Here is a 72,089-nt window from a genome sequence, read left to right on the forward strand (position 1 = left end):
GCAGTGATGTTTCCATAGTCTTAACACACCAGGAAACACACACACATACACATACACACACCAACACACACACATGCACAGACACATGCACAAAACCACAAACACACACACACACATTCACTTTCTCATGCTGCTCTGCGGGTGAAAACAGAGAGTAGATTTCAACAATTAGGTGACCAAATACAGCCGTAACCTCCATTGAGGCAAGTGTGGGAGAAAGGGGAGCAAGCATACAAACAGGTGTTGCCCAGCCATGTGAGTGCTAAGCTAAGGGTCAATGGGACTTAGATAGTTATACAGTGCTGGGGGAACAAAGTAGTGTGAATGACAGCTGCCTGTGGAATGGCAGCTCATATCAACGCTTGTCACTCCTCCAGCATGTCTCAGAAAGCTTGTTCCTGCTTGTCTGCTCTCTTTCAACAGCTCCCAGTTCCAAACCACAGAGAAACCTATATTTTCTCCAGGACAAGACAGAATTCTGAAAGTCTGTGAAACGGTTGGCATGTAAAGTGTGTCCTTCTGAGACGGCAGTGATTCAGTGAAAGCACGTGAAGAGAAACAGTTATGTAACACATGTGACTGTTGGATTAAGCAAGCATGGAGTCCAAAGATCTTAGTCGGGACACTGTGCCCCAGTGCTTTTTACAAGGCGTAAATCACATATTAATGTAAAAATCTGACAACAATACCAGACAATAAACCAGAACATGATAATTGTCTCAACCACCGTCAAACCACAGTGTACTTACTGCACATCAGAATGGGAGTGGTTTGAGGGATAGAATTGGTTTTGTGAAATAACATCAATAATATTTCATGATTACATCTACAGTTATGCAAGTTAGCCCTGGCGATATGTGGGAGTTTTTTTGTATCGTCCCCAATGCTAATTCAATAAATACCTGACGTTCTACAGTCAATTCCTTGCATCTTGTGATGTTGATATCAAAACTCACTTGACCTTTTAATGTGAGAAGAAAATCAAACTGTGCAAATTGTGTTTGATGCCACAGTGGTCACCACGCATTGCGACGCTGTCACGCCCTGACCTTAGAGAGCCTTTTTATGTCTCTATTTGGTTTGGTCAGGGTGTGATTTGGGGTGGGCATTCTATGTTTTGTTTTCTATGATTTTGTGTTTCTATGTTTTGGCCGGGTATGGTTCTCAATCAGAAACAGCTGTCTATCGTTGTCTCTGATTGGGAACTATACTTAGGTAGCCCTTTTTCCCTCCTTTCGTTGTGGGTAGTTGTCTTTGTTTGTGGCACGATAGCCCTTAAGCTTCACGGTCATTTTGTATTATTTTTGTCGGCGTTATTCAAATAAAAAGGAATATGTACGCTCACCACGCTGCGCTTTGGTCCACTTCCTTTGACGGCCATGACAGACGCAGGCAGGAAAAGGGAACTTTTCAACCAGCATATCTGCAAAGTGGACCTAACAAACAAATACTGATGGCCTGAATAGTCCAGTAAATGTTTCTGTCCCTTCCTAACCCCTTCACTACTACCCACCGCCACCCCACCATTTTTCTGAAGAGCCCTGCACAAAACCTTAATTGGGGAATTTCAATTCTCCCACCCCCTCAAAAGTGCCATCTTCCTACATATCTGTTATTTTTGTCATCCACTTTACCTCATCCGGAAAGAATCCTTTACTTTGATCTTTATCATCCATCATCAGTGAGTATTTTGATAGATATGGATAGATAGAGAATTGCATAAGTCCATTAACCCTCTGCTTTACTGTAGATACAGCATCATCGGCCTAATAGCCCTCTCACTATCCACTCAAATACTGTGTTTCCTTGCCATAGACACTGACTTACAAGGAAGTTGAAAAGGCAGTTAAAGTCCTGAGTTACAAAATGAAAAAGGTGATGCAAATCCTGCTTCACCTCCTACCTATAGTAAGAACCCAAAAGATAACACTCTCTCACACGCACTGTCACTGTCACTGGCATATTGAGTTTCAATTCTGGAGTGGCTATAGCCAAAAGAGAAGGGGCACAGAATTTTTTAATTCCATAGAATTGATAAACCACAAATACACTATTTTATTTACAACAAAAAAAAGTGAAACTGGTGCAAAACAAGATCACTTCCCCAAGTTCCCCCAAAGCCACATCCCATTTCATCCCCTCCACAGCAACACAGGAGGAGGAAAACAAGAACCTAAGAGGGGTGATGAAAAATCATATAATTCAGATAAATCTGCTTATTACTTGTATTTCAGGGGCATATTCATGTCAATCAAGTGTCTCAGAATTGGAGTGCTGATCTAGGATTAGTTTAGCCTTTTAGATTACAATGAAAACGTTACATGGACATGGGGGAACTGATCCTAAATTAGCCCTCCTACTCCCCCCTATTGCTCTCCAGCCAGGGGCGCTGCACTGCCTCTCAACATGTGTGTGTGTGTGTGTGTGTGTGTGTGTGTGTGTGTGTGTGTGTGTGTACACCGACTGTCCAAAATATTAGGAACACCTTCCTAATATTGAGTTGGACCCCCTTTTGCCCTCAGAACAGCCTCAATTCGTCAGGGTATGGACTCTACAAGGTGTCGAAAGCGATCCACAGGGATGTTGGCCCATGTTCACTACAATGCTTCCCACAGTTATGTCAAGTTGGCTGGATGTCCTTTGGGTGGTGGACCATTCTTGATACACATGGGAAACTGTTGACCGTCTCCGCCCCTTCATTTACACTGATTGAAGTGGATTTAACAAATAACATCAATAAGGGATCACAACTTGTAGTGTATTTTCCGTGTTGACTCTACGTCATAATACATTGACAAATTACGTTGAAATAATGTTGATTCAACCAGTGTGAAGTATCTATTCTACTCTGAGATGCTTGATACATATGGCCCAAAATCCAATTTCAGCCTGGGATGAGAGGAGCTGATGTAGCCGGATGGTGACACATTTAATGTATTCATGGTGACTCTGAGTCATCTGGTTAAGACCCATACCTGGAGCTCTCCCTCCCTGTCCCCACCTAGGAGTCTACTTTACAACATGTACTGTCACCCCTTAGAGCTATTTGATCCATTTCATGATTCCTCCTGTGGCATTGTATTCGATATTCAATCAATCAATCAAATGTATTTAAAAAGCCCTTTTTACATCAACCGATGTCACAAAGTGCTGTATAGAAACCCAGCCTAAAACCCCAAACAGCAAGCAATGCAGATGTAGAAGCACGGTGGCTAGGAAAAACTCCCTTGAAAGGCCGGAACCTAGGAAGAAACCTAGAGAGGAACCATGCTATGAGGGGTGGCCAGTCCTCTTCTGGCTGTGCCGGGTGGAGATTATAACAGAACATGGCCAAGATGTTCAAACGTACATAGATGACCAGCAGGGTCAGATAATAATAATCACAGTGGTTGTAGAGGGTGCAACAGGTCAGCACCTTAGGTGTAAATGTCAGTTGGCTTTTCATAGCCGATCATTCAGAGTTAGAGACAGCAGGTGTGGTAGAGAGAGAGTCCAAAACAGCAGGTCCAGTTCAAGGTAGCACGTCCAGTGAACAGGTCAGGATTCCATAGCCGCAGGCAGAACAGTTGAAACTGGAGCAGCAGCATGACCAAGTGGACTGGGGACAGCAAGGAGTCATCAGGCCAGGTAGTCCTGAGGCATGATCCTAGGGCTCAGGTCCTCCGAGAGAAGAGAGAGAGAAAGAGAGAGAGAAAGAGAGAAAGAGAGAGAGAGAATTAGAGGGAGCATGCTTAAATTCACACAGGACACCGAATAAGACAGGAGAAATACTCCAGATATAACAGACTGACGCTAGCCCCCCGACACATAAACTATTGCAGCATAATCTGGACCCCTATAGCAAAATCTGTTCCCCTTCAAATCAGCCAGGCTAGACAATCTGGACCCTCTCTTTCTAAAATTATCCGCCGAAATTGTTGCAAACCCTATTACTAGCCTGTTCAACCTCTCTTTCGTATCGTCTGAGATCCCCAAAGATTGGAAATCTGCCGCGGTCATCCCCCTCTTCAAAGGAGGAGACACTCTAGACCCAAACTTCTACAGACCTATATCTATCCTACCCTGCCTTTCTAAGGTCTTCGAAAGCCAAGTTAACAAACTGATCACCAACCATTTCGAATCCCATCGTACCTTCTCCGCTGTGCAATCCGGTTTCCGAGCTGGTCACGGGTGCACCTCAGCCACGCTCAAGGTCCTAAATGATATCATAACCACCATTGATAAAAGATTGTACTGTGCAGCCGTCTTCATCGACCTGGCCAAGGCTTTTGACTCTGTCAATCACCGCATTCTTATCGGCAGACTCAACAGCCTTGGTTTCTCAAATGACTGCCTCGCCTGGTTCACCAACTACTTCTCAGACAGAGTTCAGTGTGTCAAATCGGAGGGCCTGTTCCGGACTTCTGACAGTCTCTATGGGGGTGCCACAGGGTTCAATCCTCGGGCCAACTCTTTTCTCTGTATACATCAATGATGTCGCTCTTGCTGCTGGTGATTCTCTGACCCACCTCTACGCGGACGATACCACTCTGTATACTTCTGGCCCTTTTTTGGACACTGTGTTAACTAACCTCCAGACGAGCTTCAATGCCATACAACACTCCTTCCGTGTCCTCCAACTGCTCTTAAATGCAAATCAAACTAATTGCATGCTCATCAACCGATCGCTGCCCACACCTGCCCGCCCATCCAGCATCACTACTCTGGACGGTTCTGACTTAGAATATGTGGACAATTACAAATACCTAGGTGTCTGGTTAGACTGTAAACTCTCCTTCCAGACTCACATTAAGCATCTCCAATCCAAAATTAAATCTAGAATCAGCTTCCTATTTCGTAACAAAGCATCCTTCACTCATGCTGCAAAACATACCCTCGTAAAACTGACTATCCTACCGATCCTCGACTTCGGCGATGTCATTTACAAAATAGCCTCCAACACTCTACTCAGCAAATTGGATGCAGTCTATCACAGTGCCATCCGTTTCGTCACCAAAGCCCCATATACTACCCACCACTGCGACCTGTATGCTCTCGTTGGCTGGCCCTCGCTTCATACTCGTCGCCAAACCCACTGGCTCCAGGTCATCTATAAGACTTTGCTAGGTAAAGCCCCGCCTTATCTCAGCTCACTGGTCCCCATAGCAGCACCCACCCATAGCACGCACTCCAGAAGGTATATTTCACTGGTCACCCCCAAAGCCAATTCCTCCTTCGGCCACCTTTCCTTCTAGTTCTCTGCTGCCAATGACTGGAACAAACTGCAAAAATCACTGAAGCTGGAGACTCATATCTCCCTCACTAGCTTTAAGCACCAGCTGTCAGAGCAGCTCACAGATCACTGCACCTGTACATAGCCTATCTGTAAATAGCTCATCCAACTACCTCATCCCCATACTGTTATCTATTTTATTTATTTTTGCTCCTTTGCACCCCAGTATCTCTACTTGTAAACTAATCTTCTTCACATCTATCACTCCAGTGTTTAATTGCTATATTGTGATTATTTCACCATTATGGCCTATTTATTGCATTACCTCCATTATCCTACCACATTTGCACACACTGTATATAGACTTTTTCTACTGTATTATTGACAGTATGTTTGTTTATTCCATGTGTAACTCTGTGTTGTTGTTTGTGTCACTGCTTTGCTTTATCTTGGCCAGGTCGCAGTTGTAAATGAGAACTTGTTCTCAACTAGCCTACCTGGTTAAATAAAGGTGATTTTTTTTTAAAATAAATAAAAATACTGGAGTCTGGAAAAGGTGGAACGATCACCTTATCCTCATCCTTTCACTGGTCCTATCGTGTTAGCATGACAACATTGACAACAATGTTGACAACAAGGCCTCCGGACATGAGCTCACTTATTGTGAAGTGTGTGGGATGGGTTATACATGTAGTATGCACCTTGGGTGGGCTGACACCTTTCTCTTATAACCAGGTATTTGGGACAAAAGAGATCTGGGAGGTACTAGACTGTACATAGAAGAGTGTATGGAGGTATAGCCATGTTCTACTGAGAAAAATGGGCCAAAATCAGGATTTAGAAAGACTGAGTCAGAGACCAAATGCAGTATTAGCAGTAGGCTTATTGGGCTGTGTGATTTTGTACATTTTGTGTGTTACTGAATAAATATGTATACACATGACCTTTGCTCCCTTGTACTTCCTGCTTCTGTTATTTTTCTGCTACCACAAGCAGCCTCTCATCTGTGTCTTTCCACATTGTCTGTGTTCTTATCTAGGCTCCTGGATTAGCCCCCTAAGGTCGATGTCCATGACCCCGGGGACATCTAATTAGCATAATAAAATAATCCCGATAAAAATTCATCAATTTAAGATAGACATAGAGTATCTGTTTTTTTTTGCATTGGATGCATCTGAAAGGTGACAGAGCTAGTGCAGTGTTTGTCAGACCATGAGACATCCTGAAAATCGGTCTGCTCACAAAATCGTCTGTAGAGTCCATACGTTTTGGCCTAATATTACCCCTCTGTGTAAAGGTGAGACAATCACAAACACATACACATGGGTTGTTTTGCTCTAGGACGCCCACATGCCTCACCAGACTCATCTGAAGGTCCCCTGGTACCAGTTGAAAAAATGTATGTAAGTATAGCGCATTCGGAAAGTATTTAGACCCCTTGACTTTTTCCACATTTTGTTACGTTACAGCCTTATTCTAAAATTGATTAAATTGGTTAAATACATGTCCAAAAAAATAAATGTTTGGGCTCCCGAGTGGCACAGTGGTCTAAGGCACTGCATCTCAGTGCTAGAGGAGTCACTACAGACACTCTGGTTTGAATCCAGGCTGTATCACAACTGGCCGTGATTTGGAGTCCTATAGGGCGGCGCACAATTGGCCAAGCGTCGTCTGGGTTTGGCTGGTGTAGGCCGTCATTATTAATAAGAATTTGTTCTTAACTGACTTGCCTAGTTAAATCAAGATTACAAAAATAAAAATACTGATCTTTATTATATCTCTCAAATATAGGACAGACACTTCAGAAAAAACTTCCATTTGATTTTTGGGGGACTATCTGTTGTTCCGTGTAGTGAATCTGTTATTCAATGCATTTCAACAAATCATGTTTTCATATTTGTTTTCGATACCTCAAGGGGTTTTAAAATTCTAAATCAAATAGCAAACTGATCATTGGTAAGACCTTAAAACAATTCCATATAGCTGCTCCACCAAATGAGGCTGTTTTTGACAAGGACCTGGAACTCTCCACACCACCCTATTATCAAGTCCTCCCACACACAGTTATTAAGGGAGGGGCGATACATGCCGTTAAAGCCTCCCAACCCAGAGTATCCACAAACCAGATATGTAAAACACAGGCTTCTTTGGTCTAATCTCCCAAATGAAGAGCTTACTGAACAGTGAACATCCTCCCATTCATCATTTGGAGTCACAATTCTCTCCAGGCCACAACTGCTGCCCCCACTCTAGACCTCTTCCGAATGGTTCAGCAAAGGTTATTGTTCAGACAATTCAAATGCCAATGTGACAAAATCTGCAACAATATAAACAGAACATGTAAGAGTCTCAAGAGGTTTTTATGATTTTGCTGTTGCATCCAGATCCAAATTAAATCAAATCAAATGTAATTTGTCACATACAACAGGTGTAGACCTTACAGTGAAATGCTTACTTACAAGCACTTAACCAACAATGAAGTTTTAAGAGAAATACCTAAATTTTCTTTTTAAATAAATAAATGTAACAAATAATTAAAGAGCAGCAGTAAAATAACAATAGCAAGGCAATATACAGGGGGTACCGGTAAAGAGTCGAAGTGCGGAGGCACCGGTTAGTCGAGGTAATTGAGGTGATGTGTGCATGTAGGTAGAGTTATTAAAGTGACTATGCATAGATAATAACAGAGAGTAGCAGCAGCGTAAAAGGGGAGGGCAATGCAAATAGTCTGGGTAGCCATTTGATTAGGTGTTCAGGAGTCTTATGGCTTGGGGGTAGAAGTTGTTTAGAAGCCTCTTGGACTTGGTGCTCCGGTACCGCTTGCCGTGCAGTAGCAGAGAGAACAGTCTATGGCTGGGGTGGCTGAAGTCTTGACAATTTTTAGGGTCTTCCTCTGACACCGCCTGGTATAGAGGTCCTGGATGGCAGAAAGCTTGGCCCCACTGATGTACTGGACCGTACGCTCTGTAGTGCCTTGCGATCGGATGCCGAGCAGTTGCCATAACAGGCAGTGTTGCAACCCGTCAGGATGTTCTCGATGGTGCAGCTGTAGAACCCTTTGAGGATCCACCCAGGTGGATGCTCCACATTGACATAGATGAAGTGAGTTTACCCCTACATTATGTAACTTTAGGGTATCTCTAAGACCCAGAAGAAAGAATTGAAAAAATGCATTACATAACTGTAATGCTTCCGATCTAGTTGTGTTTATCATGTGTTGAAATGTGTCTGTGGATAATACATTCAGAGCAACATCTGCATGGAACATCAGCAAAAAGCCTAAAACTCAAAACAAGAAAACAAGCACTTATCAATGTCAGAAAAACCCAAAACCAGTATTTTCAAAGTTCTTTGCATCTTCTTTTACTAGCTCAATTTGGCCTTTGGAATGTAATGTTGCGGGCTAAGACTTCAAAAGACAGACTAAAAAGACAGAAAGATGGAGGGGGTTGAGCAAGCATGAAGGACTCATAACTTTTTTCCTTCCTACTCTTCCTGCTGCTGCTTCCCCATCTCGTTTGTCATAGGCTAGGTCTGTAATTTCAGAGGGCAGGGTAGGAGGGGGGGACAAAGTGAGGAGAGGAACAGCATCTTGAGTTTCCCCTTTGCTCTCCGTGCTCTCTCTCTTCACACTGTGTTCCAACATCTTTGCTTCTTCTCATGCTGGGCCTCAATTAACATTCCTTGTCTTAGCCTGTCGAGGCACTATAAATCGCTTGCGCTTCACCTCTTTTCCATGGTCACACTCCCTTCTTCCTCCTGTAATGAAAAAAGAAAGAGGAGAGGCGTGATGTGTCTTTGATGAGTTCCAGCATGATCCGCTTTCCCTCCCTCAGATATCCAGTGGCCTCTTAGTTTGAGAACCTTTATTTTCACAACCTCAGCCCTTCTACATCTCTTTGTAGCTCTGTTTTCTCTCTGATATAAAATACTGTTATGAAAAATTCTATATTATTGCATTAAGCATGTGGGATGAGTGTTTAAATAAGCGAAAACCACAGTTGACATTTCAGGAAGAAGCCACCATTTTGGAACTCTAGAACATCCTTTGATGGCTGAAATTGAGGGTTATAAAACCATAATGTACAGTTGGGGTACTTGGGGTCTCTTCGCTGCAGGCAGTCCCCCTTTGAGGACATTCATTTTAGCCTTTTCAGTACCTCCAAATGTGATGAGAGTCCACACAGGCCTGTCCGCCGAACATTCCCACAGGGAATTCCTCACCAATAACTCCCAATCGGCATCCCTCTGAGGATTCTTCAGTGTGCTTTTGAATGTAACAGGAGCAGGACACCCTAATGTTCAGGCATTAGTCTTAACATTTTTAAACTATAGAGCCCTATAGCCTCGGGGAGGATAAGTACAAAAGTGCAACTTTAATTGCCCTTCCCTTGTGCCGATCCCAGGTTTGAACATACTTCTCCATAGTCACTTATCTTCAGACTGCTTCACATAAATGCAAAATATGGGCACATATTATCAGATAAATGTCTGACTTTCTTTGGAAGACTAACAATGCAAGGCCATTGTTGGAGAAATTAACTTCTCTTCGCTCTCTCCTATGCATGTACACACAGCTGTACTGTGGATTTTTCACTGCAGTTGCCATGTTTATGATTTAGTGGTAGTTTTTCCAAAACTCATTTATGTGAGCCATTTGTCTACATAAACTAGGATTGTCAACTAATAGTGCAGTTAGAGAACTCTGACTCAAAACATAAAATGAGCATGGTAAGCTTTAGGCTACAGAAGTACAAACAGAAATTTCAACAAAACAATCTGTGTAACGACATTAAATTAATTTGGAAAACTGATTGGATTTGCAAAAGTCATCAATGTAAGGGAGTTGTCTTTTCACCCAATGTTAAACCTAATTCCAATGAGAGGGTGACATCATGTTTAATTCACATTAGTTGATAACTCAGCCAATTGGAAATCAAAACTAAACATTGAACTGATGTCTGTGCCCAGTGGGTATTATCCTATGCTGACATCTTGTGACTTCAAGGTGAACTGCAACATATTTCACAACAAGTAGTAACCTGAAGACGCTGCATATTTTCACAAGTAGTAACCTGAAGACGCTGCATATTTCACAACAAGTAGTAACCTGAAAACAATGTTCTGCATAATCAGAGTAACAACTAGATAATACTGTTGGTAATATATCATACAGTAATGTATCTGCAGTGGAACAAGGCATACCAAGACAACGGGCAAAAGCAAGCAAACACAAATCAAGAGTGACAGACCATTTAATGGATCTGTAGATGTTAAACAACCATTTATTTTAGTTTAAAAATGTCCTCATGGAGGAACAGCAAAATACACTGAAAATTATGAAATAAGATTGATCAAAAGACAGTTTAAGATAAATAATTTTGTTTTTGGGGTATTTTCTTGTAAGTTGTATACAAAAATTATAAGTGCCTTCAACATCACCATGAAAGTATTCAGCCTGCAGTCATAGAAATATTTACACCACAAAAACTGAGAATCTGCATCGGTTCACAACTAGCTTCATCTTTCGGACTGCTTTGTTTTGTCACACAAAACAAAACATGAAGACCCTGAACGGAGACAGTAATAAGGGAAAGTACACAAGAGCACATATTGAGAACATGAGTATTTACAGAATTGGCTCAGGGAGACACTAGTTCAGGGAAAGGAAAGAGAGACCGTTTACACATACATTCCCAGCATTGTTTAAAGTTTTAGTCACATTCGTTGCCTTACGGATTGTATTTACCCTTTACTTATTCAAGTTAAGCATGCTACAGCTGTCATTGAGTATTTTGCTTTTTGACTTTGGGAGCACATATTGGTATCCAGGAGTATTTTCAGAGGAACGGTAGAGGGCAGTGGAGGACACAAGGAGAGAGACAGAAGGACTATGTTCACCAACATCAAATAGAACAGTTTATGGCACTCCATGGAAATGAAGACAGGATTTCACAATGGAGTAGTAGTATGTATGCTGTAACAGGTTGGGCTGATGAAGAAAATATATCAAAAACTAAGTACAAACAGAGGCTGGTACAGTAGATCTGAGTGACAAATACAAAGTCAAGTATGAAAATAGGTTCTGGGGGTTCATTGAAAAAGAGATTTTGGCACAGAATCAATTCCAATAACAAAAGTTTGTAAATGTCACGCCTAGGAGTTTTGTAGGGGTCCTTGCCAGTTGCCACCCCCAAAAGGTTGATAGTGATGAGTTGTCATATAATCCACTTGGCCTCCTTACATACTTTTAATCTTTAAATATTTATAATATTTACAGTTTTGCAATTGTCTACGACACCTTGACTTGTAAATAAGACAAACAAAAATAAACAAATTATATATATAGTCGCCTGTTGAGGCATTAAGTGCAAACTGTACAACTCAAATAGTACCCTCTGAGGATAGAGTTGACTCTGGAAATGAAGTAGAAGGAAATCAAGTTGGCCGATGGTAGAAGAGTTGAAGCAGTACAGAAGATTGATGAAGCAGACATTATTCCTTTTTCTATTTTTCTCTTGCACAAGTAAAGCTGGTCACTGGCGCATGTCTATTATAATTAGGTAGCATTTTATTCTCTAATCTGTACAAAGATCATGTTTTTTTTCTCAACATAGTGCAATGACTGATTGGATCTGTTCTCTAAGAAAATCCCCAAAGGATGTAAATAAAATCACAATCATTATTTCAATGAGAGTAAAAACATCCCATAGCAGTCTTTCTCTTTTTGTTCCTTCGTCTCCTCGAATGCTTTCAAAATCAAGACGCAATCCGGTTTACTTCCAACGATTGCAAAAGTGAAATGTATGATCATAGAATTGATCACGAAAACCCCCAATCGACCCTTCCGTATGCTCTCCGTAAAGGCAGGGAGTTGTGGAATCAGAGGTGGAAGGATGACTTAAGGACTTGGTGAAGAGAAGTAAGAGTGAGTGCATGTTTTAAAAACAAAAAAAAGAGGTCAAACCCATCCAAACTGAGGCATTTCCAGTTTTCTAACCTGGATGAAAGTCCAAAAAGGCTGGTGTTGGCTTGATTCTGTTGGGTTCTAGAGAATGGAGTTTTTTTTATTGGAGGTATTACACGGAGGCAATGACAATCATGATGTGAGGGGAGATGCTGGAGATACTGTTGAGAAGGTCGGGGGCGAGCCGCGACAGGTGGCTCTCAGAGAAATCACATGGTGGAAAAATCTGCACCACATATGCCGGCTGGGGAAGGAAGAGACAAGACACGTGTCAGTTGTGTTTCCAACCTCATTGTTTGAAATCAGTTCAGTACCATACTCCCATCTCCACCTAATATTTACTTGAATACAGAAGGGCCATTACAGGTCCATTTGAAATGGATGCTGATATGGCTTAACAGTCAGAATGCAACACATACCTGATTGGAGCCGGGGTTGGGGACATTGATGATCCCAGCTGCTTGTTTTTGCTGTAGGTAGGTGATGAAGCCTCCTTTCAGGAGAAGGGTCTGACTGAGAACGTCCTCCTGATCCCGTCCACATGGCAGAGCTAGCAGGAGGCAGTAGTCACTCTCCACCTATAAACAACAATCATCAAATCGGTTGTGCTTTCACCTGAAATGTTACTGAAATATTAAGCATGTTTACATTCACAGTTGTAATGAGAACTAGTTGCCTGCAAAGAAAACATTACCTAAGAGTGTCTTTGGAAACATTCTACAAGAACCGTGATAAAATGCATAATTTCAATGACGGACAACTAGCAACTCACCATCATCCTGCGAGCCACGCCCTCAAGCTGGGACGCTTCCAACCTCATCCTCTGTGCGATGCGGAGCGGGGCCCCTCCCTCCAGTGGCGGCAGTGAACGGTGGGCAAGAACGTTGTTGCCAGAGACAAAGTGGAGCTGCACGGCAGCCGAGTCATTCTTCAGAGCCAGCAGGCCTTGCCATACTATGGGGTATTTCTGCACAAACAAAAGTGTAGCAAAGAAAGATCAGAGAAATATATGACATTTTAAGTATAAGCAATATTATCTGAACTGATTTCTAATTCTAATCTATCCTTACTAATGATGACTGAAAGTCTTCAGGATTGTTTTAATTCCCATGATCAGCCTCCTTACCATTAAAAGCTGCACCATATCGACGGACCGGTATCCTGAGTGCCCCAGTTTACCCTCAGGGTGCAACTGTGAGGAACTTGAGAGGGGTGCTACTGGAGGGCTCGGCATGAAGACTGGTGGGCCCTTCTGCAGAGCTAGCTCTTGCTTGTGGGAGAGAGCCATGGGAGAAGTATAAGAGGGTGAAATGGTGTCCCTCTGCATCCGGGGCATGTGGGATAAGTCCATGGAGGCTGTGTGACGGAGGTGGGAGTTGTCCGATTTGGTTTCACTTCCTCCACCAAGTGACCCAGCAGAGAGTGACTGAGATAGCTTGCCCCTGTGGCTGAGATCATCATCCTGAGGAAACAAATAAGACTTCAGTGCTATCTACATAGAAGTAATGTACTGTAGGAGAGAAACACTAAAATAATAGTCAAAGTCAATCCTAACTGAAAACACTGGCAAAAACACTAAACATCTGAAACTAATGAACTAAATTTAAACATGAATGCATAGTTCTCTGACCTGGGAAGGTGTGATGCCGCGGGGAGCCAGGTTCAATCCCATCGAAGAGTGACTAGAAAACTGGGAGTGGAAGCCCTGCATATCCCGGTACACTGGGAAGGAGCCAGTGCCACCTGGATGAATCAGCTGAACACCTTGAGGATGATGATGAGGAGACACCATAACAGGGACAGATGGATGGACCCCCATCATCCTGCTGCTCTCAGTATGAGGTGGGTGAGACATCTTTGCCTCCAATGTTTTAGGAATCTCCTTCCGCATCTGCGTCATGCCTTTTGGAGTCTTGGAGGCAGCAGAGAGGTTGGTGATTGAGGTTGCTCCTGCCTCAGGAGTTTGTGACCGACGTCCCTCTGCAATGGTGTGCTCTCCTAGCTGATGGTGCATCAGGATGCGCATGTCCCGTATGTCGCGCATGTCTCTGATGTCTCGGGAGGCCATGCTGTACTGGTCCAGACGTAGGCCTGCGTGATGCAGCCCTCTGTGCTGCTCTGCCTGCATCATCATCACATCTGACTGGAGCTGGGGTGCAGAGGGTCTGCACAGCCCCTGGTGGTAGTGCTTCATGTTCTCTTCGGCACAGCTGTCTGATGCTCCCCGAGTGGGGCCCGCATGTGACTGCAGCACCATTTCTCTGATGGTGTTGGCGCGCTGAGGAGGTCCAGTGCGGGGAGATGGCATGGAATTCGCCCGTCTTCCATGATTCATTCCAGAGAGCTGTGGGGTATTCATCCTGACATCGCTGTGCGAGAGGTGACCTATAGACACTGACTGGGTGACGCTGTGTGACACCGGGGTCATTATAACAGACTGCTCTGGGTGGGGGTGGTGCATACTGGCAACATATGGAGACATCTCAGGCATGCCAGGATGCAAAACCATAGAGCTGGCATGGGGGGACATTGAGTTTCTGGGAGAGCAAACTTTCGCAAAGGGTAAAGGTGAGTGGCCCGTTGCTCGAGGGGAATGAGGCTCTTGCTTGAGGTGTGGGACTGACCAATCAGATGGGGTACTGGGACTAGGACTCATGCGGTTTCCAGTCAAAGATGGGTAATGTGGATTCATGATTGGGCTGAGGTTGGATGTCTGGTGTGCCTTTGCCATATCCACCATCATTGGTTTGGATTCTGCTCCAGGCTCTTTCTTTACGTGCTGCTGCATCACAGCCCGATTGTACATCAATATTTGAGGACTAGTGACCGGTTGTTGAAACATCCTTACTGCACTACCCTGGGGTCCAGTGTGATATGACGACTCTGACTTTTCAGAACCAGGACTCTCCTGCTTAATGGTGGAGATGACAGGCTGAGAATTGTATGTATGGCCAGTTAAGAGTACCCCCGGGTGTCCGTACCCTGTGGGTGTCAGGGGTCCCTTGGGAGTGCAAAGCTGGGATGGGGCAAATGGTTCTTGCTTAATCTGAGATTTAGACACAGACTGCTGAAACTCTATGTCGACTGCACTGGCCGGTGGGATCTGGCTAATTTTGGCACTGATCCGTTGAGGTCCCTCTGTTTTTTGCCCTGAGTAACTTAGTACTACCACACCCTCGGATGTATTTACCCTGAGGCCACGACTGGAGCCTGTGTTGTAGGGTGTGCTCTCAACTATAGACCGTCCTCTGCAGTTTACATCCTCTGCCACATCCACTCCATGGTAACAGTTGTTCTCGTTCATACTTGATCTGGATTTCTGTTTGGTTAGAGATAGGCCAGCATTACGGTTACTTAGGGAGATTCGAGGTGCTTCCTCAGTGTCAAAGGGCATTGGAATCCGGCTGATGACAGAGGTAGTAGGGGAAGAAATGACTGAATGCACCATCTTCTCTCCAAAGTTCTGCTGGGTCTCGGTGAGCGGGGATGGTTTTTGAAGAGTGAAAGGAAAGGGTCTGTCTTCAGGATGCGTGTGCCTAGCAGCCATTGTGTCAGATGAGTTTTCATTCTCTGACATGCGAGGGTCTGCCAGCGTTGTGGTTAGCACTGTAGTAGGAATGGCATTGCTGTTTGATGCTGACACATATTTGGGATCCATGAGGATCTTTCTGAGAGTGCTGGAGCTAGAGTCAATATCCGATGCCTTAGTATCAGGAGGCATAAGTGGATTTGCCGACTGGCTTCCAAGTGCTGTTACTGCTGGTGCAGAGGGAGTCACTACAGAAACTAGAGTTGCAGGAGTAGCATGTATTATACTTTCTTCAGATCTGTGAAGCCAGTCTGGTGAAACAGGCATCTTGCCTTGGCAGGGTGGAGGGACATCCAATTGGGTTGGAGAAGGTGTGAGAGCAGGGGATGGAGAGAGAGTAGGGGCTACTGCTGATATTTGAAACTTTTTGAAATGAGGAAGTCTCTTGGTACCAGAGTGAAAGGCTGATTCTTCAGGTACGGGTTGTTCCACAGCAGGTTGTTCTGCCTCCTTGGGAGTGTTCACAGTCATGGTACATGTGATATCACATTTGCAGGTAGCAGCTGCGGTGACAACAGTGGCTGTTGCTGTAGCAGTATCTGCCTTAGAGTTGATGACTTCAACTTCTTCAGGAATGGACTCTGGTAGCTTGAAGGGGGAGGTCTCAGCTTCTGATACCTCTTCAGCAGGTTCTCCCTTCCGGTTGACAGCCTTTCGTCCTCTGGACCTCTTTGAAGTCTTAGGTCTGACTGCTTTCCCTTTTTTTGCGTGTGTTTCTGGTAGAAGGGACTCATCTTCAGCAGAGGCCCCAGAGACTGTTGATTCAGAGGCTTTAGCATCTGTCGTCAGGGGTTTGGCACTGGGAATCAAAACTCCCATCTCTGGGTCAATAATGTTGCTGATAGCCATGTGTGTTTCTGGTTCCAAGACATCATTGGCAGAGGGTAAGACCAGAGGCTCTGGGGTAGGAACAATTGCAGTATAAGTGGAAGGAGCTGTGAAACCATCTGTATCAGTAGATATGTCTTCAGCAGTAATGGAATCAATAGCAGCAGCTAGTTCGGTTTCACTGGCAGGAATAGCTGACTTCTCCCCCTCCATTTCATTCTCTGGTTCTACAGTGACAGGGGGCAGCAGGGTAGATGGCTCTGCAGGTGGTTCCTTATAGGGTTGAAGAGGTTGCACAACTGTAAGTTTGGCAATATTCTCCACTGCCCGTTCCAGTTCTATCTGACGTGCCAAAATAGCGGCTGCTGGGTCTACCGTTTGTTCAGGGTCTAACAGAACATCTTCCTTTTCCTCTGGGCTGAACTCTGCGGCATCTTTCAGATAACACTGAGTCCTTGCTTCTTCTTTATCTGGTACTCCTGGTTTGGCATTTTTAGCAGTGGTCTCAAAAGATTCAGCCTCATCCTCCTCAGAGCAAAGCAACCCTTTCACATCATCTACGCTTACACGAATCTCAAGGTTTCTCAAGCCATGCGATTTATCCTCTGTCACCAATTTGGCATTTCGTGTAAACCTTGGTGCTTTTGTGTAAACCTTGGTGCTCTTTTCAGATTGTTGTCTTTTCTCCACATGGGTAGATTCTATCCTCTCAATGTCCCCTTCAGAATACTTTTTCTCAATTTGATCAGTTAGCACTTTGTTTCCTTCGTCTTTCTGTGTTGGCAAGCATTGCATTGCTTCCTCTAATAATTTCCCTGCTTCTTCTGACTCATCTTTTATTTTGGGCTCAGGCTCTTCAGTAGTTGTACTATCAACTGACTTCTCTCCTGATGATGTTGCACTCTCGGATTGTTTGTCTACTCTACTTGCTTTCCTACCAATTGAAGCCCCAGTAAGTGAAGACACTTGAGCTGTCTGCACTTTCTGCATACGGGGTGAACACCACCCCTCAGACATTCTGGAACCCTGTCCAGTGTTAGCAGGCTCTTTCATGTCAATGTCTTCCTCTGATGATTTCTGCGAGTCCCCTTTCACTGGTGACACATCTTCCCCTCGCCTGCGTGACTTGGGTGGGCGACCTCGCCTTGTGTAGGTAGATGTGTTCAATGCATCCTGCTGCAGCACTAGATCCTTGTCAACACCACACTTATGGGCGGAGCAAGAGGACTCCACCACCTCTTTACATGGTGGCTGGGCATCCCCTTCAGATGGTGTGGCATAAACTGACCGAACATTTCGCCGTCTGCTCCTTCCGTGGATTAGAATTGATTCATTCTCAGAGTCAGGGACATTAACTGGTGACTTGGCTGTGGTTTTAGGTTCTGATGATGCCTTTAATACTTCTCCTCGTGGAGATGAAGACCTTTTCAGCTTCTCTCTGTCAATTCGCTCACTCTTTCGAGTTACTGGTTTCTCAGAGACAGCGGTTTTGGGGGGCTCCAGGATTTGTGTTTCTGACACATTTGGCTTAGCTCTTTTACTCTTGGGTTGTTTGCGAATTGGCTTTGCTGGTTTGATTCCAGCCTCTGAGACTGGTATGTGAACCTCTTGGGAATCGTCAGATTTCTGAGGTTTGTCAATGTCCTTAGAATATAGTTTCTCTGGTTGGGTCTCTATCTTTACCATTTCTATATTCTCGTCAACCTTGGGGGAAGCAGAGCAGGTGAATTCAGCAGCATTTGCCTCAAAACTACTTAATGAGGCACCAGGAGTGGGAAGCTTATTATCAAGGAAAGATGTATGATCCACTGTAAGATTGCCTTCAGTTGTAACTCTGGGTTCACATAATACCTCTTTAGGTTCAACTTTAACTTTAACCTCAGCATCTGAAGGGAAAGGTGATATGGGTGTGATTAAAATCGAGGCAGGGGGTTGGATCTCTACTAGAGGAGATTGGGGTGGGAACACTTCAAGATTATGTTCTACTTTTTCCTCTTCAATCAGTGAAACAGTCTGTTCAGAGGATGAAGTAGTTAAAACAACCTCTTTCTCCTGCTGTGGAGAAATCTCTCTGGGTGAAGAAAGAAACTGTGAAATTGGCAAGATGAGAGCAGGGCTGACTGATTTAATATCGGCCTTCTGCATGAACTCTAAAACCTTGGGAGACTCTTCTTGTTCACTCTCATCAACGCTTTCAATTTCTTGTGGAAAGTGGCCCCATGAGGTCTCCTTCTGTTGTTGAAGCTCCAGAAAGCGGCTATGAAAAAGCACTATGGGCTCTTGAAGGTCCCCTCCCCATGGCCCAGGTTGTCCTTTGACAGCATCCTGTTTGGCAGGATGTCTGCCAATTCCCAACTCAGGATCTTTGCGCTCAAGATGTTGTAGACGCCGTGAATCTTGCTCAAAGATTGAACTATGAAGAAAACGAGATGCAAACAGCTCCTGCCGTTCCAGATCCTCTGCTTTGTGGTCTTTCTTATTGTCATCCAGTTTACCTTCAGAGTCGGTACGAATCTTCTTCTTTTTCATGTACCAAGACGGGATAGGTCGTGGTACAGACTCTACCTTTTCTTTGTCTGAGCTACTGCGAAGACTGGCAAAGCGAGAGTCTCTGTCAAGAAAGGACCAATTATCCTCCCTTGCGGAGGACAATGACTTGGCTCGCTCAAGAAGTGCTTGTGTGTCTGGAGTGATAGTCTTGTCTAATGCAAAAGAATAGAACTTGTTCTTCTCCAGGGAGCATGAGAGCTTGAGGCCTGTCAACCTTTCTTCACGTTCCCCGAGGATAGAGGACAGTGAGGTGTTGGGCTTAGGGGAGTGGTTTTTGTTCTCACCATCATCATCTGAATCTGACGGTACTTCTCCAGGCTCTAGTTCACACACAAGATGTTTGCAAATGCTTTCTTGTTTCACAATGCTACTGGGGAAGGTCATGTCCATTCTGAGGCAGTCAGATTTGATTCTACTCTCCCATCGTTGAAGTAGCTGCTCGTTACACCCAAGCAATGCTGTTTTAAGCTTAGGAAATTCTGTGATAGGGGAACGGAAATGATTAGGTGTCATGTCCAAGCTGTATTTCAATGAATCTACTTGCGAGTAGACTTTGTCCTCTTCTTTTGGAGAGCCTTTAGTCTCTTTATTGGTAACTGATTGTGCTAACCGGGAAGCACACTCTTCTTCATTTGAGGGAAAGGGACCAGAGCCAGAAAAAGATATGACACTCAGGTCAGGGTCTTCATTTAATTCACAGGAAGACCTGTAGTTGCGGGCTCTCTTACCACTTAGCAAGTCAAAGTCAAAACTCTCGGATTTCTTATGTTTGCTAGATGGAGAATCGTCTGTAACATCTTGAAGTGTTTTTCCTACCTCATGCACCAGATTGCACCTTTCAAAGTCCTCTGTGTCGCCGTCTTGTGAGCTTTCTGATTTATGTAATTTGTCAGGCTCTTCTAGCTTCAGCCGAAGCTGTCGGCTCTGTTCCATTTGTTTTCTGCAGGTCTGAGAGTGGTCAAGGTCAGACTCAAGTCGTTCCTCAGTCTCCCCTCTACTTTTGTAAAATCCTACACCCTGCTCGCCATTGTCTTGTTGCGGCAGTTGCGTGAATGCGTCCTGGTCAAGACTCCCATCAGAGATTTTCGTGAGACTTGATCCCCAAAACTGAATTTTCAGACAGGTTGGGTCTAATGGATCTGTTGCCTCTTCTGTTGGTTCTCCAAGTCGTGACTGAAGTTCCAAACTGAGTCCAAGCCCCATTCCCATGGAGACTATTTCAGACTCTTGTTCATCTTGAGGACTGCAAACAGTAACAAGTCTCTCAGATTTAGCCTTGCAATGCTCCATCTTATGCACCACTTTTCGCAATAAGCTCCTTGCACCCTCATTCTCCTTTGCCATAGCACTGTCAGGTGTCTTCCTAAGTCCCAGTCTACTGCCCTCTTCTGGACTCTCCCTCTTCAGTTGATCGGTCTTCCCCATGGAGTCTTCAAAACGCCTCTTTCGTGCAGCTAGACGGTGAACATCCACAGAGTTAGAATCATCATACCTAGGGGCAGCTTTCATATGTTTTTTGGCTTTCATTTTACCATCCTTGTCTACAACTTCAAGGTTTTTATCTTTTGGCACCTTCCCATGCTTGACTATATCTCCTTTTTGGGGATCTATGCGGAAGGGAGGACTTTTCTGATCCCTTGAAGGTGATGCAAGCAGAATACTGTCATTCCCACCTCTAACTCTTTGTTTTTCTAGGATAGCATGACCAAGCAATTTCCCTTCCTTCTCCTTCACACGTGTTAGCTGCACCACACAAGGTGGTAGATCTAGCCGTCCTTTGCCTGAGCCTTCTTTTTCCTTAAGAGGAAACTTGCTGACTTTGCTTCGAGGCCCTGCATCTGGACTAACTTCTCTTTCCAGTTTAGGCACTGTCTCGGGCGATGGAATGCTGGGAGATTGCAATTTAAGTTTTCTCAACCTCTGTTTCTCACCCTTCTCCTTGCGCCCAGACCTCTTTTCCTTATCACCCCCAGTACCATGTTCAGTTTCAAATGGTCTCTCCTTCTCTGGCTTATCGCTCTTATTATACCGATCGGGTCGTGCCTTGTCAAATCTCGGAGGTGAGAGTGAACTGCAGCTGGCACTTCGCTCTGAGGATCTACAGCAAATGCGGCGATCAGAGTCATTTGGTAGACGCTCAGAGAGGGAGTGGGACGCTGTAGGACTGGCAGGGCGATGAGGGTGAGAAGGGCTCTGGCTGTGTTCCATTGTTCTCCGCCCATGGTCACGTTCACGGTCTGTTTCAAAGCGCTCCCGCTCACGCTCCCTCTGCAAGTAACTGTATTTGCGGATGTCCTGCTCATAGGGGTCTCTGTAATCTCTGTATTCACGCGGATCATCAAAGTAACGCGGGTCATAGAAATCCCCCTGGTATGAGTCCCATTCTGTGTAGAACTCGCGGCCTCTGTCAGGTAACTTGCGACGGGGATCTTCTGTGAAGGTTCCTCCAGGTGTTCGCACACTATTATCAAAGAATGGCCGTTCAGCTGTAAACTCATATTGCGGCCTGCGCTCATCCCTGATAAACACACAAAAAAGAGGAATCAAACTCATATTATTCAATGTCATTGGAATTTTTCAAATGGGGATATGTGACAAAATTAATCTAGTAAAAATGATACAAACCTTCGCTCAGACAGGATTTCATAGAAGTCGCGAATGTCCTGACCAGATGCCTGCATTGAGTGATAGAAAGCCATCTGACTTTCCTGATTGGCAAAGTCCACCTGCAAACAAAAACACATGGAAGTTGATAAATCAGAGACAAATATCATTGTTTGGACTATGGTCTTCAATCACCTGGCCTATTTCCCCAACCAACAGGGATTCTATTTCATAAGACATTTTTTTGCTACCTTAATTTTGTTGCCACCAATCTTCCAACCCTTGGTCTCCTTGACAGCTGCCTGCGCATATTCTATGTTATTATACAGTATAAGGGCCATTCCTTTGGGTCTGTCAAATACAACCTGTGGTGGGAGGGGAGAGAAGAAAGAAACATATTTAGTAAAACCAAAATTATCTTCTTTATATACAGTGCATTCGGAAAGTATTAGACCCCTTGAATTTTCCCACATTTTGTTAAAATTACAGCCTTGTTCTAAAATGGATTAAATAGTCCCCCCCCCCCAATCACTCTACACACAATACCACATAATTACTAAGGGAAAAACAGGCTTTTAGAATTTATTTGCAAATATATAAAAAAAAAAAACTTAAATTACACATTTACTGTAAGTATTCAGACCCTTTACTCAGTACTTTTGAAGCACCTTTGGTAGCGATTACAGCCTAGAGTCTTCTTGGGTACACTACAAGCTTAGCACACCTGTATTTGGAGAGTTTCTCCCATTCTTCTCTGCAGATCCTCTCAAGCTCTGTCAGGTTGGATGGGGAGCGTCACAACACAGCTATTTTCCGGTCAGGTTCAAGTCCAGGCTCTGGCTAGGCCACTCAAGGACATTAAGACTTGTCCCGAAGCCATTCCTGTGTCGTCTTGGCTCTGTGCTTAGGGTCACTGTCATGTTGGAAGGTGAACCTTTGCCTCAGTCTGAGCAGGTTTTCATCAAGGATCTCTGTACTTCGCTCCGTTAATCTTTCCCTTCATCTTGACTAGTCTCCCAGTCCGTGCCGCTGAAAACCATCCCCGCAGCATGATGCTGCCACCACGCTTCACCATAGGGATGGTGCCAGGTTTCTTTCAGACGTGATGCTTGGCATGCAGGCCAAAGAGTTCAATCTTGGTTTCATCAGACCAGAGAATCGTGTTTCTCATGGTCTGACAGTCCTTTAGGTTTCTTTGGGCTAACTCCAAGCGGGCTGTCATGTGCCTTTTATTGAGGAGTGGCTTCCGTCTGGCCACTCTATCATAAAAGGCCTGAATGGTGGAGTGCTGCAGAAGTGGTTGTCCTTCTGGAAGGTTCTCCCATCTCTGCAGAGGAACTCTGGAGCGCGGTCAGAGTGACCATCGGGTTCTTGGTCAGGGAAGTGAGACTAGTGTTTTGCGGGTACTATTTAATGAAGCTGCCAGTTGAGTTGTGAGGCATCTGTTTCTCAAACTAGACACTAATGTACTTGTCCTCTTGCTCAGTTGTGCACCGGGGCTTCCCACTCCTCTTTCTATTCTGGTTAGAGCCAGTTTGCGCTGTTCTGTGAAGGGAGTAGTATACAGCGTTGTACGAGTTCTTCAGTTTCTTGGCAATTTCTCGCATGGTATAGCCTTCATTTCTCAGAACAAGAATAGACTGTTGTTTCTGACAAATGCTGATGATCCAGACACTCAACTAGTATAAAGAAGGCCAGTTTTTTTGCTTCTTTTCAGCTGTGCTAATATAATTGCAAAAGGGTTTTCTAATGATCAATTAGCCTTTTAAAATTATAAACTTGGATTAGCTAACACAACGTGCCACTGGAACACAGGAGTGATGGTCGCTGATAATGGGCCTCTGTACGCCTATATAGATATTTCATTTAAAAAAAAGGATATATATATTTTTTAAATCAGCGTTTCCAGTTACAATAGTAATTTCCAACATTAACAATGTCTACACTATTTTTTAATCAATTTGATGTCATTTTAAAAATGTACCAAAAAAAGTGCTTTTCTTTCAAAAACAAGGACATTTCTAAGTGACCCCAAACTTTTGTATGTATGTATGTATGTATGCATGCATGTATGCATGTATGTACGTACAGTGGCAAGAAAAAGTATGTGAACCCTTTGGAAATACCTGGACTTCTGCATAGATTGGTCATCAAATTTTATCTGATCTTCATCTAAGTCACAACAATAGACAGTCTGCTTAAACTAATAACACACAAACAATTATACATTTTCATGTCTATTGAACACACCGTGTAAACATTCACAGTGCAGGGTGGAAAAGGTATGTGAACCCTTGGATTTAATAACTGGTTGACCCTCCTTTGGCAGCAATAACCTCAACCCCAAACATTTTCTGTAGTTACGGATCAAAACTGCACAATGGTCAGGAGGAATTTTGGACCATTCCTCTTAACAAAACTGTTTCAGTTCAGCAATATTTTTGGGATGTCTGGTGTGAACCGCTCTCGAGGTCATGCCACAGCATCTCAATCGGGTTGAGGTCAGGACTCTGACTGGGCCACTCCAGAAGGCGTATCTTCTTCCGTTGAAGCCATTCTGTTGTTGATTTACTTCTGTTTTGGGTTGTTGACCTGTTGCATTACCCAACTTCTGTTGAGCTTCAATTGGCGGACAGATAGCCCTACATTCTCCTGCAAAATGTCTAGATAAACTTGGGAATACATTTTACGGGCGATGATAGCAAGCTGTCCAGGCACTGATGCAGTAAAGCAGCTCCAAACCATGATGCTCCCTCCACTATACTTTACATTTGGGATGAGGTTTTGATGTTGGTGTGTTGTGCCTTTTTTTTCTCCACACATAGTTATGTGTGTTCCTTCCAAACAACTCAACTGTAGTTTCATCTGTACACAGAATATTTTGGAACATCCAGATGCTCTTTTGCGAACTTCAGACGTACAGCAATGTTTTTTTTGGACAGCAGTGGTTTCTTCCGTGGTGTCCTCCCATGAACACCATTCTTGTTTAGTGTTTTACATATCATAGACTTGTCAGAGATGTTAACATGTTCCAGAAATGTCTGTAAGTCTATGGCTGACACACTAGGATTCTTCTTAACTTCATTGAGCATTCCGCTCTGTGCTCTTGCAGTCATCTTTTCAGGACGGCAACTCCTAGGGAGAGTAGCAACAGTGCTGAACTTTCTCTATTTATAGACAATTTGTCTTATTGTGGACTGATGAACATCAAGGCTTTTAGATATACTTTTGAAACCCTTTCCAGCTTTATGCAAGTCAACAATTCTTAATCTTGGGTCTTCTGAGATCTCTTTTGCTCGAGGCATGGTTCACATTAAGCAATGCTTCTTGTGAATAGCAAACTCAAATGTTGTGAGTGTTTTTTAAAGGGCAGGGCAGCTCTAACCAACATCTCCACTCTCGTCTCAATGATTGTACTCCAGGTTAGCTGACTCCAATTAGCTTTTGGAGAAGTCAGCCTAGGGGTTAACATACTTTTTCCAAACTACACTGTGAATGTGTTCAATAAAGACAAGAAAAATACAATCATTTGTGTGTTATTAGTTTAAGCAGTCCGTTGTTGTGACTTAGATGAAGATCAGATTTAATTTTATGACCAATTTATGTAGAAATCCAGATAATTCCAAATGGTTCACATACTTTTTCTTGCCACTGTATGTATGTACATACAGTTGAAGTCGGAAGTTTATACACCTTAGCCAAACACATTTAATCTCAGTTTCACAATTCCTGACATTTAATCCTAGTAAAAATTCCCTGTTTTAGGTCAGTTAGGATCACCACTTTATTTTCAGAATGTGAAAAGTCAGAATAACAGCAGAGAGAATGATTTATTTCAGCTTTAATTTCTTTCATCACATTCCCAGTGGGTCAGAAGTTTACATACACTCAATTAGTATTCGGTAGCATTGCCTTTAAATTGTTTAACTTGGGTCAAACGTTTTAGGTAGCCTTCCACAAGTTTCCCACAATAAGTTAGGTGAATTTTGGCCCATTCCTCCTGACAGAGCTGGTGTAACTGAGTCAGGTTTGTAGGCCTCCTTGCTCGCATACGCTTTTTCAGTTCTGCCCACAAATTTTCTATAGGATTGAGGTTAGGGCTTTGTGATGCCCATTCCAATACCTTGACTTTGTTGTCCTTAAGCCATTTTGCCACAACTTTGGAAGTATGCCTGGGGTCATTGTCCATTTGGAAGACCCATTTGCGACCAAGCTTTAACTTCCTGACTGATGTCTTGAGATGTTGCTTCAATATGTCCACAATTTCTTTCCCTAATGATGCCATCTATTTTGTGAAGTGCACCAGTCTCTCCTGCAGCAAAGCACCCCCACAACATGATGCTGCCACCCCCATGCTTCACGGTTGGGATGGTTTTCTTCACCTTGCAAGCTTCCCCCTTTTCCTCCAAACATAACGATGGTCATTATGGCCAAACAGTTCTATTTTTATTTCATCAGACCAGAGGACATTTCTCCAAAAAGTACGATCTTCGTCCCCATGTGCAGCAAACCGTAGCCTGGCTTTTTAAATTGTGGTTTTGGAGCAGTGGCTTCTTCCTTGCTGAGCGGCCTTTTAGATTATGTCGATACAGGGCTTGTTTTACTGTGGATATAGAAACTTTGGTACCGGTTTCCTCCAGCATCTTCACAAGGTCCTTTGCTGTTGTTCTGGGATTGATTTGCACTTTTCGCACCAAAGTACATTCATCTCTAGGAGACAGAACGTGTCTCCTTCCGGAGCGGTATGACAGCTGCGTGGTCCCATGGTGTTTATACTTGCGTACTATTGTTTGTACAGATGAACGTGGTATCTTCAGGCGTTTGGAAATTGCTGAACCAGACTTGAGGTCTACAATTAAATTTTCTGAGGTCTTGGCCGATTTCTTTTGATTTTCCCATGATGTCAAGCAAAGAGGCACAGAGTTTGAAGGTAGGCCTTGAAATACATCCACAGGTACACCTCCAATTGACTCAAATGATGTCAATTAGCCTATCAGAAGCTTCTAAAGCCATGACATCATTTTCTGGAATTTTTCAAGCTGTATAAAGGCACAGTCAACTTAGTTTATGTAAACTTCTGACCCACTGGAATTGTGATACAGTGAATTATAAGTGAAATAATCTGTCTGTAAACAATTGTTGGAAAAATTACTTGTGACATGCACAAAGTAGATGTCCTAACAGACTTGCCAAAACTATAGTTTTTTTACAAGAAATTTGTGGAGTGGTTGCGAAACGAGTTTTAATGACTCCAACTATGCATGCATGCATATCTATATACATATATATAATGACATGGGGATGTGTCACAAGAGAAAGGCTTTAACAGGAATAAGGAGCAGGCTTACCTTGATAACATGTCCATAACGACAGAAATGACGAGTGAGATACTGCTCTGTGATGTTGGAGGCTAAACCATCCAACCAAACACAAGTTGTGGGCATACTTTTTCCAAATCCAAGCTGTAGAAAGATGGAGAATTAACATGTCAACAATATTATCCTGTTGACATCACTCCAGTCAACCATCAACAACAAAAAATCTCAGTTGTACATTCAAAAGATGTGTTTCGTGAAATTCCAGTTTTATGCTCTTCTCACCTTTAGCCTATTGTTGCCGAGGTACTCTCCATCCATCTGCTTTATGGCCTTACAGACACTGGTAATGTCACTGTACTGTAGAAAGGCATACTGAGGGGCACCATTAACTTTCTTGATGTCAATATCCTATGTGAATGGAAAGAAAGGCAACACTGCATTAAGAGAGGCAGTGTCGAATTAGGAAACGTGTTCCTCATAAAATCTAATTTGCAGCATGCAGATTCATAATGTATTTCACTTACCACTATCTCCCCAAAGCGCTGAAAGATATTGAGCAGATCATGGTAGCTGGTGGTCTTTTCCAGGTTGCCAATAAACAGAGTCCGTGTGGCTTTGGGGTGAAACTCGTCTATCCTCTCATCCAGAGGCCGGAACTCATTCTCGCTTTCAGTCTCTGAAAAGAGAAATGCATGTTTTCATGAACCTATACAAATCTTTAAAATATACAGTGGGGAGAACAAGTATTTGATACACTGCCGATTTTGCAGGTTTCCCTACTTACAAAGCATGTAGAGGTCTGTAATTTTTATCATAGGTACACTTCAACTGTGAGAGACGGAATCAAAAATCCAGAAAATCACATTCTATGATTTTTAAGTAATTAATTTGCATTTTATTGCATGACATAAGTATTTGATCACCTACCAACCAGTAAGAATTCCGGATCTCACAGACCTGTTAGTTTTTCTTTAAGAAGCCCTCCTGTTCTCCACTCATTACCTGTATTAACTGTACCTGTTTGAACTCGTTACCTGTATAAAAGACACCTGTCCACACACTCAATCAAACAGACTCCAACCTCTCCACAATGGCCAAGACCAGAGAGCTGTGTAAGGACATCAGGGATAAAATTGTAGACCTGCACAAGGCTGGGATGGGCTACAGGACAATAGGCAAGCAGCTTGGTGAGAAGGCAAAAACTGTTGGCGCAATTATTAGAAAATGGAAGAAGTTCAAGATGACGGTCAATCAGCCTCGGTCTGGGGCTCCATGCAAGATCTCACCTCGTGGGGCATCAATAATCATGAGGAAGGTGAGGGATCAGCCCAGAACTACACGGCAGGACCTGGTCAATGACCTGAAGAGAGCTGGGACCACAGTCTCAAAGAAAACCATTAGTAACACTACGCCGTCATGGATTAAAATCCTGGAGCGCACGCAAGGACCCCCTGCTCAAGCCAGTGCATGTCCAGGCCCGTCTGAAGTTTGCCAATGACCAGCTGGATGATCCAGAGGAGGAATGGGAGAAGGTCATGTGGTCTGATGAGACAAAAATAGAGCTTTTTGGTCTAAACTCCACTCGCCGTGTTTGGAGGAAGAAGAAGGATGAGTACAACCCCAAGAACACCATCCCAACCGTGAAGCATGGAGGTGGAAACATCATTCTTTGGGGATGCTTTTCTGCAGAGGGGACAGGACGACTGCACCGTATTGAGGGGAGGATGGATGGGGCCATGTATCGCGAGATCTTGGCCAACAACCTCCTTCCCTCAGTAAGAGCATTGAAGATGGGTCGTGGCTGGGTCTTCCAGCATGACAACGACCCGAAACACACAGCCAGGGCAACTAAGGACTGGCTCCGTAAGAAGCATCTCAAGGTCCTGGAGTGGCCTAGCCAGTCTCCAGACCTGAACCCAATAGAAAATCTTTGGAGGGAGCTGAAAGTCCGTATTGCCCAGCGACAGCCCCGAAACCTGAAGGATCTGGAGAAGGTCTGTATGGAGGAGTGGGCCAAAATCCCTGCTGCAGTGTGTGCAAACCTGGTCAAGAACTACAGGAAACGTATGATCTCTGTAATTGCAAACAAAGGTTTCTGTACCAAATATTAAGTTTTGCTTTTCTGATGTATCAAAAACTTATGTCATGCAATAAAATGCAAATTAATTACTTAAAAATCATACAATGTGATTTTCTGGATTTTTGTTTTAGATTCCGTCTCTCACAGTTGAAGTGTACCTATGATAAAAATGACAGACCTCTACATGCTTTGTAAGTAGTAAAACCTGCAAAATCGGCAGTGTATCAAATACTTGTTCTCCCCACTGTATATATTATATTTTTTTACATAATCTTAATAGAACCCAGAGATTTTCCTGGTCAGGTTACATGGTTAGGAAAAACTCAAGCCCCTTTATATACCAGTTGTGGACGCACCAGGGCCGTTCCAGGCAATGACCTCAATTTGCATGCCAAAAAACAGCTTCCCCTTTGATGCAGCCAGGGCCTTTTCCTGGTCCTCCTGCTGGCGAAAGAACACTAGTCCATAGCGCTCTTCTAAAGCTCCATGGATTTGCACAGACGTCACCTTCCCATACTTCTTGAACTCATGGAACAGGCCATCCTTTAGACTTGTATCTGAAAGCAGAGGAGGGAACAAATGCTAAAATAAATGTTGACTTAATACCTTCAGGTGCATACAGAGTGACTAATTCTTATCTGCAGTACAAAAATCAACAATGTAATTAAGTCAACAAATTATATTAATACCAAAACCTAACGGTGTATTGCCCAAATGTAGCGTGGAGTAGATAATGTATGGTATAAACACAGCAGCAGTGGTGTAAACTACTAAAGTAAAAATATTTTAAAGTACTTTTACATTTTTGGGTGGTATCTTGCCTAGTTAAATAAAATATGAAATAAAAATGTCATTTTTGGGGGTATTTGTACTTCACTATTTATATTTTTGACAACTTTTACATTCCTAAAGAAAATAATGTCGTTTTACTCCATACATTTTTCCTGACACACAAAAGTATCCGGTACAATTTGAATGCTTAGCAGAACAGGAAAATGGTCCAATTGACGCACTTATCAAGAAAACATCCCTGGTCAGCCCTACTACCTCTGATCTGGCAGACTCACTAAACACAAATGCTTCATTTATAAATTACGTCTGTGTGGCCCTGGCTATCCGTACATTTTTAAAACAAGAAAATGAAGCCGTCTGGTTTCCTTAATATAAGGAATTTTAAATGATTTATACTTTTGATACTTATGTATATTTAAAACCAAATACTTTTAGAGAAGTAGTATTTTACTGGGTGACTTAAATTATACTTTAGTAATTTTCTATTAAGGTAACTTTACTTTAAGTATGACCTTTGGGTACTTTTTCCCTCCACTGCACAGCTGAAGGGGTCAAATCCTCACCTGTAGAACGCACAGGAAGATTCTGGACCTTGACACCAAAGCTTTTTCGAGGCTCATCCTTGTCAAGGGCAGATAAAGGCAGAGATAAAGGTGCAGGGATGGCAGCAGACTGAACTGAACGTGCTGGGGAGCCATCACTTGAACAACTGCTGGAATCACTGCTGCCAAAGAGGAACACAGAGGCTTAATGAAAAATAGATTAGTGTGCACAGAACCTCATACATCCGTCATAAGAGGAGCAAATCACTGTAAAGAACTGATGACTCAGATATTGTGTGCTTTTGTCTGAAATTTACATTTAAAAGACATCTCTATGCACAAAGATATTGATATAGCTCACAGATGCGATATAATGGATTGGCGATGATTCCGATATATACGGGTGATTCTCATGAAACCAGTTTTAACAATGGCAGTAACAAATTGAGTTTCGAAAACTGATGCATCTGCAACAATCAACTATCATTCTGAAGACTAAGATGCCTAGTTTATGGCACAGTGTTTTATTTTACATAAATTGTAATTTTTTTACCGAAATGAGCCCAATTAAATTTTCGGGTAACTTTATAAAATGTTCAATAAAACCACTGTTACAACTATTGAATATATATTTTTTGTAAAACATCAAATAAAATTGTATTAGTCACATGCGCCGAATACAACAGGTGTAAATTTTACAGTGAAATGCTTACTTACGATCCCCTAACCAACAATGCAGTTAAAAAAAATACAGATAAGAATAATAAATAAAAGTAATTAAAGAGCAGCAGCTAAATAACAATAGCAATACCATATACAGGGGGGTACTGGTACAAAGTCAATGTGTGTGGGCACCGGTTAGTTGAGGTAGTATGTACATATAGGTAGGGTTATTGAAGTGACTATGCATAGATGATAACAACAGAGAGCAGAAGCAGTGTAAAACAAAAAGAGGGGGAGGGGGCAATGCAAATAGTCTGGGTAGTCATTTGATTAGGTGTTCAGGAATGTTATGGCTTGGGGTTAGAAGCTGTTTAGAAGCCTCTTGGATCTAGACTTGGCGCTCCGGTACCGCTTGCCGTGCGGTAGCAGAGAGAACAGTCTGACTGGAGTCTTGGAATATTTTTAGGGCCTTCCTCTGACACCGCCTGGTATAGAGGTCCTGGGTGGCAGGAAGCTTGGCCCCAGTGATGGACTGGGCCGTTCGCACTACCCTCTGTAGTGCCTTGCGGTCGGAGGCCGAACAGTTGCCATAACAGGCAGTGAAGCAACCAGTCAGGATGCTCTCGATGGTGCAGCTGTAGAACTTTTTGAGGATCTGAGGACCCATGCCAAATCTTTTCAGTCTCCTGAAGGGGAATAGGTTTTGTTGTGCTCTCTTCACGACTGTCTTGGTGTACTCGGACCATGTTAGTTTGTAAGTGATGTGGACACCAAGGAACTTGAAGCTCTCCACCTGCTCCACTGCAGCCCTGTCGAAGAGAATCCGCGGTCATTTTTCCTGTAGTCCACAATCATCTCCTTTGTCTTGAACCCGTAGGAGAAATTGTTGTCCTGGCACCACACGGCCAGGTCTCTGACCTCCTCCCTATAGGCTGCCTCTGACTGTGGTGGTGTGTAAAAAGGTGGTATGTCAATTTAGAAATGCATCTAAAATACCTTAGAATAACACAACCACATCCTAACACCAATTACCTGTAAAGACCTTGGAGAAATTACTATTATTGAAAAAAAATTGTCCACTTTTGAAAACACATGCACGTAATTACAGTATTTATGATTATGCTAAAGAGTATTTTAAACAATTGCATTAAGATCATTGATTTTAGTATTTTGTAAAGCATTTGGGATTTACAAATGTACAGTTTTTCAATGGCAAACAATGCAACACTAATTTCCGAAAACTGCTCATCATTACCGTAATAAAACAATATTTAATATCACGAAAAGTCAAATGTATACTTTAGGAATTTTGGATGAATCTGATAGTGTCCCTTTTGTTCTTTATCAAAAATGTGTACATAAAAATAGCATACATACAGTTGAAGTCGGAAGTTTACATACATACAACATATTTAAACTCAGTTTCACAATTCCTGACATTTAATCCTAGTAAAAATTCCCTGTCTTAGGTCAGTTAGGATCACCATCTTATTTTAAGAATGTGAAATGTCAGAATAATATTAAAGATAATTATTTATTTAATCACATTCCCAGTGGGTCAGAAGTTTGCATACACTCAATTAGTATTTGGTAGCTTTGCATTTAAATTGTTTAACTTGGGTCAAACGTTTTGGGTAAGCTCCCACAAGCTTCCCACAGTAGGTTGGGTGAATTTTGGCCCATTCCTCCTGACAGAGCTGGTGTAACGGAGTCAGGTTTGTAGGCCTCCTTGCTCACACACACTTTTTCAGTTCTGCCCACAAATTTTCTATAGGATTGAGGTCAGGGCTTTGTGATGGCCACTCCAATACCTTGACTTTGTTGTCCTTAAGCCATTTTGCCACAACATTGGAAGTATGCTTGGCGTTATTGGCCATTTGGAAGACCCATTTGCGACCAAGCTTTAACTTCCTGACTGATGTCTTGAGATGTTGCTTCAATATATCCACATAATTTTCCTACCTCATGATGCCATCTATTTTGTGAAGGGCACCAGTCCCTCCTGTAGCAAAGCACCCCTACAACAGGATGCTGCCACCCCCATGCTTCACGGTTGGGATGGTGTTCCCTCGGCTTGCAAGCCTCCCCCTTTTTCCTTCCAAACATAACAATGGTCATTATGGCCAAACAGTTCTATTTTTGTTTCATCAGACCAGAGGACATTTCTCCAAAAAGTACGATCTTCGTCCCCATGTGCAGTTGCAAACCATAGTCTGGCTTTTTTATGGCGGTTTTGGGGCAGTGGCTTCTTTCTTGCTGAGCGGCCTTTCAGGTTATGTTGAAATAGGACTTGTTTTACTGTGGATATAGATACTTTTGTACCCGTTTCCTCCAGCATCTTCACAAGGTCCTTTGCTGTTGTTCTGGAATCGATTTGCACTTTTCGCACCAAAGTACGTTCATCTCTAGGAGGCAGAATGCGTCTGCTTCCTGAGCGGTATGACGGCTGTGTGGTCCTATGGTGTTTATACTTGCGTACTATTGTTTGTACAGATGAACGTGGTACCTTCAGTCGTTGGGAAATTGCTCCCAAGGATGAACCAGACTTGTGGAGGTCTACAATTCTTTATCTGAGATCTTTGTTTCCCACTTTTTTGGACTTCGACAACTGTTGTGGTAATGAGAGTGTTTGTATTGATAGTTGTGGAAATTGTGGTTAAATGCATAATATCTGATCAATAAACATAACAATTATGAAAGATAACTACAGATGCTAATCTTATTGATCCAAGAGGAATTATGGTGTAGAATCAATTTTTTTGGTAAAACATTTTTTGGCAAGTGCCAGTTGTGAGAATCACCCAGTACACTCAACAACAATCATGTTGAACAAACTTCTATATGAAGTTGGAAATAATGAAGGTTACCCTAGCATAAAGGAATATGTAATACCATTACCTGTCTTTGAGTGGCACTGTTCTCACAATTCATACAAATGGAATCAAATCTGTTGAGATTGTTTATTTCTATTTATATGTTGAAGCAGAATATTCTGTACATCTGTTCCCCGTGTTGGTGAATATATGAGTTATCCATGAGTGCATTCAGCAGATCGTGCCCATATGGATTTGAATCATATCACCATGACTAACAACCAAGGTTTGAGAGCAGCTGAGAACTACAAAAGATCACAAGTGCATAGATTCCAATTTTAGAAAACAAATGACTCACAGGTAGATGACAAAACGGAAAGACACTGGCTTTTGTAGAGCAAATAGAGAGCAATTTTGAAATTACACTGCTTGTGTTGTTAGATGGAATAATATATTTTATAACAGAAGTAACAGAAAGGGAGCAAAAAAAAGGAAATGTTTTAGAAAATAAATATGAGCCGCAATCCTCAAATGTAATAAAACAATTACTTTCGTATTTTCATTGTACAGTTCTACCATTCCATTTCAATCTCTTGTGAGATGGTAATTTATTTTGCTTTGCTAAACTATGCTAAAAAAACATTTTATATCACAGTGTACTGTCCCACAGTGGTAAACATGACCAATAGATATGTTCACACTTGCAATAGACATTTCATAAGCCGTGCATCCCTTTAGTAGTACACCCCACTATTCTCATGCCCTTCTCAATTTTCCAGCCTTCCCTCTGCTATTTGTTTGCCTCTGCTCCTCCTCCTTCCCTCAGACACTCCCATAAGTGCTGCTTATGGAGTCTGGCCTGTGGTAGTGGGCAAGGAGCCAGCAGTGGCTAGAAATATCCAGTTCTAACTGGATCTCACGGAGGGGGGGGGGGGGGGGCATTACCCATACACAGAGGTGGGCAGTGAGAAAATACACCAGCAGTCTCCAAAAATTCCCTGTAGCATTTCTTCCTGAAACCACCAAGCATGTCAAACTGCACAGTCTGTTGTGTCAGATCGCAATGCTCTCAAATAACCAATGAAACTGCTTAAATTATAGAACCTACTTATTCTTGCATATTTTCACTGTCATACCATAGCAATTTACTTTTTGAAGCCGGTTGTTGGAATTTGTCGTCACATTTATACCAGATTTCCAAGGAGTTACTTCGGCTCAAGATTAATGGGGCTTTAAATTCTAGCCCCCTCAAATTCAAAGCTGGACCTTTATTTTTATCCCTGTTTCATTGCCTGCCCCTCTTCCATTTAAAGGGGTATCAACCAGATTCCTTCTCCAATGGCTTCCTCAGGCTGTGACCAGGCTTTAGACATAGTTTCGGGCTTTAATTTTGAAAAATGAGCGAGATTTTTCAAAACGAGTCAGGTGTCCTTTGATTAGTTCCTGCGCGCGAGAGGGGTAGCTCGACATTTTCTTTCTCTCTTTTATTGAATAGGTTACCGTCCGGTTGAAATATTATCGATTATGTATGTTAAAAACAACCTGAGGATTGTTAATAAAAAACGTTTGACATGTTTATACAAACATTACAGATACTGTTTGGAATTTGTCTGCCTTTCAGGACCTTTCAGCATGTGGTTTTCTGACCATAACGCGCAACCCAAATGGCGTTCTTTTGTTATAAAACTAATATTTATTGAACAAAAAGAAAATTTATTGTGTAACTGGGAGTCTCGTGAGTGCAAACATCCGAAGATTATCAAAGGTAAGCGATTAATTTTATTGCTTTTCTGACTTTCGTGACTAAGCTAATATAAGGCTAGCTGTTCTAGCATTGATTGATACACTCACAAACGCTTGGATTGCTTTCGCTGTAAAGCATATTTTCAAAATATGACACGATAGGTGGATTAACAACAACCTAAGCTGTGTTTTGGTATATTTCACTTGTGATTCCATGATTATAAATATTTTTAGTATTATTTTTGAATTTGGCGCTCTGCAATTCAGTGGTTGTTTAGGAAAATGATCCCGGTAATGGGATCCGTAGCGTCAAGAAGTTAAAGGAATACTTCGGGATTTTGGCAAATTAGGCCCTTAATCTACTTCCACAGAGTAAAATGAATTTATATATACCATCTATATGTCTCTGCATCCAGTATGAAGGAAGTTGGAGGTAGTTTCATGCTAGCAGATACTATAGACTTCCAGTCATTGCGCCAGCGCGAGTTAGCATTTGCCCTAGCGCTAGTGAGCATTTGCCCTAGCGCTAGTGAGCATTTGCCCTAGTGCTAGTGAGCAACTTCCTTCTATCTGCACAATACACATAAAAATGGTATCCACGAGTTCATCTGACTCTGGGGAAGTAGATAAAGGTCCTCATAGCCAAAATCCTGAAGTATCCCTTTAACCTCCAAGGGATCAGTCACACCCCCCCCCCCCCGCTGGACGGTTGAGCTAACGTAGGCTAATGTGATTAGCATGAGGTTGTAAGTAACAAAAACATTTCCCAGGACATATACATATCTGATATGGGCAGAAAGTTTAAATTCTTGTTAATCTAACTGCACTGTCCAAGTTACAGTAGCTATTACAATGAATAGAATACCATGCTATTGTTTGAGAGCGCACAATTATGAACTCGAAAATGTATTAATAAACCAATTAGGCACATTTGGGGAGTCTTGATACAACATTTTGAACATATATGCAATGGTTCATTGGCGCAGCAGGTAGCCTAGTGGTGAGCGTTGGACAAGTAACCAAAAGATGGAAGATCGAATGCCCGAGCTGACAAGGTAAAAATCTGTCGTTCTGCCCCTGAACAAGGCAGTTAACCCACTGTTCATAGGCCGTCATTGAAAATAAGAATTTGTTCTTAATTAACTTGCCTAGTTAAATAAAGGTTAAATAAAACACTTAAAAAAACAAAAATCAGTCTAAAACTTTGCACACACTGCTGCCAAAATCAAAATTGCGCCTGGCCTGGAATAATACATTATGGCCTTTCTCTTGCATTTCAAAGAAGGTACAAAGAAATTAAATTAAAAAACATGTTTTTTTTCTTTGTATGATCTTTTACTAGATCTAAATGTGTTATATTCAACTACATTAACTTCACATTTCCAAACTTCAACGTGTTTCCTTTCAAACGGTATCAAGAATATGCATATCCTTGCTTCAGGTCCTGAGCTACAGGCAGTTAGATTTGGGTATGTCATTTTAGGTGAAAATTGGGGGGGGAAAGGGTCCGATCCTTAGCATAATTGAGATAATTAAATGAAGTTGGAAAATGTGTGCTATTTTGGCCTCACCCAGGCCTCCTTTAAAACTCTATAACGTTTAATCTTTAAGTGCTACAAAGCACAAGTTGGTGTCATATAAAGCTTTACTGCTTGCTCTGTAATATGAGTAGTATTTTGATTTCAATTTTTTTCCCCCCACCTTTATTTAATAACCAGGTAGACTAGTTGAGAACAAGTTCTCATTTACAACTGCGACCTGGCCAAGAATAAAGCGAAGCAGTTCGACACATACAACAACATAGTTACACATGGAATAAACAAAACATAGTCAATAATACAGTTGAAGAAAATCTATATACAATGTGTGCAAATGAGGTAAGATAAGGGAGGTAAGGCAATAAATAGGCCACCATGGCGAAGTAATTACAACATACCAATTAGACACTGGAGTGATTGATGTGCAGAAGATGAATGTGCAAGTAGAGATACTGGGGTGCAAAGGAGCAAGACAAATAAATACATATAGTATGGGGATGAGGTAGTTGGATGGGCTATGTACAGGTGCAGTGAACTGTGAGCTACTCTGACAGCTGGAGCTTAAAGCTAGTGAGGGAGATATGAGTCTCCAGCTTCAGTGATTTTTGCAGTTCGTTCCAGTCATTGGCAGCAGAGAATTGTAAGGAAAGGCGGCCGAAGAAGGAATTGGCTTTGGGGGTGACCAGTGAAGTATACCTGCTGGAGCGCGTGCTACGGGTGGGTGCTGCTATGGTGACCAGTGAGCTGAGATAAGGCGGGGCTTTACCTAGCAGAGACTTGTAGATGACCTGGAGCCAGCCACAGAGAATCACCAGCAGCAAGAGCAACCTCATTGATGTATACAGAGAGGAGTCGGCCCGAGAATTGAACCCTGTGGCACCCCCATAGAGACTGTCAGAGGATTGGACAACAGGCCCTCCGATTTGACACACTGAACTCTATCAGAGAAGTAGTTGGTGAACCAGGAAAGGCAGTCATTTGAGAAACCAAGACTGTTTAGTCTGCCGATAAGAATGCAGTGATTGACAGAGTCGAAAGCCTTGGCCAGGTCGATGAATACGGCTGCACAGTAATGTCTCTTATCGATGGCGGTTATGATATCGTTTAGGACCTTGAGTGTGGCTGAGATGCACCCATGACCAGCTCTGAAATCAGATTGCATAGCGGAGAAGGTACAGTGGGATTCGAAATGGTTGGTAATCTGTTTAACTTGGCTTTCGAAGACCTTAGAAAGGCAGGGTAGTATAGATACAGGTCTGTAGCAGTTTGGGTCTAGAGTGTCTCCTCCTTTGAAGAGGGTGATGACCGCGGCAGCTGTCCAATCTTTGGGGATCTCAGACGATACGAAAGAGAGGTTGAACAGGCTAGTAATAGGGGTTGCAACAATTTCGGCTGATCATTTTAAAAAGAGAGGGTCCAGATTGTCTAGCCCGGTTGATTTGTAGGAGTCGAAATTTTGCAGCTCTTTCAGAACATCGGCTATCTGGATTTGGGTGACGGAGAATGGTGGAGGCTTGGGCGAGCGGTGCCGGGCAGTTGACCAGGGTAGGGGTAGCCAGGTGGAAAGCATGGCCAGCCGTAGAAAATTGCTTCTTGAAATTATCAATTATAGTGGATTTATCGGTGGTGACAGTGTTTCCTAGCCTCAGTGCACTGGGCAGCTGGGAGGAGGTGCTCTTATTCTCCATGGACTTCAGTGTCCCAGAACTTTTTTTTGAGTTTGCACATTTCAATAGCACATTTCTTAAAAATGTATGAATATTGAAAATATACCATTTTGATTTGGGTAGTTTTTCTATATATTGTCGAACATAATATACTCTACGCGCATGTAAAAGTTCCAGAGTGGGATCTCTACCTTTAAAGTTATGATCCAATTTTTAAGCATTGCCAACAGCGTGAATGTAAAAATGGATTAAAAATTGTCACCCTCTGCTAGTGATTTGCAGGATGTGCAGGTGTAAAAGGAGGGCTGTGATTGTTTACATTGTCTACTATGCCAATTTCGGCCCACTCGGGAACTTTGATATGCCATTAGAATATATTATGTAAAAAAACATTTTTTTAAACAAATTGACAAATCAAATTGTTTAATTTCAATTCAAGTTTTATATATGAATTCATTAATGTAAGAAAATGGTTATTGAAATCAAAATACTACTCATAATGCAGTATAAGCTGTAACGATTCATATGACACCAACTTTTGCTTTGTAGCTTTTACAGATACCGATGAAGTCATAAAGGAGGCCTTGGTAAGGCCAAAATGGCACAAATATTCCTACTTAAATGAATGTCTCAATTATGCTTTAAGATACAAATGTCAAATATATGTAAACAATCCTCTCTCTAAAGGACCCTTCTATAGATCACATTTTATGAAAATCAAAAAAAATGTATGGTCTTGTTCTGTTCTAGTTTCATAAGGAATCACCCATAACTAAACTCAGCATAAAAAAAGAAACGTCCCTTTATCAGGACCCTGTCTTTCGAAGATAATTCGTAATAATCCAAATAACTTCACAGATCTTCATTGTAAAGGGGTTAAACACTGTTTCCCATGCTAGTTCAATGAACCATAAACAATTAATGAACATGCACCTGTGGAACGGTCGTTAAGACACTAACAGCTTACAGACGGTAGGCAATTAAGGTCACAGTCATGAAAACTTAGGACACTAAAGAGCCCTTTCTATTGACTCTGAAAAGACCAAAAGAAAGATGCCCAGGGTCCCTGCTCATCTGCGTGAACGTGCCTTAGGCATGCTGCAAGGAGGCATGAGGACTACAGATGTGGCCAAGGCAATAAATTGCAATGTTCGTACTGTGAGACGCCTAAGACAGCGCTACAGGGAGACAGGATGGACAGCTGATTGTCCTCGCAGTGGCAGACCACGTGTAACAACACCTGCACAGGATCGGTACATCTGAGCATCAGACCGGCGGGACTGGTACAGGACGGCAACAACAACTGCCCGAGTTACACCAGGAACGCACAATCCCTTCATCAGTGCTCAGACTGTCCGCAATAGGCTGAGAGAGGCTGGACTGAGGGTTTGTAGGCCTGTTGTAAGACAGGTCCTCTCCAGACATCACCGGCAACAACGTCGCCTATGGGCACAAACCCACCGTCGCTGGACCAGACAGAACTAGCAAAAAGTGCTCTTCACTGACGAGTCACGGTTTTGTCTCACCAGGGGTGATGGTCGGATTTGCGTTTATCGTCGAAGGAATGAGCGTTACACCGAGGCCTGTACTCTGGAGCGGGATCGATTTGGAGGTGGAGGGTCCATCATGGTCTGGGGCGGTGTGTCACAGCATCATCGGACTGAGCTTGTTGTCATTGCAGGCAATCTCAACGCTGTGCATTACAGGGAAGACATCCTCCTCCCTCATGTGGTACCCTTCCTGCAGGCTCATCCTGACATGACCCTCCAGCATGACAATGCCACCAGACATACTGCTCGTTCTGTGCGTGATTTCCTGAAAGACAGGGATGTCAGTGTTCTGCCATGGCCAGCGAAGAGCCCGGATCTCAATCCCATTGAGCACATCTGGGACCTGTTGGATTGGAGGGTGAGGGTCCCCCCAGAAATGTCCGGGAACTTGCAGGTGCCTTGGTGGAAGAGTGGGGTAACATCTCACAGCAAGAACTGGAAAACCTGGTGCAGTCCATGAGGTGGAGATGCACTGCAGTACTTAATGCAGCTGGTGGCCACACCATATACTGACTGTTACTTTTGATTTTGACCTCCCCGTTGTTCCCGGGACACATTATTCCATTTCTGTTAGTCACATCTGTGGAACTTGTTCAGTTTAATGTCTCAGTTGTTGAATCTTGTTATGTTCATACAAATATGTACACATGTTAAGTTTGTTGAAAATAAATGCAGTTGACAGTGAAAGGACGTTTCTTTTTTTGCTGAGTTTAGGTTGCATTTTGAGGTTAACATAACTTTGAATGTGGGTGGCTAAGTACAACATTTTGGTGGCTAACTATGCTTCTTGTTTAAGAAACATTTTAGGTTTATTATTTCATTGAGCAAGTTGTAAAGCAGAAAGATGGGCACAGAGACACCATGTGATAACTGCAGGGGACAGAATGCATGAAAGTGAAACTAATGAGCACTCGCTCTACCTACCTGCCACTGGTGCTGCTGCTGGTACTGCTGACTGAGTCGGAACTGGAGGAACGGCTGCGAGAGCCAGAGCCACTGTGGGAGCGTGGAGGCCGGGATGCCTGAGTCGACAACCTTTGTGGAGAGGGGTTACGTGAATGTGTAGAGTGTGGAGATCGGCTGCGACTGTCGTGGTAAGACCGATCTCTACGCCGACCTCCCTCTTCTTGGTACAAATCCCTGTGAACTACGCTGGCCAGTATAAATGGTTCTCTGGCACGAGGCTCATATCGAGGTTCTGGTGTATCAAAGTGGCTTGGGCTCCGGCTATGTGAACGATAGTATCCCACACCAACCAATGAAGATCCTCCACTTCCTCCAGCCACAGCCCCTCCACCTGTTCCACTGACGCCAGCACCTACAACCCCTCCAACGATCCCTGCAGAGACAGCCCCACCACCTCCACAGGCAGTTCCAGTCCCAGAGTTAAGCGTTCTCTCCCTGGTATCTCGGTAATAGTCTGTGTCGTAGTGACGCTGCCGGTCAAAGCTGCTGCTAGCACGCTCGTGATGACCATAGGCACTGTGATCATACGCTCGATCCCGACTTTCAGCAGTCCTGAGTGACAGGGATAGGGATGGAAGGAGAAAATGGCGAGAGAGAAAGAAAGAGATACACATTATGCTTTTTGACACTAATTACAAAACTAGTTGAGCTTCACACGGTGGTAAATAAAAGTATATCAGGTTATCAAATAACTAAAACAGCAGTCAAGTTGAGTGTTCAAATGGGGTATATGTTTGAAACGGTATACAGTAAACATTTCAATTGGCATATCATACTTTACATTAGCAAGATATTTAATTTAAAATATTTGTAAAATGTTCTAATGAATTCATATCGGTCATTATTTGTTGCAGAATTTGTCACCTATATTTGTCTAGATACTTTCAGATTATCTAAATGAAAATGTTTAACTGCTACTAACTAGGCATTGCAATTTATATCAAATCTTTCACTTGTTTGAATTTTATTCTAGTATTTTGATGAACATCCAAATCTTCTGAATTGGAAAATGTATTGAAAACGGGTAAGAACCTAAATAAAAAGGAGTAGATATTTTAGACACCGTATTACATGTACTCGACTGAAAAGCAGAAAGAAAAGAAATTAGTTGATATATTTATGGCCCATAATATAGAGCACACCCTGATCTGGAAAAACAAGAGTCTGGGGCCTTCACAATGGATTTAATGCTAAAACCTAAACGCAAAAAATATATACACTACAGTTCAAAAGTTTGGGGTCACTTACAAATTGAGGAAATTTCATTTTTTGTCCATTAAAATAACAAAATTTATCAGAAATACAGTGTTGACATTGTTAACGGTGTAAATGACTATTGTAGCTGGAAACGGCAGATTTTTTATGGAATATCTACATAGGCGTACAGAGGCCCAATATCAGCAACCATCCCTCCGGTGTTCCAATGGCACGTTGTGCCATTATCAACTTGGATTAGCTAATTGATCATTAGAAAACCCTTTTGCAATTATGTTTGCACTGCTGAAAACTGTTGTTCTGATTAAAGAAGCCATAAAACGGGCCTTCTTTTGACTTGTTGAGTATCTGTAGCGTCAGCATTTGTGGGTTCGATTCTAGGCTCAAAATGGCCAGAAACAAAGACCTCTTCTGAAACTTGTCAGTCTATTCTTGTTCTGAGACATGAAGGCTATTCCATGCAAAAATTGCCAACAAACTGAAGATCTCGTACAATGCTGTGTACTACTCCTTTCACAGAACCGCGCAAACTGGCTCTAACCAGAATAGAAAGAGGAGTGGGTGGCCCCGGTGCACAACAGCGCAAGAGGACAAGTACATTAGAGTGTCTAGTTTGAGAAACAGACACCGCACAAGTCCTCAACTGGCAGCTTCATTAAATAGTACCCTCAAAACACCAGTCTCAACATCAACAGTGAAGAGCCATATCTCAGACTGGCCAATAAAAAAGAAAAGATAAAGATGGGCAAAAGAACACAGACAAGGGACAGACAAATCTAAGTTTGAGGTGTTCAGATCACAAAGAACATTTGAGAGACGCAGAAAAAAATAAAGAGATGCTGGAGGAGTGCTTGACGCCATCTGTCAAGCATGGTAAAGTGGGAGATTTGTACAGTGGGATCTTGAAGAAGGCCATCACTCCATTTTGCAATGCCATGTGGACGTTGCTTAATTGAAGCCAATTTCCTCCAACAGAACAATGACACAAAGCACAACTCCAAACTATGCAATAACTATTTAGGGAAGAAGCAGTTAGCTGGTATACTGTCTATAATGGAGTGGCCAGCACAGTCACCAGATCTCAACCCTACTGAGCTGTTGTGGAAGCAGCTTGACCATATGGTACATAACTAGTGCCCATCAAGCGAATCCAATTTGTGGGAGGTGCTTCAGGAAGCATGGGGTGAAATCTCTTCAGATTACCTCAACAAATCAACAACTAGAATACCAAAGGTCTGCAAGACTGAAAATGCTGCAAATGGAGGATTCTTTAACAAAAGCTCAATAATAATAATAATAATAATAATAATATACTGAGCTTGCCATTAGGGATGTCCAGAATAAGATTTTGATATTATGATAACTGTATAATTGCGATTATTTTGAGGGTTTTCACTGTATTGTGCAAATAAGATCATAATGTTATTGCACAACTAGTTATTTTAGCTTTTAGGGAATTGCGCAGCGATAGCTGCTAGCTAGAAAGATACTGATCCATATTCAATTACTGGAATCATTACAAAAATGCAGCAGTTTCTTAAGATTAGATAGCAAGTTATCTTGCAGGATAAACTACAAAAAAAAAATACAAAAATCACCAGACCTCCTAACTGGTAGTTTGTCAAGGTGCGAGAGCCTTCATCTGTCGGAATGCCTAAAACAGTACAAACAACATTCCAATTGTAAAGATTTTATGTACACTGAAATTGAATCATATGCTCTGCTCTGCTGATGAAAACAATTATACTAATTTATGTTCTTATAGGAGGTACACCACCACTTCAATAAAGAGGCAGTTAGGGTCTATCAAAAATGTGTGAGTTAATGAGGTGGCGATTTATCAACAAATATTACAATTAAGGGGGAGGAATAAATAGCAAATGGCATGCCTACTTAAAAATTGAACACAAAACAGGTCGTCTCCACTGAGAGTACAATGTAAGAATCACACTAACATGCTGACCAGACCGCGCGCATGTTGATTTTGTCCACCCACACCAGACACGATCAGGACACGCAGGCTGAATTATCAAAACGAACTCTGAACCAACTATATTAATTTGGGGACAAGTCGAAAAGCATTCAGCAAGCTAACTTGCTGGTGCTAACTAATTTGTCCTGGGATATAAACATTGGGTTGTTATTTTACCTGAGATGCACAAGGTCCTCTACACCGACAATTAATCCACAGATAAAAGGGTAAACGGAGTTTGTTTCTAGTAATCTCTCCTCCTTCAGGCTTCTTCTTCTTTGAACTTTATATGGCGGTTGGCAACCAACTTTAAGGTGCATTACCGCCACCAACTGGACTGGAGTGTGAACCTCAGCTTATCTTTCAATCACCCGTGTGGATATTTGCTCCTAAAAACCAATGAGAAGATGGGAGAAGCAGGACTTGCAGCGCGTCGCGCGTCACAAATAGAAGCAAGTTCTATTTCAGTGCCTGGCTACGCAGACACTCGTTGATGCGCGCGAGCAGTGTTGGTGCAATGATTGAATAACATGTATGTGTACATTTATTTTGTAATACTCGCGCACGTGACACGAGCGGTGTGGCCAGCACTGTCTTTCTAGTACTTTTTGCACCTGAAAGAATAAAACAATTGGTAACAGCCTGGTACTAAATGGTACATAGTGACACTTAAGTCCATGAATCTCAAAGAAACCAAATTATAACTACTATACAATTTAAAATGTAATTTAAAATAACTACCTGGTACATAAGCCATCTGTAAAATATACCATAACTTCCTTTCTGAATACAGTGATGAGTATGATGGAAGTTTAATGATAAGTTTCAAAACCACGCCTATTGAAGGGCCCTATAAAATCTGTTTTATTTATTGCGTAATTCTATTGATTTTCCCCCCCAAATTCCATTTAGTTTTTTCAGGTTCTCTCTAGAAATCCCTTTAAAATAATAATAACAAAATTGGATGTTCAAAGTCCACAACAATGCTCAAACGACATCAGGAGACCACTTTTGAGGTCTGGGAAAAATCAAAGAAATGTAAATTTTTGGGGGTGTAGATACCCTTTAATTCAAGTCTGCACCAGCAAGACACTTGTTTGGTTTGGGGTGTTTGGGGTGTTTCTGTAGTGCACGTTATTACAGAGTTTGCTAAAAGCTTAAAAAAAATTGCCACTGGATTGATGCAAATAATCATGTAATTCTACCAGGTAAGCATAGGCTACTTTGTAGTTAACATTTAATTGAGAAGGTTTTTTGGAAAGCTTTTCCATCTACCAGAAGACGGTTATCATTAGCATTATCCCTAACAGCTACACAAAGTGGTAAACAAACAGACAGGGGCATTCCCGCTTTGCCTCTTCAGAAAGATTAAGGAAAATACAAATCACTGAAGCATTTTGTTCATGTCTTGTGATAATCTTGGGCAAAGAATGCTAGCAGATACCCATAGACTTCCAGTCATTGGGCTAACACTAGTTAGCATTGGCTCGCAAAACTACCTCTAACTTCTGTCATACTGGACACGGAGACATGAAAATGGTATGCACAAGTTCATCTGTTCCTGGAGAAATCCTACTCTTTGGCTCAGAAGAAAAAGGTTCAGCCACTGACAAAACGAGAGACTGCCAAAGCCTTCTAAACATTGTCATAAACCCTTTAGTCATGACAAATCTGACAGTGAAATGTAATATACAGTAGCAATTCAAATTAGGTTGAATCTAATCTTATTTTTGTTAACTAACGCAACTATTAAATATGATGTAATTGTTCATGGTTTAAAAAAAAACATTCCCGAGGTGCATCCCTCTGTTTAGAACATTTGGCCTGTGTCAATGTATCACTCTCATTTCACTTAATGTGAAAAATGCCTAAGTAACAAGGTACTATTGACTAGGGGATTAGGAGCTGGGAAGTGGGTCGAGTAGGTTCAGGGTGAGGGGGACAGCCGGGAAAAGATACATCATCTGCAAATAACAACAACAGTCTGTTTAACAGCCATTTCTGTTAGTAGGAAATATGGAGAGACAGGGGTTCAAACTAGGGGTTAGAGAGAACAGCTAAAATACACAAGGCAGGACATACCAACCTTTTGAGACAGCGGTAACCCGACCTACAATTCCAAATACAATCTAGGGAGACAGAACTTTGTGAGCAAAAAGGAAAACTGTAGGGTTGGTATAAAAAATTATATTAATTTTTTTTTTATATATTCCGGGCAGGTTTATGCTCAAAATAGTCATCCTCATCAGTATGGCGGGAATCGTCACTTGCTTTGAGGGGCTGGAATATCAACTAATCCAAAAATCTAATCCAATTGTAACAAGATTTTGCTGTGGTGGAAATAGTCATAGGAAGTCAGACTAAACTATTCTTTCAAAAATGGTTACATACATTTTTAAATGTTCATGGAAAATAGGCAACATAATCCAGTCAAATCAATAAATGATATCCAATTGTCCAGCTTGTCTAAACAGTGCTCTATTGATTCCCCATGAGCAATGAGTCTGGAACATCATGGCACACAACTAGTGGGAAAAAAGTATTTCATCTTTAATAGTCCGCCACATTCTATGTGCAAAATTGAGCAATTGTCCAACTAGATCCATTGAAGCAAAAATTATCTTGTAATAACACAGTTTATTTGTCAGTAGTAATCCATGTCTTAAACTCCATGATTCTCCCTCATAGGTACAGTTGCCTGCAAGGCAGTAGGCTAATTATTTGATGTTGACAGGATGTTGTCTTTTCTGATTCTGAGAATAATTGTATCCAAGGATGGACAGATGTAGTTCCACATTCAGAAGGGAGGTAATCCACTGACAGAAGGCAGGTATCTCCACTGACATCCAGTACCATGTTCTTCAGCCCCATATTTCCATGTAATTGTATTGATTTGTATGGTTCCAAAATAATCCAATCCTCTATTACGTGATTCTGTTTAATGCTTCCCCCTACATCCATTGGAAAGTCTCACTCTTTCAAGAGCAAAAATATAACAAATTACTTGAACCACCAACAAAGATTTGTTTGGATAAAAAAAAAGTGCATAATTTGCTCACCCTTTCTGTCGTTTCTCTACAAAGTTGATCAACAGTTGGGGTCTCCCAGGATTTAATTGTTAAACCCTGATATCAAACAATCTCATCACAAAACCGTAAAACCCATACCTTTATGGTAGATAGAATATCCTTTCGTGATTGGCCAGTTTTAATCCAATAGGGGAATACATATCCGGGTTTGGTTATCCACATGACTCCGGACCACAAGGAAAGTGCTGCACTTGAAAACACCACTGGAAGGGTTGCAGAATGATCGAGAACCCAATTTCTATTAATCCAAAAACTAGTTAATGCATCTTAAAATGTGTAAATATGTATTCTTGGTTGTTATACGAAAATAGGGTGACCCATTAATCCACCAAGGAGGGCACGGTACTCCAGATCAGGGAGATCCCAGGGAAGGCCGCTGGAACAAACTCTCTCCAGCATCCATTAATCCCAGGAATGTTACGATATCCAATATGCCCCGTACTCTCCGCAAATGGGATATCCACCTCACAGGAATGTTTAAGCTCACAAAGATAATCTCCAACAGCCAATACGCTATTTACCACACACATAGAAGTACAATTGTGTGCATAATGTACATACATGCTCATTTACAGTATAGCTTGGTGTCTACCATATCAATCCATGAGCGACGGCAACGCTCTGAGGACTTTAGAAGGGATGCCTACAGATTTATTCCTGTTTATGAACCTGCTTATAAATTAATAGATGGAAAAATGCTTGGGGGTAAGGAGTTATCAGAAACCAAGTTCCCCCTGCCTTCAGAGAAACTTTGTCCACTTACCCGTCTAGTCTGCGTTCATAGCGTCCCTCTCTGCTGTGGAGAGATGCAGGGGGCCCATACACCGGGCCCCCTGCCGCCCTTATGAACCCTGAAACATCCCGTCCACGAGAGCCTAAGGACAGGCTATCGTCCAGCCCTCTCACAGCACTAGGGATTGTGCCTGGCTCATTGTAATCAGTGCGCAGGTCTCTGTCCCCCATCTTGTTGATTGATTTATGTGCCTTCTGAGCACTTTTAATGTCCACAAAATCCACAAAGGCTGCGACTCCACCTTCTGAACCCCGCTTTGGAAGGACCTTGACACTCTCCACCCGTCCATATCTAGGGAGGAAATGGAGAATGAAAAGAAAATTGTTTATTTATTGATTTAAGTTGTATACCAATTGGAATGTTTTATTGGAAATGGAAACAAGTCAATAGGTAAAGTAGACCTATGCATTTTATCAAATTGAGTCAAGGTGTGTATATGCGTGCAGGGGGGGTCCACAAAGGGGTCCTTACAAAATATTTATTTGGCCACTATCATTTCCCAACCTCACCAGGCAACAGTAACCAAGCAACTACAAATCTTGGCACATAGCATGATATACAGGTAACTGCCAAAATAAAGGAAACACCAACATAAAGTGTCTAAATAGGATGTCGGGCCACCAGAACAGCTTCAATGTGCCTTGGCATAGATTTTACAAGTGTCTGCAACTCTATTGGAGGGATGCGACAACATTCTTCCATTAGAAATTCCATCAGTTGGTATTTTGTTGATGGTGGTAGAAAACACAGTCTCAGGCACCACTCCAGAATCTCCCATAAGTGTTCATTTGCTTTGAGATCTGGTAAGGAACTTCCCTAACCTGGTTGTCTATGTCTTAATTGAAAGGAAAACCCCAAAACCCGCAGACACTAGGCCCTCCATGGAATGAGTTTGACCCATGAGCACTAACATGTGAAGTTCATAGGAGAAGGTCAAATTAAAGAGTATGTTTTAAAAATATATATAATTTGTTATATAACAACCATTTTCCATCCTAATAATTAGGTATAAGCAACGGTTTTAATTTCTGGTCAAACAGATAGAAAAAGGGTCTTAGAATACACCTACCAGAAAAAGTCAAGGTATTAGAAATACACCAAAACACAATAAATGTTGAAGACCCCTGACAACTAATATCAACACTTCTATTTAGTTTGAGAAATTATTTGCCTTCTGTAAATTTAAGAAACATCGCCTTGTGCACATATCTTTAAGATATTTTCTAATTTCTCTCCCTCATGAGGGAGGATAATGAAAGTTCATAGAAGCAACATGTAAAGGTAGACCTGCCAATTAGTTATAATGATTTTACTGATATCAAGTTTATTAAATATTAAGTGATTGAAACTCAGAATTGTTACCAAATCAGTAACGGAATTACTGCAATTTAATTGGCTACAATGGGAAATCATACTAGAGACAAACCACAGTTGGGTCACCTGCTACTGTACTCCCTTCCACTGGCATACTGTTATGTTCAGGTCATAACTGTTTTGTTTCTCTTTTTGTCGTCTGGTGGTCAAAGCAAGACTGTGAAAACCGTCTGGACAACCTCTCCCTCTCTGCCGCCCTCTCTCTTCTTTCAAGTTAAATGTTACCTCACCCAGCTCTTACTGGCACCTACCATGACACCTATCCTAGTTACATTTACTGTAACAAGCATCCTCAACTACTGAGCACCAACCGACACTGGACGTCAAAAAGTAGTTTGGGTAAGTCCACCCTGGCCGGACCAAATCTGAACCAATCATAGACATTTATGTTTCACAAGTTTGGACAGCACCGTAGAGAACAGTACAGTAGAGCAGAGTTCAGTACAGTACAATTTACTGTACATAGACTTTAAATGTACTCTACTGTGATGTCCAAACTTGAGAAACATAGATGTCTATGATTGGTCCTGACCAGACCAAATCTGAAACAAACAAATGTGTTCTTGTTTTGGGGCGGAACTCATTACAATAATAGCCAGCGTGTCGAATAATACCCAGATATTGTCACGACTTCTGCCGAAGTCGTTGCCTCTCCTTGTTCGGGCGGTGCTCGGCGGTCGACGTCACCGGTCTTCTAGCCATCATCGATCCATTTTTCATTTTCCATTGGTTTTGTCTTCCCACACACCTGTTTTCAATCCCATCCATTACCTGTTGTGTATTTAACCCTCCGTTTCCCCTCATGTCTTTGTCAGAGATTGTTTGTTGTCAGTGTAGTGTTTATTTTTGTATAGGTGCGCGACGGGTCTTCGTACCCATATTTGTTTATTATTCATTTTCTTATTAGTGTTATGGAGCATGTTTCTTGGACATTTATTAAAAGACTCCATTTTACACTCCGTTTGACTCTCCTGCGCCTGACTTCCCTGCCACCTATACACACGTCTCTGACAGATATGCAAAAGAAGAATATTGCATATTTCTACCTTTGGTTACCATGAAGTAAGAAAATGATATTCATATCCGTAATTAGGCATTTCTGTATAATACAGATCAGAGACCCATGATGTAATTCCGTTACCGGATGTGAATCCACTTCACCTACCATAGTTCAATAGCCAAAAATAATAATAATGAAACCCAAGGTGTCACGTCATAGCTGACACCCCATTCGTTCTGCAGACATCTCTGAATCTTAATTCGGAGAAGATACTTAAGAATTTTTGGAAAACTTAGTCCCATAAACTGAGGGAGATTTTACTTTAATTCTGTTATCAAACTTTGCATCTGCAAAGTTCTTCCACTAAAAGTATTTTTGTGAAATGTCCTGTTTAAATTGTTCAATGTAGTCCTTGTGCATCGAGTTGTATGGTTTGTTAAACTTTGTTTGTCATAGATTTTAAAGTTGAAATGTTTCAATTAACTCAGGAACCACACCTGTGTGGAAGCACCTGCATTCAATATACTTTGTAGGCCTATCCCTCATGTACTCAAGTGTTTCCTGTATTTTGGGAGTTACCTGTACATAACTAGAATACATGATATATTGAATGTATGAGAAAAGGTCCCTTTAAGTTATTCAAAGATGGAACTCTGATAAGGTCTGCACAACGCAGCATATATACACACGTGAAATTTCCTGGTTTGCTCTTCCGGGGCCTCATTTATAAATGTTGGCTACGCACAAAATATTACCCAAAATATGCGTGCGCCTGTTTTCACGCAAAAGTTGGCATTTATACGTTTCAAGTTCATGCTGAGGCGTATTTCTGTCTGTAAAAGTCCTTTTGTGGTAGAAAAAAAAATCTGATTGGCTGGGCCTGGCTCCCCAGTGGGTGGGCCTATGCCCTCCCAGGCTCACCCATGGCTGTGCCCCTGCCCAGTCATGTAAAATCCATAGAGTAGGCCCCAATTTATTTATTTAAAATTGACTGATTTCCTTATATGAACTGTAACTCAGTTAAATCTTTGAAATTGTTGCATGTTGCATTTATATTGTTGTTCAGTATACAGTACCAGTCAAAAGTTTGGACACCTACTCATTCCAGGGTTTTTCTTAATTGTTACTATGTTCTACATGGTAGAATAATAGTGAAGACATCAAAACTATGAAATAACACACATGGAATCATGTAGTAACCAATAAAAGTGTAAAATCTAAATATATTTCATATTTGAGATTCTTCAAAGTAGACACCTTTTGCCTTGATGACAGCTTTGCACACACTTGGCAAGTCAAATCTCTCGAGTAGACAATATTTAACTTATAAACATATACATTTATCATAACCATTGCAGAATAAATTCCTCACCTTTTCTGGCCATGTTGAGACAGCAGAGTTCATATTCCCGAAGTAGCCATACAACAAATGACCATGTCCATCTCTCATTTAAAATTGGGCCTATTAGAAAGGATATTATAATTTCAAGCTTTTGCTCCATGTATCGGGCAGGGATCACGGTTTATAGTATACAGTAGAATGTAATAGGTGAACAGATAGTGGTAGCCTACACACTTCAATGCAAACTAACTAGGTCTACTGTAGTTTTCATTTTTTTTCAAAGTGGACAATGTTTCAGAATTCTCAGACAGTGCAGCATATTTAGGTTAGGGAAAAAGTGAATGCAAACATTGCTGCATTCAAACGATTTGTTTACAGGTCCACAACAATTTGCAATCAGTATTTATGCTGCAATAGTTTGTGTCAGGGGGCTAGGGTCAGTCTGTTATATCTGGAGTATTTCTCCTTTCTTATCTGTTGTGAATTTAAGTGTCTCTCCCTCTCCCCACTACCTGGCCTGATGACTCCTTGCTGTCCCCCAGTCCACCTGGTTGTGCTGCTGCTCGTTTCAACTGTTCTGCCTGCGGCTATAGAACCCTGACCTGTTCACCGAACGTGCTACCTTGTCTCAGACCTGCTGTTTTCAACTCTCTAGAGACAGCAGGTACGGTAGAGATACTATGAATGATCAGCTATGAAAAGCCAACTGACATTTACTCCTGAGGTGCTGACCTGTTGCATCCTCTACAACCACTGTGATGATGATGATTATGATTATTATTTGACCCTGCTGGTCATCTATGAACATCTTGGCCATGTTCTGTTATAATCTCGACCCGGCACAGCCAGAAGAGGACTGGCCGCCCCTCATAGCCTGGTTCCTCTCTAGGTTCCGGCCTTTCTAGGGAGTTTTTCCTAGACATCGTGCTTCTACACCTGCATTGCTTGCTGTTTGGGGTTTTAGGCTGGATTTCTGTACAGCACTTTGTGACATCAGCTGATGTAAGAAGGGCTTCATAAATAAATTTGATTGATTAATTGAATACAGCAAATGTCACTGGGGGGGAAAAAAACTTTCTGCCAACACCTCCAAATAAATTTTAATCAAGTTCACCATTGCCATTTCCTTTAGATACCGTCTTGGTCTAATTCCAATACTTCCAAAGTATACAGGCTGGTTTTGTCACCATAAAATATGAATTATGGGCGTGTTTCAGGCAGCGTTATAATGCTCGTTAACGCGCGCACTTTTTTTATGACAGGTTTGATTTATAACGGGAAACTTGGGGATGTATGGCGTGCGCCATGTAAACAATTCTCAATATTTTTGTGCTCAGAATATTTGCTGTTAAAAAGGAGGACCCAGGGCTCTACACTGAGTTATTTTGTTGTTACAAGGAACACGTGTGCGCGTACTGGTGCTCCTAAATTAAAATATCAGGTCTGAAAGCTATCTATATATATATATATATATATATATATATATATATATATATATATATAAAGACGCATTTAAGAGGAAAATGGTCGCACTGTGGAGCCCTCTTGCTTGTGGGTGCAAACCCGATGCATTACGCAATATGGGATAATTTCACTTGTCCTTCCAATAAGGCTTGCTAAAGAGAAATTTAGCTATATGGGCTTCTACATTTTAATACGGAAAGTGCAACTGTTTTATGCAAGGAAAATTAAAGTTTATTTCACAGAGGAAAAAGTGATTTCAATCGTTTCCCTGGGTATAGCCTATAATTAAAATGGGTTATTGCCTTAAAATGTATTTCCATTGTAGCCTATGGCGTCTATAAAACAACTGGAGTATCAAAATATTACAGTTACGATGTTATTTCTGATCCGAGTTATTTGCCAACGTCTTGGGGAGCTTAGGCTACTCCATACAACACTTTTATATTCAGGGAGAAAATGAAAACCACAGAACATACATCTATCTATTTCTGCTTATTGTCCGACAGACACCCAGAAAATGCCCATTAGTGTAGACTCTAAGGTATGCCAGTTCCCACATTGAATAGCCTTCGACGCCATTTTAGAAACCCGTTCACACTGCTTACTCATTCTGCCGTCCCCCATCTTCAATGACTCCTATCACACATTCAGCTGTCATGCACCTGCATACGCTGTCTGCTTCTTTGTTTGTTACAATATAACCAGAAGCTGCTTGACGAGCAGTGAGCACCCGAAATGTTTTTCCATGCGCACTCATTACCTCGATGAATGCCTCATCTTCAAAACAAAATCAAAATGTCTGTGATCAATTGTCAAATGTTTTTAATTGTCTATGCATATTAAATTCCTATGATATAATGCATGCAAATCATAAGGATGACATAAATGCACCGCAATATTTGAATAGCAGATAGGTTACCAGAATTCATGCTTGCATCTGAACATAACATCAAAGAATAAGGATTAAATTCAATGAAACTAGGCCTAAATGAGCATCCGTTTGAGATTAACCTACAAAATACAGTCTGAAATTGCCAGTCATAATGGTCTGATGAGAATACACTGTTTGTCTCTATAGGCTCAATAGCAAAACCTGAGCTGGAAACCGTGGCAGAAATACGCCACTTAGGACATTCAGCCATAATGTTGTAACTTAAAAATGCAGCACTTCAGCTAACGGAAAGAAATAATACGGATATCGCGTATTTTAATTAGGCTACTCCTCCTGCCTAGCTCGACAGATAGGCGGCCTGTTTTTTCTTTGACAGCCAGTAGGAACTAGAGAGCGCAGTGTCAAGACAATAACCAAATTTACCCCCATTCAGATGTTGGGAAATGTTTGTGTTAAATGCACAAAAGCTATATAGTTTACCATCACACAATCTGATTTGACAAAATGGTAAAAATGTGAAGTAATAATAATGGAACAATGGCAATAAAATCGCCCTTTACATTTCAGAAGTGAAAAATAATGTTCCAATAGCCTATAGTTTATATAGGGTTAGCTATATCGACAATCATGTAGGCTACCAATAGGGAATATGACCAGTGCCTTATAATCACCGTGCTTCTTATTCCTGTTCCTACGTTGACAGTTTAATTAGGGCTTATGGTCATCATTATTGTCGTCTGTTTACACAATTTCTGAATGCAACCAATGTAAAGGGGACAATCTTGAAATTGTAGGCTGTTACCTATAGGCCTACGAAATGTTAGGCTATATTACTCATTTGAATAACAATTCATAGCAACCATACATGCATTCAATTAACATTTCAGTTTATTTTGAAAAACATGTTGATTGTTAACTGCTAACCACTGACATTTATTACATTATTTGGCTAATTGACGCCAGTAGTCACACAGTATGATGCTGCTGGCAAGTCAGCTCTGCATCACCTCAATATTTTTTATGTTGCCGAGTCTCAGCGGAACTTCACACTTTAAAACTACTTGAAATTTGCAACATATGTTGCGGTGGGGCCCAGCAATGGCAGTTGATCTCACAATGGACCATCACTTGGTTGAACAGCGAGCAGTTGCAACAAGGAAAAACATTGATGCGAAGTAGTGATTAACATGCTTCGAAGGTGTGAGTACATTGCACGTGGGCAGTATGTTTTGATTTTAGAACTATGATTGATTGCTGACAGACTTCTAGTCACTGCATGGTTCGTTATAATTCCATTGCTGGAGACACTCCACAACTGGCAAGTTTTAATTAGGCTATACCATGGCATAACTTTGAAACACAAGCCAAGTCGCTCGGTCTTATCACACCACAACCAGCAGGCTGCTACAGTGGCACGATTGTTCAGTGGCGCTAGCTAGCTGTTTTCTAAAGTAATTAGCTAGCTACCTAAGCTATTTCTAAGTCCACCGCGTGGGAGAAGTGGCTTGCAAGACCTCGAAATCCAGGTAAATGGGCCATAAGATAGCAATTGGTAAGCTCATGTTGTTTAGTTAGTTATAATATATATCTTCCTCTTCACCCGAGTTGTTTGCATTGGGTTGCTGGTTTGTTGGCAGTGGGTTAGCCAGGCTGTCACTTGCCTGGGCAATTCGATCCAGAATTGATCTCCCTCTGATTTAAGGGGAATCAGGCAGACAGATGGTGACAGTTGTGGGATAACGTTACTCAGTGAAATATTTGGCATAACTGTTTAGCGTTACTCACCGTTTGAAATGCTCAATTATTTTCTCCTCTCGTACATTTTCGGGTAAATTTCCCACCCATAAATGTCTGGTTTCCCGGACCATACTGTGCGCTCCTGTCCCCCGATCATACAGATGAGTTTGATGTCCTTATCTTCTCCGATACAAAGTAAAATACTTTGCGAAATTGAGCGCAGCGAAGTATTGTGCGTAGATCATCGACTGCATGTTCTGGCCCAATGTAACCATTGGGGTTCAATTCTTGCACGCTGTTTGATTCCCTTTGCTGTCTAAGCGCGATCTGGGCTTACGAGCACGCGCTGTATTACTGTTCCCGTGACTAGGCGCGTCCCTGACACCATGCGACCCTTTGGCTGTCGAAAGAACGCTTGTAGCTACCTAAAAAGATGCAGCAACCTTGCTCGTAATGAGGCGCACACAGCGCACGCGTGGCACTGTGTGAGAACTATTTTTTTCGCTTTCAGACGAGATCGCCTTTCGTCTTGCGCATGCGTGGGTATCGATGTGTGAGTTTGGGGTTTGGGTAGAAGGAGGGTGTGAATAGAATGTTTCACAGAGACAGATAGCACCTGGCAAGCAGTCCTACAACAGGCCATTGAAGAATGTTTTACTTTGTGACATTGAATAGTGTCACAAAGTATACATAAGAGGTGGTATAAGAAAAAAATGAACTGTAGGCTTCAGTTGCTATTCAAAGACCCAAATGACAAAAACAAACAATGGAGAATAAAACATTTATTAGACATTTGTACTAAGCTCATACGGTATTTATAAGCTTATAGAAATGTATTATTTTCAAGAATTAGAAATTCTTGAATTCTTGAAAATAATAAATAAATGACCAGCCTAGAGCTGGTCTTTTGACCAAACTGAGCAACCGGGCAAGAAGGACCTTGGTCAGGGAGGTGACCAAGAACCAAATGACCACTCTGACAGAACTACAGAGTTCCTTAACAGTCTCTACAGCATTTCACCAATCTGGACTTTATGGGATAGTGGCCAGACAGAAGCCACTCCTGAGAAAAGGGCACATGACAGCATGCCTGGGGTTTGCAAAAAGGCATGTGAAAGACTCAGAGCATAAGGCAAAAGATTATGTGTTCTGATGAGACAAAAATTGAACTCTGGCCTGAATGCAAAGCGCTATGTCTGGAGAAAACCAGGCACAGCTCATCACCCATCTAATACCATCCCTACTGTGAAGCATGGTAGTGGCATGCTACGGGGATGCTTTTCAGCGGCAGGGTCTGAGAGACTGGTAAGGATAGAGGGAACAATGAATGGAGCCAAATACAGGCAAATCCTTAATGAGAACTTGCTTCAGAGTGCAAATGACCTTAGACTGGGGTGAAGATTTACATTCCAACAGGACAATGACCCCAAGCATACAGTCAAAGCAAAGCTGGAATGGCTTCAGAACAAGAATGGGAAAGTAAAAGACCTTGAGTGCCCTAAGTCCAGACTTGAATCCCATTGAAAATCTGTGGAAAGACATGAAGATTGCTGTTTACTGCTGCTCCCCTTCTAATTTAACAGAGCTTGAGAAAATCTGCAAGGAAGAATGCAAGAAAATCCCCAAAGCTGATAGATATACCCAAGACAACCCAATGCTGTAATTGCCACCAAAGGTGCTTTTACAAAGTATTCTCAGGGATGTGAATACTTATGTAAATGAGATATTTCTGTATTGCATTTTCAATAAATGTGCAAAGATTTCTAAAAACATGTTTTCACTATGTCATTATGGGGTATTGTGTGTAGATGGGTGAGAATAGTTGTATTTAATCAATTTTGAAAATCAGGCTGTAACACAACAACATTTGGAATAAGTCAAGGGGTATGAATACTTTCTGAAGGCACTGTACCTTCGCTGTGAGACAAGATGAGACAGGATGTCGAATGGTGCCAGAGAGGATGGTGCATTACCACCAACAGCATCGGTGTGCAATTACATTTAAAATTAAAAGTAGCGCAGACAAGAGGTTAGTTGTCGATCTTTGCTAGTAGTACTAGCTAGCCAGTGTAGCCAATTTATCAAGGTGACAGCTAAAGCACAAGCAACAGTGGTTGCATGGTTGTAGTGATTCTTTTGCATTAATAATAACATTGTATCCAAAAATTATAAAAACAATATATTCATCCTGAAAAAAGCTAGCTAGCTAACTCTCCCAACTTCAACCACTATGCTACTAAACACACTAACATAATGCCCTGGATCAGAGCTAGTGTGCCGACTGGTACAGTTGAAGTCGGAAGTTTACATACACTTAGTCATTAAAACTTGTTTTTCAACCACTCCACAAATTTCTTGTTAACAAACTATAGTTTTGGCAAGTCGGTTAGGACATCTACATTGTGCACGATACAAGTAATTTTTCCAACAATTGTTTACAGACAGATTATTTAACTTATAATTCACTGTATCACAATTCCAGTGGGTCAGAAGTTTACATAAACTAAGTTGACTGTGCCTTTATACAGCTTGAAAAATTCCAGAAAATTATGTCATGGCTTTAGAAGCTTCTGTTAAGCTACTTGACATAATTTGAGTCAATTGGGGGTGTACCTGTGGATGTATTTCAAGGCATACCTTCAAGCTCAGTGTCTCTTTGCTTGACATCATGGGAAAATCAAAAGAAATCAGCCAAGACCTCAGAAAAAAATGGTAGACCTCCACAAGTCTGGTTCATCCTTGGGAGCAATTTCCAACGCCTGAAGGTACCACGTTCATCTGAACAAACAATAGTACGCAAGTATAAACACCATGGGACCACGCAGCTGTCATACCGCTCAGGAAGGAGACACGTTCTGTCTCCTAGAGATGAACGTACTTTGGTGCGAAAAGTGCAAATCAATCCCAGAACAACAGCAAAGGACCTTGTGAAGATGCTGGAGGAAACAGGTACAAGAGTATCTATATCCACAGTAAAACGAGTCCTAAGAAGCCACCGCTCCAAAACCGCCATAAAAAAGCCTGACTACGGTTTGCAACTGCACATGGGGATGAAGATTGTACTTTTTGGAGAAATGTCCTCTGGTCTGATGAAACAAAAATATAACTGTTTGGCCATAATGACAATTGTTATGTTTGGAGGAAAAAGGGGGGTGCTTGCAAGCCGAAGAACACCATCCCAACCGTGAAGCACGGGGTGGCAGCATCATGTTGTGGGGGTGCTTTGCTGCAGGAGGGACTGGTGCACTTCACAAAATAGATGGCATCATGAGGTAGGAAAATTTTGTGGATATATTGAAGCAACATCTCAAGACATCAGTCAGGAAGTTAAAGCTTGGTCGCAAATGGGTCTTCCAAATGGACAATGACCCCAAGCATACTTCCAAAGTTGTGGCAAAATGGCTTAAGGACAACAAAGTCAAGGTATTGGAGTGGCCAGCACAAAGCCCTGACCTCAATCCTATAGAAAATGTGTGGGCAGAACTGAAAAAATGTGTGCAAGCAAGGAGGCCTACAAACCTGACTCAGCTACACCAGCTCTGTCAGAAGGAATGGGCTAAAATTCACCCAACCTATTGTGGGAAGCTTGTGGGAGCTTACCCAAAACGTTTGACCCAAGTTAAACAATGTAAAGGCAACGCTACCAAATACTAATTGAGTGTATGTAAACTTCTGACACACTGGGAATGTGATGAAAGAAATAAAAGCTGAAATAAATAATTATCTCTACTGTTATTCTGACATTTCACATTCTTAAAATAAAGTGGTGATCCTAACTCACCTAAAACAGAGAATTTTTACTCAGATTAAATGTCAGGAATTGTGAAAAACTGAGTTTAAATGTATTTGGCTAAGGTGTATGTAAACTTCCGACTTCAACTGTATGTGTTAATAACACTGATGCCCTGGAACACATCACAAGTTCAGGTTGCACACATAGCAAATGAGACACAAAAATACCCTCTGAGACACGTGCATGCGCATGGCGGTAAATTTGTTAAAAACCCACAAAGAGAGTTAAACCTTTCTACCAATAACAGCTAGTTTTCAGTTGTCCCCTTCCCACTCAGACCATTCCCAGACAGTCCTAGCAAAATTCTTGCTTGAGAAATTGGTCTTTGATAAGAAGCTTTATTTATTTATTTATTTACCATTTTAACTGAAAACAATCACAGTTAAGTGCTTAATTGTTACAAATAAATTATTGAAAATTGAGATAAAAACGGCTGAATTGGACCTTTAACATTAGGAATGAAACAGATTTCTAGTCAAAAACATAATGGAAGGGCCACCATTTTGGGGGACAGTACCATCACCTACAAACCCCGATTTGAACCGTGAATAAGACAGGCTATACCTGAAATATGCAGTATTGGAGCAAGCACAAACAGACTATACTTTTTTCATATCTGCAAGAACTAAACATATAACTAACTTATGTTCTTCTGAATGAGCAGAACATAGTTTGAAATCCACATGAGGAACACAGAGTGAAAACAAGAGAATAATATCACACAATTGTCACGAGAGAAAATGGTTAACCTATACCTCTATAACAGTGATCATTGTACTGCTCAACTGCCCCTCAAGGATCATAACTTATGACAGCCAATTATATAGTGGAGGGTGAACTTCATCCAGCACCTTTGTATTTAGTGAATAGGGTGTCCCCACCTATTTTTAAGTGGTTGTTTCCCCGTTTTTTACCATTACATCCTTGAATCTATAACATACCTAGCAGTGCATTACCTGTACAAAATATATCTTTGCCCGTTTGAATAAGTAAATGAGTTACAATGCCATTACAATTTAGTGGCTATACCACAATGTCAGTAATTCAACACTTTTGCTCTTTTCTGAGCTGTTTATTAATTGCCAGGAGAAATCAGGCACAAGTCCAAAAGTCCAAAAAAGCAAGTATACAATGTGATAAGATATGATAGCCTATAGGTCAACGTCCATGGTGTTGCAAGTGCAGAATGCTAGTTAAATATCAAATTACTTGAAGGAATGATACAGTTTACAGTGAAGGTTTCATGAAATCTAATGGACAGTTTGAATAAAGATTGATAAAGAATTTTTAAAACGAATTTGCCTTCTATTAGGAGGCCTACGTAGGCATGCGCTGCAATGCGGTAAAAAAGGATCTGCATTTTGGAACAAGGACGCATGCGTATGGCATGCTACCAAGGGGTCAAGAGAGACATTTTCTAGAAATAGTCTACAGTAGAGTCCAGCCGTCAGAGGAGGTACAGGAAAATTATAATTCCCACTGTTTTAAAAAAAAAGAAAGAGCGTTGTTGGAAATAATCGTGTCCTTCCAGTAAACTCAACGATTCATCGTTCTGTTGTAAAAAGGAACAGCTTAATAAAGTCTACCAATAACATCGTGGATTGTAAAATGTTCGCATTGCCTAAAAACATTGTGGTGGAACTACCGAACCTATACTATGCCAATGTCCTTTACAACTTCGGTCTTGGTCGACCCTGGATTATTTTGAAAATGCGGCACCGTTTTATTATCCACATTTCTTCAACAGATCATGGAATAAATTAACGGAATAAACAAAGCCCCATTTTGGATGCAGGCAAATAAATCACCCACTGTCAAATAAAATCGGCGCATATAAACAGTGTCTCAAAACTGCTATCAAAAGATAAAGGACTGATAAAAATCTGGTTTGTGGGTGCCATAAATTTCGGATTTAAACGAGAACTGCATACAGCAAGGAAAACAGCGCCGAATAGGCTTTTCGTGGGAGGCATAATTTACATTTTAGTGTTTAGGTATATTCAATTTATTCATACACATAATATACTTGTCTGAAGACACTCAAAACAATCAGAATTCAAACTATTAGATTTGACACTTTCTATGCAGTGAGTTATGGGATTGGTTTGTTCCTCTTTTCTGAAAATAGCCTGTATAGTCACTTTGTATAACGCCATTTTGTGTGACTTACAAGTGCCAACATTATGCTTCAGCCATTTTGTACAAGCTTATTTTCAAGATGAGTTGGCATGGTTCACATTAATATACAGTGGCAAGAAAAAGTATGTGAACCCTTTGGAATTACCTGGATTTCTGAATAAATTTGTCATCAAATTTGATAGGATTTTCATCTAAGTCACAACAATAGACAAACAGTGTGCTTAAACTAATAAACACACAATGTATTGTATTTTTGTATATGTTGAATACATCATTTAAACATTCACAGTGTACAGTCGTGGCCAAAATTTGAGAATGACACAAATATACATTTTTAGAAAGTCTGCTGTCTCAGGTTGTATGATGGCAATTTGCATATACTCCAGAATGTTATGAAGAGTGATCAGATGAATTGCAATTAATTGCAAAGTCCCTCTTTGCCATGCAAATGAACTGAATCTCAAAAAACATTTCCACTGCATTTCAGCCCTGCCCCATAAGGACCAGCTGACAACATGCCATTGATTCTCTCGTTAACATAGGTGTGAGTTGATGAGGACAAGGCTAGAGATCACTCTGTCATGCTGATTGAGTTCGAATAACAGACTGGAAGCTTCAAAGCGAGGGTGGTGCTTGGAATCATTGTTCTTCCTCTGTCAACCATGGTTACCTGCAAGGAAACATGTGCTGTCATCATTGCTTTGCACAAAAAGGGCTTCACAGGCAAGGATATTGTTGCCAGTAAGATTGCACCTGAATCAACCATTTATCGGATCATCAAGAACTTCAAGGAGAGCGGTTCAGTTGTTGTGAAGAAGGCTTCAGGGTGCCCAAGAAAGTCCAGCAAGCGCCAGGACCGTCTCCTAAAGTTGATTCAGCTGCTGGATCGGGGCACCACCAGTACAGAGCTTGCTCAGGAATGGCAGCAAGCAGGTGTGAGTGCATCTGCACGCACAGTGAGGCGAAGACTTTTGGAGGATGGCCTGGTGTCAAGAAGGGCAGCAAAGAAGCCACTTCTCTCCAGGAAAACCAGCAGGGACAGACTGATATTCTGCAAAAGGTACAGGGATTGGACTGCTGAGGACTGGGGTAAAGTAATTTTCTCTGATGAATCCCCTTTCCTATTGTTTGGGGCATCCGGAAAAAAGCTTGTCCGGAGAAGACAAGGTGAGCGCTACCATCAGTCCTGTGTCATGCCAACAGTAAAGCATCCTGAGACCATTCATGTGTGGGGTTGCTTCTCAGCCAAGGGAGTGGGCTCACTCACAATTTTGCCTAAGAACACAGCCATGAATAAAGAATGGTACCAACACATCCTCCGAGAGCAACTTCTCCCAACCATCCAGGAACAGTTTGGTGACGGACAATGCCTTTTCCAGCATGATGGAGCACCTTGCCATAAGGAAAAAGTGATAACTAAGTGGCTCGGGGAACAAAACATCGATATTTTGGGTCCATGGCCAGGAAACTCCCCAGACCTTAATCCCATTAAGAACTTGTGGTCAATCCTCAAGATGTGGGTGGACAAACAAAAACCCACAAATTCTGACAAACTCCAAGCATTGATTATGCAAGAATGGGCTGCCATCAGTCAGGATGTGGCCCAGAAGTTAATTGACAGCATGCCAGGGCGGATTGCAGAGGTCTTGAAAAAGAAGGGTCAACACTGCAAATATTGACTCTTTGCATCAACTTCATGTAATTGTCAATAAAACACTTTGACACTTATGAAATGCTTGTAATTTCAGTATTCCATAGTAACATCTGACGAAAATATCTAAAGACACTGAAGCAGCAGACTTTGTGAAAATTAATATTTGTGTCATTCTCAAAACTTTTGGCAACGACTGTAGGTTGAAAAAAAGTATGTGAACCCCTAGGCTAATGACTTCTCCAAAAGCTAATTGGAGTCAGCTAACCTGGTCCAATCAATGAGACAAGATTGGAGATGTTGGTTAGAGCTGCTTTGACCTATAAAAACAGTCACAAAATGTGAGTTTGCTATTCACAAGAAGCATTGCCTGATGTGAACAATGCCTTGAACAAAAGAGATCTCAGAAGACCAAAGATTAAGAATTGTTGACATGCATGAAGCTGGAAAGGGTTGCAAAAGTATATCTAAAAGCCTTGATGTTCATCAGTCCATGGTAAGACATATTGCCTATAAATAGAGAAAGTTCAGCACTGTTGCTACACCCTAGGAGTGGCTGTCCTGCAAAGATGACTGCAAGAGCACAGCGCAGAATGCTCAATGAGGTTAAGAAGAATCCTAGAGTGTCAGCTAAAGACTTACAGAAATCTATGGAACATGCTAACATCTCTGTTGACGAGTCTACGATACGTAAAACACTAAACAAGGATGGTGTTCATGGGAGGACATCACGGAAGAAGCCACTGCTGTCAAAATAAAACATTACTATACGTCTGAAGTTTACAAAAGTGCACCTGGATGTTCCACAGCGCTACTTGCAAAATATGCTGTGTACAGATGAAACTACAGTTGAGTTGTTTGGAAGGAACACAACACTATGTGTGGAGAAGAAAAGGCACAGCACACCAACATCAAAGCCTCATCTCAACTGTAAAGTATGGTGGAGGGAGCATCATGGTTTGGAGCTGCTTTGCTGCCTCAGGGCCTGGACAGCTTGCTATCATCGCCGGAAAAATAAATTCCCAAGTTTATCTAGACATTTTGCAGGAGAATGTAAGGCTATCTGTCCGCCATTTAAAGCTCAACAGAAATTGGGTGATGCAACAGGACAACGACCTAAAACACAGAAGTAAATCAACAACAGAATGGCTTCAACAGAAGAAGATACGCCTTCTGGAGAGTCCTGACCTCAACCCGATTGAGATGCTGTGGCATGACCTCAAGAGAGCAGTTCACACCAGACATCACAAGAATATTGCTGAACTGAAACAGTGTTATAAAGAGGAATGGTCCAAAATTCCTCCTGACCGTTGTGCAGGTCTGATCTGCAACTACAGAAAACGTTTGGTTAAGGTTATTGCTGCCAAAGGAGGGTCAACCAGTTATTAAATCCAAGGGTTCACATACTTTTTCAACCCTGCACTGTGAATGTTTACACGGTGTTCAATAAAGACATGAAAACGTATAATTGTTTGTGTGTTTAGTTTAAGCAGACTGTGTTTGTCTATTGTTGTGACCTAGATGAAGATCAAATAACATTTTATGACCAATTTATGCAGAAGTCCAGGTATTTCCAAAGAGTTCACATACTTTTTCTTGCCACTGTAACATAATATGACATAGCTTGCGCTGGAGAGCCTGCCTGTGATGAAATACAATCTACCCAAAGAAAGTAGAGGAAATTGTATACCATAAACATCCTGTGTTCAGGAGATAATGATCACATCTCTGGTGTCAAGTGATACTGTTACAGCAGCTGCTACTGTTACATGAGATGATGTAGCCTTAACCAATGCTTTACACTAAAGCAGCATTTGTTAGATTACTTCAGGGCTGATAAGGTCCATTCTGTGCATTCTAAAGAGCTTCTGGCTCAATTTAATGGCAGTGACATTTGAAAACAAAGTCAAGAGCATCATTCCTATCTCCCAAGAGCTCTGCATTTCTATGTGAAAATAACATTATTGCAAGGTACCTTATTCAAAAGGTTAGTAGATGTGTCATAATACCATTTTATTATTATTTTCATTATATCCTTCCTAGGTATAAAAGTCAACACTTGTCAATAATTGATATGATTATAATCATAGAATATAATAGACTATTGCTTAAGAAAGATTCCCAGCACAAATAGTTTCTTCCCATGACTTAACTCTGGTGGTCTTTGCCATGTGTCAGGTGTCTCCTCCGGTTCTCACTTCCCTGGGAATGTCTGGGAACTTCCTCCATATCCTGCATACAAACACACATTTATATTATGTTAGATAAATTGAAATGACAGAAATATTTACATAGATTGATGGATGCAGGGCAACCTGCAACAGCACGGTAAATTGAAGGAGAATCATTCTCACCTGTGTTGTAGCATCCAACAGGTCTCTGGAGGGTATCAGACAGCCAGCCTCACCCAGGAAGCACAGAAGGATATGGAGCACATCTGCCCAGCGGCCGACAGTCAGCATCAGGACCATGAGCCCCCCCAGACGCACCACCACTGTGTTTATAACAGCTTGGCCACTTGGCTGGTGATGTTGCTCCTCTGAGTAGAAAAATAATTATCATCAGTTGAACGCTTTCTCAATGAGAATGACAACACTCTGCTTGTCATTTAGTTGTTTTGTGGTATTTACAAAATACCCAAATAGTATCTGACAATCTGCTGTTTAAACGTTTCCCCATACATGATACAGTATGTTCAGTCTCTCACCCTGCATATACACCACCAGCAGTGTGTAGCAGATTGTCAGTGGAGTCCAGAACCTGAGGGCTTCTGTAGCTGAGAGGAAGTGTTTGTTTATTATAGATATGGCGGAAATGGCAGCCACTGCAAAGCTGAGCATAAGGGCCCTGGTCAGGTGTGGTAACAAAGAGCAACCTGATGTGAGCAGTGCAATGCACACTCCACAGTAGCGCTGGGAACTGTGTAGTTTGTACAGTGAAATGACATGGAGCCGTAGGCGCCCAGTCTGGCTGGCCAGGAACCAGCTCAGTCCTGCAGCTAGGAGGAGGCAGAGCCAGCGCTGTGGCGCCCCCTCGTGGAGGAAATGGAGACTGCAGCTGAGGGCACAACCCAGGGAGAACTGGCACTGGACCAGCAGCTGCTGTAGGAACCTACTGGACTCCTGCAGATTCAGAGAGCAGGAGGGAAATTAATTTAGAGATGGATCAAGGCTGATGAATGGGAGATGTGAGAGAGATTTTCATATAATTATAAGTGACATTTATGTTATTATCTTGCAAGTGCCTCACTGGTCCAGCTGTGACCCAAGCTGACACTGCTCTGAGGGAGAACTCTAGAACCACCAGGGAGGCAACCCGAGAGCCCACTACAGCCAGCATCACTGACAGGAACAAGAACTGGAGAGTTCCACTCAGCCCAATTTTAGCACTGGCTTGATGCCTTGGTTTCTTCTGCATAGATGTCTCTTTACTGCTGCTTTTGTTGCTTGAACTGTGTAGAGAAAGTATTCATTTCAAAGCAGTGAAATACAAAACATTGATTTCTAAGGATACATTGATTACTATTGACAATGTAAATCACATTACAGTCTTTGTTCATAGTGATGAAATCAAGCACAATATTCAATAGCACAAATTATTAAACTACATCAAGAGGCCTTAGTAGTAGGTATGAGGTTAGTTATCTACATCCACATCTTCTATATGGTTTGGTCCTGTTTCTCACGTGTTTTTAAATGTCCCTGTCTATAACATGGTAATTGCATCCAGATTCTAATTATAGGGCAACAGGTATAGCAACAATCAGTTTGTTTATTTATCAAACGCTATTACAACTAACAATGTAGCCTAACCTATATACTGAAGTTGCCTAACTACAATGTAATTAAAAAGGTATGATAATAACAAGAAGTGTAGCCTGAGACCCAAGTGAAATCATATCTTCTAATGTCATATTTTGGGAGTTGTCCATAATTGTATACGTTTCTCACCTTTCAGCCTCTAAGAATACGTGTACTCTCAACAGGTTACAGAGAACAGAGATCCCACATGCCCCGACAAGTCCTGTGTCACACAAAACATTTGTCATCAACAAAATTGTATTATAAAATATGGTTCTTAAAATAAACGTACAGCATGAGTAGCAACCTGCAAAAAGGCATTCGGCACAAACCAAGAAAGGAGAAGGGCCTTTACCCGGAGTAGCCTAGAACGATACAAACATCTCACCTTGGAGTAGACTGTCCAGGGGGTTTGCATCAAGCGTCAGCCATCCAGGTAAACTCGGAAGAAACGATGTAATTAAAGATAACATTTTCGTTAAATCGCTAGAATATTAGACTAATGATTCCCTAAAGCTATAGTTGGTTTCGATATCAAACCTATTGCCGGTTTACACCCTATCGTGTGCACATGACCAATACACATTGAATTGAAATAATAGGCTAATTTCAGAAATAGGTCATTTAATTGCAACAGTTATATTTCGATAAAAGATAAGACCATGCCAGTTGGTCAATTGACAAAATACTTAAATAATTTCAAAAGTTTAAATTACTACCTCTGTCTATTTCTCTGTGATTAAATAACTACGCTTTGCTCAGTCATTGTGCCGTTCAAAGGTCAGTCGTGGGCAGTCATTGTGAGACAAAAATGTATGTGAAATTCATTTTAAAAAGGTGTCTTTAAATAAAGAACGTTTAATTGTTGTAGAAACAACCAATGTAATTACTCTACAACCAAAAATGTGTGGCAAAAATACACCGTAAATGTAAAAGTTATATTTTAATAAAATAAACCTTCACTAGAGAAAATAGTGTAAATAATGTGTTTGGAAGTACAACAAAAACTCACTACTGTAATTCACTCTGTATAAGAGTATCAGAAGTCCGGTGATTGTCCCAGTAGCATAACTAAATCACCTATATCAAACAGGCAAAGCCTACTACACCGGCTCTGACGCTCAATGGATGTGGCAGTGCATGCAAACTATCACAGATTACAAAGGGATACCCAGCCATGAGCTGCCCAGTGACACAAGCCTACCAGATGAGCTAAATGCCTTCTATGAGCTCACATCTGTAGCCATGAAATGCTTTGAAATGGTAATGTCTCACAATACCATCATCCCAGACACCATGGACCCACTCCAATTCGCTTACTGCCCCAACAGATCCACAGATGACGCAATTTCTATGCACTCCACACTGCCCTTTCCCACTTGTACAAAAGGAACACCTATTGTACGTGAGAATGCTGTTCATTGACAAGAGCTCATTACTTGTTTTACTTTTCTATTATTTTTCTATTTCCGTTCTCTCTGCATTGTTGGGAAGGGCCCGTAAGTACGTATTCCACTGTTAGCCCACACCTGTTGTTTTATGAAGCATGTGACGAATACAATTTGATTTGATTTATATGTTGTGATATCATTGAGTTCACGACTTCAGAGGCATTTGGGGTGCGTTCAAATTGTCTTCTAAAACTTAAATAAATTCTAACAGTGTAGCTCATGTGTAATCATCGATAAAAAATATATTTTTACTGTGTTTTATTTCATATTGTACAACAGCTGATGCAATTAACACTGTAAAAAGTAATTTGATCAGTGTTAATTCCTGATAGTTGCTGGTTGAAAATACAATCTACACGACCTTCTAATCAGCAGGTTTGCAGGGGCGAGAGTTTCAACATGCGTAAATTAGTTAATAGACCAATAACAAAAAGATTTCCAAACCTAGTTTTCAGTTTTCCCCTCCCCACTCAGACCACTCCCAGACAGTCCTAGCAAAATTCATGCTTGAGAAATAGTTTTAGCTAAAAAGCAATTTTTTCCCATTTTAATGTAAATCTATTACAGTAAGGTACTTAATTGTTACCCAGAAATTATTTGATATTGATATAAAAACAGTTGCATTGAGCCTTTAAATAACAGTTTCAACCATTTGAAAACATCTACAATACATATATTTCAGGATGTTGTGTATCCCTGGAAATAATCATAATTAATGTAAACATTATACAGTTTTGAAAACATAGCTTGTCCATATAAAGTGGCCTCTTGGCACAACTTACCCCAGGAATGGGGTAAGTTGAACCACGGGACAGTGTAAGTTAACCTGTCTGGCTCTGGCGTTCCGCTAGCGGAACTCCTCCCACATTCCACTGAAAAGGCAGAGCGCGAAATTCAAAATATATTTTTTAGAAATATTTAACTTTCACACATTAACAAGTCCAATACAGCAAATGAAAGATACACATCTTGTGAATCCAGTCAACATGTCCGATTTTTAAAATGTTTTACAGCGAAAACACCACATATATTTATGTTAGCTCACCACCAAATACAAAAAAGGACAGACATTTTTCACAGCACAGGTAGCATGCACAAAGCCAACCTAACTAACCAAGAACCAACCAAACTAACCAAGAAACAACTTCATCAGATGACAGTCTTATAACATGTTATACAATAAATCTATGTTTTGTTTGAAAAATGTGCATATTTGAGGTATAAATCAGTTTTACATTGCAGCTACCATCACAGCTACCGTCAGAAATAGAACCGAAGCAGCCAGAGTAATTACAGACACCAACGTCAAATACCTAAATACTCATCATAAAACATTTCTGAAAAATCGATGGTGTACAGCAAATTAAAGACAAACATCTTGTGAATCCAGCCAATATTTCCGATTTTTTAATTGTTTTACAGCGAAAACACAATATAGCATTATATTAGCTTACTACAATAGCCTACCACACTACCGCATTCATTCGTCAAGGCACACTAACCTTCATAAACCTTCATCAGATGACAGTCCTATAACATCAGGTTATACATACACTTATGTTTTGTTCGAAAATGTGCATATTTAGAGCTGAAATCAGTGGTTATACATTGTGCTAACGTAGCATCTTTTTCCCAGAATGTGCAGATATTTTTATGACACTCCAACTATTCTGACCAAATAACTATTCATAAACGTTACTAGAAAATACATGTTGTATAGGAAATGATAGATACACTAGTTCTTAATGCAATCGCCGTGTTAGAATTCTAAAAATAACTTCATTACGACATCCAGCTTAGGTATAGCGAGAGAGTACCCAAAATCTGGGCGCAAACGACTAGTACAACATGTTCGACAGATATATGAAATAGCATCATAAAATGGGTCCTACTTTTGATGATCTTTCATCAGAATGTTGTACAAGGGGTCCTTTGTCGGGAACAATCGTTGTTTGGATTTAGAATGTCCTCTTCTCCAGTCAATTAGCACGGAAAGCTAGCAAAGTGGCGCTAAGCTCTCCTTCCTGAACAAAGGCACACAACGCAACACGCCTAACGTCCCGAATAAATTTCAATAATCTAATAAAACTATATTGAAAAAACATACTTTACGATGATATTGTCACATGTATCAAATAAAATCAAAGCCGGAGATATTAGTCGTCCATAACGACAGCTTATCAGAAGGCAAATCCAGGTCCCTTCACGCGCTCTCCAGAAAACAGGAAACTGGTGACACGTCATGCCGAGAGCTTTTATTCGACCCCAGATCAAGTTACACACTCCATTTCTTCTCTCACTGCCTGTCGACATCTAGTGGAAGACGTATGAAGTGCATCTATACTAATAAATATCAAGGACATTAATAGGCAGGCCCTAGAACAGAGCATCGATTTCAGATTTTCCACTTCCTATCAGGAAGTTTGCTGCAAAAGGAGTTCTGTTTTACTCACAGATATAATTCAAACGGTTTTAGAAACTACAGAGTGTTTTCTATCCAATAGTAATAATAATATGCATATTGTACGAGCAAGAATTGAGTACGAGGCCGTTTAAATTGGGCACGATTTTCCCCCAAAGTGAAAACAGCGCCCTCTGTCCTCAACAGGTTTTAAGCAACCTACACATTTCTGTGCAGAATAAAATATTACCACTACTTTTTAAAACCATGTCTAATCTTTATTTCCCAAACACAATATTCCCAATCACAATTGCTTTTTTGTCTTTTAATCATTTTATTAAGCATCTTTTAATACCGGCTTGACAACTACCAAACACTTTGTACTTTTTTAAACATTTAACATAGGCCAGGTCCTGTTGTTACCTCATATCCCAGCAATAATGCCTTGCGTTACACCTGGGAAGACAACACTTGAATTTTCTTAACTTGCCATTGTCTCAACCACTGGCTCAATTTAACCCATGGCCATTGGCTCAACTTACCCAATGGCAAAC

General features: G+C 41.5%; 2 protein-coding genes across 3 annotated transcripts; both read right to left on the reverse strand.

The window, feature by feature from the left end:
* Nucleotides 1-10,457: 10,457 nt before the first annotated feature.
* spen (spen family transcriptional repressor) lies at nt 10,458-56,603 on the reverse strand. Its single transcript, XM_039011501.1, has 16 exons — nt 56,349-56,603; nt 48,462-48,782; nt 41,834-41,974; nt 41,381-41,701; nt 30,504-30,664; nt 29,505-29,705; nt 27,593-27,744; nt 27,351-27,476; nt 27,099-27,212; nt 22,002-22,115; nt 21,772-21,872; nt 13,810-21,664; nt 13,306-13,641; nt 12,952-13,146; nt 12,599-12,757; nt 10,458-12,423 (listed from the first exon to the last, which is right to left on the reverse strand). The coding sequence occupies exons 1-16, from the start codon at nt 56,429-56,431 to the stop codon at nt 12,292-12,294; spliced, it is 10,512 nt and encodes a 3,503-aa protein (XP_038867429.1). The 5' UTR covers nt 56,432-56,603; the 3' UTR covers nt 10,458-12,291.
* Nucleotides 56,604-65,871: 9,268 nt separating this feature from the next.
* Nucleotides 65,872-68,462, reverse strand: tmem82 (transmembrane protein 82). Of its 2 annotated transcripts, none has more exons than XM_039010873.1 (6): nt 68,072-68,462; nt 67,834-67,906; nt 67,133-67,334; nt 66,591-67,005; nt 66,238-66,422; nt 65,872-66,115 (listed from the first exon to the last, which is right to left on the reverse strand). In XM_039010873.1, the coding sequence occupies exons 1-6, from the start codon at nt 68,154-68,156 to the stop codon at nt 66,032-66,034; spliced, it is 1,044 nt and encodes a 347-aa protein (XP_038866801.1). In that variant the 5' UTR covers nt 68,157-68,462; the 3' UTR covers nt 65,872-66,031. The 2 variants fall into 2 exon arrangements, with proteins under 2 accessions (XP_038866801.1, XP_038866800.1); XM_039010872.1 differs by having other exon boundaries at nt 67,103-67,334.
* Between the last annotated feature and the right edge of the window lie 3,627 nt (nt 68,463-72,089).

Source organism: Salvelinus namaycush, chromosome 16 (assembly GCF_016432855.1).
Source record: "Salvelinus namaycush isolate Seneca chromosome 16, SaNama_1.0, whole genome shotgun sequence".
Classification (NCBI taxonomy): Eukaryota; Metazoa; Chordata; class Actinopteri; order Salmoniformes; family Salmonidae; genus Salvelinus; species Salvelinus namaycush.

What these genes read in the sequence shown, in the direction of transcription:
- spen (XM_039011501.1), bottom strand. Translation starts at nt 56,431, where the DNA reads ATGGTCCGGGAAACCAGACATTTATGGGTGGGAAATTTACCCGAAAAT. An exon ending in AGCAGCAGCACCAGTGGCAG is followed by an intron (nt 30,665 to 41,380) that starts GTAGGTAGAGCG and finishes CCTCTTTGGCAG; the next exon opens with CAGTGATTCCAGCAGTTGTT. An exon ending in CATTGCCTGGAACGGCCCTG is followed by an intron (nt 27,745 to 29,504) that starts GTGCGTCCACAA and finishes TTCTCTTTTCAG; the next exon opens with AGACTGAAAGCGAGAATGAG.
- tmem82 (XM_039010872.1), bottom strand. Translation starts at nt 68,156, where the DNA reads ATGTTATCTTTAATTACATCGTTTCTTCCGAGTTTACCTGGATGGCTG. An exon ending in CCTGGACAGTCTACTCCAAG is followed by an intron (nt 67,907 to 68,071) that starts GTGAGATGTTTG and finishes TGTGTGACACAG; the next exon opens with GACTTGTCGGGGCATGTGGG. An exon ending in TGTTGGATGCTACAACACAG is followed by an intron (nt 66,116 to 66,237) that starts GTGAGAATGATT and finishes GTTTGTATGCAG; the next exon opens with GATATGGAGGAAGTTCCCAG.